This window comes from Bubalus bubalis, chromosome 20 (assembly GCF_019923935.1).
Source record: "Bubalus bubalis isolate 160015118507 breed Murrah chromosome 20, NDDB_SH_1, whole genome shotgun sequence".
In the NCBI taxonomy this organism is placed as follows: Eukaryota; Metazoa; Chordata; class Mammalia; order Artiodactyla; family Bovidae; genus Bubalus; species Bubalus bubalis.
The window spans coordinates 551,613-622,135 of record NC_059176.1 but is presented as its reverse complement, the minus strand read 5'-3'; the positions used below and the strand labels follow the sequence as shown (position 1 = coordinate 622,135).

Below are 70,523 nucleotides of genomic sequence, written 5' to 3'. Positions count from 1 at the left end.
AGAGGAAGGGGACTTTGATCTCCTGGAGCTGGGCACTCAGGAAGGCAGGTGGGGGACGGGGTGTGGGGGACACATGAGTCAGGCTTGCCCTGCACACCATCCAGTAGCCTCTGGTTGACAAAGCCCTGCTGTGCTCTGAGGAATCACCCTGCCCTTCCTGGTAGAAGATGGGCAGTGGAGAGTTTTCTTATGTTTGCTTTTTTAATTGCTTGCAGCTCAAAAATAATTTTTACCTCAAAGTGGCATGAGCACGAGCGCCAAGCAAACCTGATGATCATGAAAATCATGAGCAGAGTTGCAGCCTCCTGGAGTCCAGGGCCTACCTGATGCTCATGATCATGAGCAGAGTCACAGCCTCCTGGAGCCCAGGGCCGACCTGATGCTCATGATGATCATGAGCGGAGTCACAGCCTCCTGGAGCCCAGGGCCGATGGTGTCCACCCCGTGACACCCCCACACTGCTGCTCACCCATGCATCAGAGGACTGTGCACAACTGATCAGTCCCCAGCAATGCCTCCCCTCTGCTGCCAAAATGGGGAGCTCAGGGCTTCTTGGGACATGAGCCACCTCTTCCACCCACATGGCCCTGCAATAAACCTCTCTCTGCTCCAAATCCGACGTTTTAGTTTGGTTGGCCTCTCGGTGCATCGGGCACTGTGTGTGAACGCTTGGACTGCAGACCCCGGGGAGCCTGTGAGGAGGGTTCTGCTCTGAGGGCTGTCTGCTTTAGCTTCCTGAGAGAGGGTGTCTGGGGTGAAATTTTTGAAGATCTTGCATGTCCCAGAGTGACTTAATTCCACCCTTACATCTTCTTATCAGTTTGTGTGCAGAATTCTCTCAGAAATAATATTTCTTTGGATGATTCAGGCCATCTGATTGCACAGCCCCTTCAGCGGCAGGACATTATATAATCAGCTAAGGAACCCGGGTGAGGGGTGACCTCTCCCCACCCAGGTCTACCTCCAAGCGCTGGACCGGAGCTAAGGTCATTTAATGGGGCTGCACACTATGCTGAGTCCCTTCAGTCGTGTCCAGCTCTTTGCAATCCTACAGACTGTGGCCTGCCAGGCTCCTCTGTCTATGGGATTCTCCAGACAAGAATACAGGGGCAGGTTGCCATGCCCTCCTCCAGGGGATTTTCCTGACCCAGGGATCAAACCTGCATCTTCTGCGTTTACTGCATCGTAGGCACATTCTTCGCTGCTGAGCCACTGGGGAAGCCGAATGCTCAAGGGGTAGTCTTCTCAAACAAACAGTGCTGAAATAGTGCCATCCACCCGCACAAAATGTAAACCTAACACTGTCACAGAATTAACTCATTGACCTACATGCAAAAGACAAAGCTACATTTCATTTTATACACTAGAAATTTTATAGCAAATAGCAGAATACCTAGGTGACTGTGGTTTGGGCAGTGAGTTTTAGACCCAATACCAAATGCCCACTTAGTGAAAAACAAAAATTCATTAGTTGAACCTGATTGAATTGAAATGTGTCTGGGGAGAATGGCATTGAAACATGTATATTATCATATGTGAAATGAATCTCCAGTCCAGGTTTGATGCATGAGACAGGGTGCTCGGGGCTGGTGCACTGGGATGACCCAGAGGGATGGGATGGGGAGGGAGGTGGGAGGGGGTTCAAGATGGGGAACACATGTACACCCATGGCGGATCCATGTCCATGTGTGGCAAAACCAAAACAATATTGTAAAGTAATTAGCCTCCAATTAAAATAAATACATTTATATTAAAAAAAGAAACATGTCTGTCTGTGAAGACATGGTCAGGAGAATGAAAAGATGGGCCACAAAAGGGTAGAGACACGCAAAACTCATGGTTGATAAAGGGCTTAATTCCAAAATGGGCAGAGCATGGTTAAAACCCAACAACAGAGACATAAACACCCTGCCTTATAAATGAGCAGAAGATCTGTGCAGACCTCTCCCCAAAGAAGACTTATAGACACACCTAAGCGCGTGACAGGATGCTCCACCTCACCTGTCATCAGAGATGCAGGTTAAACCACAGTGACTGAATACATGACTAAACGCAATGGCTAGACGCAGATTAAGCCACCGCCGCGTAGCTTCAGAAAGGTGAGAGTCTGGGAACGAAGAACGAGAACCTGACATTTCCAAGTGCTGATGAGGGTGTAGAGCAATAGGAGCTCTCTTGGAGGGAATGCAAAGCAGTGCAGCCAGTTTGGAAGATAGTCTGGCAATTTCTTAACAATCTAAATGTGACCTCACCATACTACTCAGCAATTGCACTCCTAGATATTTATCCAAATGAGCTGAAACTCATGTCCTCCTTAGAGCCTGCACACAGATACTTAGAGGTGATAAATGTTTATGGATACTTTATTCATATTTGCCCAGACTTGGAAGGAACCAGGATATTCTTCAGTTCAGTTCAGTTTAGTTCAGTCACTCAGTCGTGTCTGACTCTTTGCGACCCCATGAATGGCAACCATACCCTTGACTAGACGGACCTTTGTTGGCAAAGTAACGTCTCTGCTTTTTAATATGCTGTCTAGGTTGGTCATAACTTTCCTTCCAAGGAGTAAGCGTCTTTTAATTTCATGGCTGCAGTCACCATCTGCAGTGATTTTGGAGCCCCCCAAAATAAAGTCTGACACTGTTTCTACTGTTTCCCCATCTATTTCCCATGAAGTGATGGGACCAGATGCCATGATCTTAGTTTTCTGAATGTTGAGCTTTAAGCCAACTTTTTCACTCTCCTCTTTCACTTTCATCAAGAGGCTTTCTAATTCCTCTTCACTTTCCTCAGTAGGTGAGTGAATTAATCAATTGTAGTGCATCAAGATACTGGAATAGTATTGTGCAATAAAAGAAACAAGCTGCTTTTGGTGAATTGATCCTTTCATCATTGTACACACTATTAGTAGTTTTCTTTCTGTCTTGTAGTTACTTTGTTCCTCTTTTTTCTATCTTTTTATCTTAGTTTCACTGATTTTTTGGCCTCATGGAGCAGCATATAGAATTAGCTCCCTTGCAAGGAATTGAATCTGCATCCCCTACAGTGGAAGCATAGAATCTTAGCCACTTGACCACTAGGGAAGTCCCATGTTTCATTGATTTCTGTAGTGACATTCTTTGATTCCTTTGTTTCAATGGGTGTAGCTCCAGTTATGCAAAATGAGTTAAATTCCAGGAACCTCCATGTGACACAGTGCCTGCAGTTAATAACCGCACCATGTGCCTCAACATCCATCAGAGAGACAATCTCATGTTAAGTCAGCTTCACACACACAGGCCTCCCAAACAATGAGCCCAAAGGCAGACTTCCAGAGGTGATGGATGTGGCTATACTTTGATTGAAGTGATGGTTTCACAGGTGTGTGCACATGTCCAAAGTTATGTACGCATTAAATATATGCAGGTATTTTATGCATCAGTTATATACAGATGAAGCTATCACAAAAAGTTAATAAAAAGTAAATAAGCTGTCAAGCCACAAAAACACATGGAGGAATCTTACATGCCTATTGCTGGAGAAGGCTACATGCTCTGTGATTCCAACTCAGAAAGACACATCTATAGGGACAGAATAGAGATCAGTGGTTGCCAGGGGCTTGCAAGGGAGGGGTGAGAAATGCGTGGGTGAAGCAGGGGGTCGTGCGGGCAGTAAGACTGTGTTGTGTGATGCTGAAGTGGTGGCCACAGGAGCAGCAGGTTAAAGAGCATATCTGACCAAGGCCGTTCCATGGACAGCAGCCTGCAGGCTTCTGGATGCAAATGGCATAGTGAATTTGTCAAAACTCAAAGAATTCTACACGTGAGGTAACTACTGTAGCACCATGATGTTAACTATGGACTTTAGATAAGTGATGTATTAAGTTTGGTTAATTGCTGTAAAAAATTGTTGTTGTTGTTCAATAGCTCAGTTGTGTCTGACTCTTTGTGATCCCATGGACTGCACCAAACCAGGCTTCCCTGTCCATCACCTTCTCCCGGAGTTTGCACAAACTCATGTCCATTGATTCAGTGATGCCATTTAACCATCTCATCCTCTGTCATCCCTTTCTCCTCCTGCCTTCAATTTTTCCCAGCATCAGTGTATTTTCCATTAAGTCAACTCTTTGCATCAGGTGGCCAAAGTATTGGAGCTTCAACATCAGTCCTTTTAATGAATATTTGGATTGATTTCCTTTAGGATTGACTGGTTTGATCTCCTTGCAGTCCAAGGAATGCTCAAGAATCTTCTCCAGCACCACAGTTTGAAAGCATTTATTTAGTTATAACAAATGAAGAACACTGATTCAAGATATTAATAATAGCTGAAACTGTGGGTACATGTAGGGGGAACTGGAGTATACCTCTTGCTCAATGTACCTGTTTACCTAAAACTATTTAAAAAGAACAAAGTCTGTTTGTTTAAAAATAGCATTATGTTGTGCAGAAAAACAAAAGCAGAACCATGGACAGCAGCTGAAACAGTTGGCTGGACCAAGGGAGCTCCACGGACAGCAGTCTCGACGGTCTTGGGCACAAACATGGAACAGCCTTTGCCTGATGTGCAGAAGGAAGCATCACGGGTAGCAAAGTCGCTTTATGTAAGTAGTTCGTAGATTGCAAAAGCATCCTGGGCCATCAGCCCATGACCTCATGTTTTAGGGCACAAGTCATGTTCATTTTTGTGACCTGATGGCCCGAAGGCTTGGAGTCATGTGTGCACAGACCACGAGTGCCCCACAAAGAATGGACTGATCCCAAGAATGTAGGTGGACTGATAAGATGGTCTCTTATTTTGATATTAAATTTGCATATATATATATTAAATATACATGTGAAGTGAAGTGAAAGTCGCTCAGTCATGTCCGACTCTTTAAGACCCCATGGACTGTATAGTCCATGGAATTCTCCAGGCCAGAATACTGGAGTGGGTAGCTGTTCCCTTCTCCAGGGGATCTTCTCAACCCAGGGATCAAACCCGGGTCTCCTGCATTGCAGGAGGATTCTTCACCAGCTGAGCCACCAGGGAAGCCTAAATATACATATATTTAAATTAAACTCTAGTTAGTTTACAATACTGTATTAGTGTAGGTATAAACAGAGCAATTCAGTATTTTTATAGACTATACTCTATTTAAAGTTACTGTAAAATATCGGCTCTATTCCCTGTGCTGTACAATATATCCTTGTAGTTTGTTTATTTTACACATGGTAGTTTGTACCTTCTCACCCCTACCCTAACGTGCCTCTCCTCTACCTCTCTCCTCACTGGTAATCCCTCATGCTTTCTGTATCTGTGAGTCTGTTTCTTTTTTGTTATATTCATTCATTTGTTCTAACTTTTAGATTACACATGCAAAATGATAGCATACAGTATTTGTTTTCCTCCAGGACTTATTTCACTTAGCATAGTCCATCCATGCTGCTCCCTATGGCAAAACTACATTCGTTTTTATGGCTGAATAATATTCCATTGTGTATGTACCACATCTTCTTTATCCATTGCTCTGTTGATGGACACTTAGGTTGCTTCCATATCTTGCCTATTGTGAACAGTGCTGCTGTGAACATTGGGCTCCACGTATCTTTTCAAGTTATTGTTTTCATTTTCTTGGACTACTTGTGGCAGGCGTGATCTTTTACTTGCGGCATGTGAACTCTAAGTTGTGGCATTGGGGATCTTGTTCCCTGACCCAGGGTCTAATCCGGGCCCTCTGCATCTGGGGCTTCCCCACACCAGGGAGGTCTCTGACAATCTAGTTATGATGCATCTTGGTGTGAAATCTCTTTGGGCTCATCTTGTTTGGGACTCTCTGTGCTTCCTGTATCTCATTGGAGAAGACCCTGGTGCTGGGAAAGATTGAGTGCAGGAGGAGAAGTGGATGACAGAGAATGAGATAGCATCACTGACTCGATGGACATGAGCTTGAGCAAGCTCCAGGAGATAGTGAAGGACAAAGGAGCCTGACATGCTGCAGTCCATGAAAGAGTCGGACAAGACTGAGCAAGAGAAAATCATTACATTGACCAATTTTTGTTTGTTAAAAACGTCCTTGGACTCTGAGAATTAAACCCCACTTGGCCATGGTGTACAATTCTTTTAATATGCTAATGAATTTTGTTTGTTTGTATTTAGTTGAGGATTTTTGCATCGATGTTCATAAGGGATATTTGTCTATAGTTTTCTTGTATGTGTTTGTCTGGATTTAGTATCAGGGTTATGCTGCCTCATAGAATGACTGAGGAAGGGCTCCCTCCTCTTCAATACTTTGGAAAAGTTTGAGGGTTGGTATTAGTTCTTCTTTAAACGTTTGGTAGAGTTCACCAGTGAAACCACTATGTCTAGTGGGATTTTATCTGTTAGGATATTTCTGGCCACTGATTCAGTTTTCCCACTAGTTATAGGTCCACTCTATTTCTCCATAATGTAGTTTTGATAGGTTTTGTGTTCCTAGGAATTTCTCCATTTCATCTAGGTTATCCCATTTGTTGGTGTATTTAAGGGACTAGATCTGATAGACAGAGTGCTTGATGAACTATGGATGGAGGTTCGTGACATTGTACAGGAGACTGGGATCAAGTCCAACCCCAAGAAAAAGAAATGCAGAAAAGCAAAATGGTTGTCTGAGGAGGCCTTACAAATAGCTGTGAAAAGAAGAGAAGTGAAAAGCAAAGGAGAAAAGGAAAAATATACCCATTTGAATGTAGAGTTCCAAAGAATAGCAAGGAAAGATAAGAAAGCCTTCCTCAGTGACCAATGCAAAGAAATAGAGGAAAACAATAGGCTGGGAAAGACTAGAGATCTCTTCAAGAAAATTAGAGATACCAAGGGAACATTTCATGCAAAGATGGGCTCAATAAAGGACAGAAATGGTATGGACCTAACAGAAGCAGAAGATATTAAGAAGAAGTGGCAAGAATACACAGAAGAACTGTACAAAAAAGATCTTCATGACCCAGATAATCATGATGGTGTGATCACTCACCTAGAGCCAGACATCCTTGAATGTGAAGTCAAGTGGGCCTTAGGAAGCATCACGATGAACAAAGAAGTGGAGGTGATGGAATTCCAGTTGAGCTATTTCAAATCCTGAAAGATGATGCTGTGAAAGTGCTGCACTCAATATGCCAGCAAATTTGGAAAACTCAGCAGTGGCCACAGCACTGGAAAATGTCAGTTTTAATTCCAATCCCAAAGAAAAGCAATGCAAAGAATGGTCAAGTTCAGTTCAGTTCAGTCGCTCAGTCGTGTCCGACTCTTTGCGACCCCATGAATCGCAGCACGCCAGGCCTCCCTGTCCATCACCAACTCCTGGAGCTCACTCAGACTCAGGTCCATCGAGTCAGTGATGCCATCCAGCCATCTCATCCTCTGTCGTCCCTTTCTCCTCCTGCCCCCAATCCCTCCCAGCATCAGAGTCTTTTCCAATGAGTCAGCTCTTCGCATGAGGTGGCCAAAGTACTGGAGTTTCAGTTTTAGCATCATTCCTTCCAAAGAAATCCCAGGGCTGATCTCCTTCAGAATAGACTAGTTGGATCTCCTTGCAGTCCAAGGGGCTCTTAAGAGTCTTCTCCAACACCACAGTTCAAAAGCATCAATTCTTCGGCGCTCAACCTTCTTCACAGTCCAACTCTCATGTCCATACATGACCACAGGAAAAACCATAGCCTTGACTAGACGGACCTTTACTGGCAAAGTAATGTCTCTGCTTTTCAATATGCTGTCTAGGTTGGTCATAACTTTTCTTCCAAGGATAAGTGTCTCTTAATTTCATGGCTGCAGTCACTATCTGCACTGATTTTGGAGGCCCCAAAAATAAAGTCTGACACTGTTTCCCCATCTATTTCCCATGAAATGATGGGACCAGATGCCATGATCTTCATTTTCTGAATGTTGAGTTTTAAGCCAACTTTTTCACTCTCCACTTTCACCTTCATCAAGAGGCTTTTTAATTCCTCTTCACTTTCTGCCATAAGGGTGGTGTCATCTGCATATCTGAGGTTATCGATATTTCTCCTGGCAATCTTGATTCCAGCTTGTGCTTCTTCCAGACCAGCGTTTCTCATGATGTACTTTGCATATAAGTTAAATAAGCAGGGTGACAATATACAGCCTTGACGTACTCCTTTTCCTATTTGGAACCAGTCTGTTGTTCCATGTCCAATTCTGACTGTTGCTTCCTGACCTGCATATAGATTTCTCAAGAGGCAGGTCAGGTGGTCTGGTATTTCCATCTCTTTCAGAATTTTCCAGTTTATTGTGATCCACACAGTCAAAGACTTTGGCATAGTCAATAAAGCAGAAATAGATGCTTTTCTGGAACTCTCTTGCTTTTTCCATGATCTAGCAGATGTTGGCAATTTGATCTCTGGTTTCTCTGCCTTTTCTAAAACCAGCTCGAACATCTGGAAGTTTACGGTTCACGTATTGCTGAAGCCTCGCTTGGAGAATTTTGAGCATTACTTTACTAGCGTGTGAAATGAGTGCAATTGTGCAGTAATTCGAGCATTCTTTGGCATTGCCTTTCTTTGGGATTGGGGTGAAAACTGACCTTTTCCAGTCCCGTGGCCACTGCAGAGTTTTCCAAATTTGCTGGCATATTGAGCGCAGCACTTTCATAGCGTCATCTTTCAGGATTTGAAATAGCTCAACTGGAATTCCATCACCTCCACTAGCTTTGTTTGTAGCGATGCTTTCTAAGGCCCACTTGACTTCACGTTCCAGGATATCAGCCTCTAGGTGAGTGATCACACCGTTGTGATTATCTGGGTCATGAATATCTTTTTTGTATAGTTCTTCTGTGTATTCTTGCCACTTCTTCTTAATATCTTCTGCTTCTGTTAGGTCCATGCCATTTCTGTCCTTTATTGAGCCCATCTTTGCATGAAATGTTCCCTTGGTATCTCTAATTTTCTTGAAGAGATCTCTAGTCTTTCCCATTCTGTTGTTTTCCTCTATTTCTTTGCATTGATCGCTGAGGAAGGCTTTCTTATCTCTTCTTGCTATTCTTTGGAACTCTGCATTCAAAACTACTGCACAATTGCACTCATCTCACACACTGGTAAAGTAATGCTCAAAATTCTCCAAGCGTGGCTTCAGCAACACATGAACCATGACCTTCCAGATGTGCAGGCTGGATTTAGAAAAGGCAGAGAAACCAGAGATCAAATTGCCAACATCTGCTGAATCATGGAAAAAGCAAGAGAGTTCCAGAAAAGCATCTATTTCTGCTTTATTGACTATGCCAAAGCCTTTGACTGTGTGGATCACAACAAACTGTGGAAAATTCTGAAAGAGATGGAAATACCAGACCACCTGACCTGCCTCTTGAGAAACCTGTATGCAGGTCAGGAAGCAACAGTCAGAATTGGACATGGAACAACAGACTGGTTCCAAATAGGAAAAGGAGTATGTCAAGGCTGTATATTGTCACTCAGCTTATTTAACTTATATGCAGAGTACATCATGAGAAACACTGGTCTGGAAGAAGCACGAGCTGGAATCAAGATTGCCAGGAGAAATATCGATAACCTCAGATATGCAGATGACACCACCCTTATGGCAGAAAGTGAAGTAGAACTAAAGAGTCTCTTGACGGAAATGAAAGAGGAGAAGAAAAAACTGGCTTAAAGCTCAACATTCAGAAAACTAAGATCATGGTCTCTGGTCCCATCACTTCATGGCAAATAGATGGGGAAACAGTGGCTGACTTTATTTTTGGGGCCTCCAAAATCACTGCAGATGGTGATTGCAGCCATGAAATTAAAAGACACTTGCTCCTTGGAAGGAAAGTTATGACCAACCTAGACAGCATATTAAAAAGCAGAGACATTACTTTGTCAACAAAGGTCCGTCTAGTCAAGGCTATGATTTTTCCAGTAGTCATGGATGGATGTGAGAGTTGGACTATAAAGAAAGCTGAGCACCAAAGAATTGATGCTTTTGAACTGTGGTGTTGGAGAAGACTCTTGATAGTCCCTTGGACTGAAAGGAGATCAAACCAGTCCATCTTAAAGGAAATCAGTCCTGAATATTCATCAGAATGGCTGATGCTGAAGCTGAAGCTCTCATACTTTGGCCAACTGATGCGAAGAACTGACTCATTTTAAAAGACCCTGATTCTGGGAAAGATTAAAGGAGGGAGGAGAAGGGCACGGCAGAGGGCAAGATGGTTGGATGGCATCACCAACTCAATGCACATGAGCTTTAGTAAGCTCTGGGAGTTGGTGATGGACAGGGAAGCCTGGTGTGCTGCAGTCCATGGGGTCACAAAGAGTTGGACACGACTGAGCAACTGAACTGAACTGATATGTGTTCCTCTTATCCTGAACCCCACTTCCATCTCCCTACCCACCTTATCCCTCTGGGTTGTCCCAGAGCACTGGCTTTGTGTGCCCTGCTTTAGGTATCGAACTTGCACTGGTCATCTACACGGTAATATACGTGTTTCAATGCTATTCTCTGAAATCATCTCACCCTCACCTTCTCCCGCTGAGTCCAAAAGTCTGTTCTTTACATCTGTGTTTCCTTTGCTGCTCTTCATGTAGGATCGTCAGTACTGTCTTTCTAAATTCCATATAAATGAGTTAATATACAGTATTTGTCTTTCTCTTCCTGACTTATTTCACTCTGTATAACTCCAGATTCATCCACCTCATTAGAACTGACTCAAATGTATTCCTTTTTATAGCTGAGTAATATTCCACTGTGTATATGTACCACAACTTCCTATCCATTCATCCGCCAATGGACATCTAAGCTGTTTCCGTGTCCTAGCTATTGTAGATAGTGCTGTAATGGACACTGGGGTACACGTGTCTCTTTCAATTCTGGTTTCCTTGAGGTGTATGCCCAGCAGTGGGACTGCTGGGTCATATGGAAATTCTATTTCCAGTTGTTTAAGGAATCTCCACACTGTTGTCCAACTTTACTCCTGTTATTGATGTCTAATTTCACCCATTTGTGATCAAAGAAGATATTTTGTATGAAGTCTGTTTTAAAAAATCTATTGAGCCTTAATTTGTAGCCTAACATATGGTCTATCTTGGAAAATGTGCCTCACGCACTAGAGAAGGATGTGTGTGGTCTCGCTGGGTGGAGTGTTAAATCACGTTAGTCACATTGATGAACCCCTGCTTCTTCCCTGTCTTCTGGTGATAGCGTTCATCACCCAGTGCGGGATGTTGGTCTCTCGTTGCAGAGGTGTCCATTTGTCCTTCCAATTCTGCCAGTTTCGTTGCAGGTGTCTCGCTTCTGTCACAAAGCATGCCCATGCTTGTGTTGTCACATATTCTTCCTGCATCGACTCTTTTATTACTATACAGCGTTCTCCTTCACCTTTTGTAAATTTTTCAAATTTAAAGCTTATTTTATCTAAGTTCAGCTACCTCTGCTCTCTTTTGCATAGAGTATCTTTTCCCATCTTTATGCTTTTAATATATTTGTGTCTTTTACTCTAAAGTAGTCTCATTAAAAAAATAGCATATAATTGGAATGTGTCTTTTTATCTGTTCTACAACTTTACGTCTTTTGGTTGGAGAGTTTAATCATTTACAGGTAAAGTGATTACTGATAAGGAGAGACTTGCTCGTGTCCATTTGCTCTTTGTTTTCTGTACGCCTTGCAGCTTTTTCTTTGGCTTCATTTCTTTCGTTACCGTGTTCTTTTGTGTTTAGATTTTTTTTGTAGTAGAACATGCAAGTTTCTTTCTCATTTACTTTTGTTAATGTCCTATAGCTATTTTCTTTGTGGCTATCAGGGAGATTACACTTAATATTTTAAGTAATAACACTCTAATGATTTATACCCGTTTAACCTAAAACAAATCCTTTATGATTATACACTGGAACTGACAAACAGATTCAAAGGATTAGATCAGATAACAGGTTGCCTGAAGGACTGTGGACAAAGGTTCATAACACTGTGCAGGAGACAGTGATCAAAACCATCCCCAAGAAAAAGAAATGCAAAATTATTGTTGAGGAACTCTTACATATAGCTTAAAAAAGAAGAGAAGTGAAAGGCAAGGAGAAAAGGAAATATATACTCATCTGAAGGCAATTAAGTTCAGCTGCCCAGTCATGTCTGACTCTGCAACCCCATGCACTGCAACACCCCAAGCATCCCTGTCCATCACCAACTCCCAGAGCTTGTTCAGACTCATGTCCATCGAACTGGTGATGCCATCCAAACATCTCATCCTCTGTCATCGCCTTCTCCTGCTGCCTTCAATCTTTCCCAGCATCAGGGTCTTTTCCAATGAGTCAGTTCTTCACATCAGGTGGCTAAAGTATTGGAGCTTCAGCTTCGGCTTCAGCCCTTCCAATGAATATTCACGACTGATTTTCTTTTTTTTTTATTTTTTAACTTTACAATATTGTATTGGTTTTGCCATATATCAACATGAATCCGCCACAGGAATACACGTGTTCCCCATCCTGAACCCTCCTCCCTCCACCCTCCCCATACCATCCCTCTGAGTCATCCCAGTGCACCAGCCCAGTATCGTTCATTGAACCTGGACTGGTGACTCGTATCATCACGGCTGATTTTCTTTAGGACAGACTGGTTGGATTTCCTTGCAGTCCAAGGGACTTTCAAGAGTCTTCTCCAACACCACAGTTCAAAAGCATCAATTCTTTGGTGCTCAGCTTTCTTTATAGTCCAACTCTCACATCCATCCATGACTACTGGAAAAACCATAGCTTTGACTATATGGACTTTTGTTGGTAAAATAATCTCTCTGCTTTTTATTATGTTGTCTAGGTTGGTCATAGATTTTCTTCCAAGTAGCAAGCGTCTTTTAATTTCATGGCTGCAATCACCATCTGCAGTGATTTTGGAGCCCAAGAAAATAAAACCTGCCACTGTTTCAGTGTATCCCCGTCTATTTGCCATGAATGATGTCATGGTCTTCATTTTTTGAATGTTGAGGTTTAAGCCAGTTTTTTCACTCTCCTTTTTTACTGTCTTCAAGAGGCTGTTTAGTTCCTCTTCTCTTTCTGCCATAAGGTTGGTGTTATCTGCATATTTGAGGTTATTGATATTTCTCCTGGCAATCTTCATTCCAGCTTGTGCTTCATCCAGTATGGCATTTTGAATGATGTACTCTGCATAAAAGTTAAATATTCAAGGTGATAATATACAGCTTTGATGTAATCTTTTCCCAGTTTGGAACCAGTCTGTTGTTCCATGTCTGATTATAACTTGCTTCTTGACCTGTATACAGACTTCTCAGAAGGCAGGTAAGGTGGTCTGGTATTTCCATCTCTTGAAGAATTTTCCACAGTTTGTTGTGATCCACACAATCAAAGGCTTTAGCATAGTCAGTGAGCAGAAGTAGATGTTCTTCTGGAATTCCCTTGCTTTTTCTGCAATCCAAAGGATGTTGGCAACTTGATCTCTGGTGCCTCTGCCTTTTCTAAATCCAGCTTAAATATCTGGAATTTCTCGGTCCACATACTGTTGAAGCCTAGCATGGAGAATTTTGAACGTTACTTTGCTAGCATGTGAGATGAGTGAAATTGTGTGGTAGTTTGAATATTCTTTGGCATTGCCTTTCTTTGGGATTGGAATGAAAACTGACCATTTCCAGTCCTGTGGCCACTGCTGAATCTTCCAAATTTGCTGGCATATTGAGCACAGCACTTTCACAGCATCATCTTTTAGTATTTGAACTAGTTCAGCTGGAATTCCATCACCTCCAATAGCTTTGTTTGTGTGATCCTTCCTAAAGCCCACTTGACTTCACACTCTAGGATGTCTGGCTTTAGGAGAATGATCCCACCATTGTGGTTATCTGGGTCATTAAGATCTTTTTTGTATAGTTTTTCTGTGTATTCTTGCCACCTCTTCTTAATATCTTCTGCTTCTGTTAGGTCCGTACTGTTTCTGTCCTTTATCGAGCCCATCTTTGCATGAAGTGCTCCCTTGGTATCTCTAATTTTCTTGAAGAGATCTCTAGTCTTTCCCATTCTATTATTTTCTTTGCACTGATCTCTTAGGAAAGCTTTCTTATCTCTCCTTGCTATTCTCTGCATATTCTTTGTTTTCTTTGCATTGATCACTTAGGAATATTTTCTTATCCCTCATTGCTATTCTTTGGAACTTGGCTTTCAGATGGATATATCTTTCCTATTTTCCTTTGCCTTTCACTTCTCTTCTTTTCCCAGATATTTGTAAGGCCTCCTCAGACAACTATTTTGCCTTTTTGCATTTCTTCCTGGGGATGGTTTTGATCACCACCTCCTGTACAATGTTATGAACCTCCGTCCGTAGTTCTTCACACACTCTATCAGATCTAATCCTTTGAATGTGTTTGTCACTCCACTGTATAATCATAAGGGATTTGATTTAGGTGGTATCTGAATGGACTAGTGGTTTTCCCTACTTTCTTTCATTTAAGTCCGAATTTGGCAATAAGGAGTTCGTGATCTGAGCCACAGTCAGCTCCCAGTCTTGTTTCTGCTGACTGTGTAGAGTTTCTCCATCTTTGGCTGCAAAGATTATAATCAATCTGATTTCGGTATTGACCATCTGGCAATATCCATGTGTAGAGTCGTCTCTTGTGTTGTTGGAAGAGGGTGTTTGCTTTGACCAGTGCATTCTTTTGGTAAAACTCTGTTAGCCTTTTCCCTGCTTAATTTTACTCCAAGGCCAAATGTGCCAGTTGCTCCAGGTATCTCTTGACTATCTACTTTTGCATTCCAGTTTCCTATGATAAAAAGGACATCTGATTTGGTGTTAGTTCTAGTAGGTCTTGTATGTCTTCATGGAACCATTCAACTTCACCTTCTTCAGCATTAGTGGTTGGGGCATAGACTTGGATTACCGTGATATTGAATGGTTTGCCTTGGAAACAAACACAGATCATTCTGTCATTTTTGAGCTTGCACCCAAGTACTGCATTTCAGACTCTTTGTTGACTATGAGGGCTACTTCATTTCTTCTGGGTGAGTCTTGCCCACAGTAGTAAATGTAATGATCATCTGAATTAAATTCACCCATTCTGGTCTATTTTGGTTCACTAATTCCTAAAATGTTGATGTTCACTCTTGCCATCTCCTGTTTGACCGCTTCTAATTTACCTTGACCCATGGACCTGACATTCCAGTTCCTGTGAGATTTTGTTTTTTACAGCATTAGACTTTACTTCCATCACAGTCTCATTCACTACTGGGTGTTGTTTTTGCTTTGGCTCAATCTCTTCATTCTTTCTGGAGTTGTTTATCTACTCTTCTCTAGTAGCATATTGGGCACCTACTGTCCCAGAGAGTTCATCTTTCATTATCATATCTTTTTGCCTTTTCACACTGTTCATGGGGTTCTCAAGGCAAGAATACCTAAGTGGCTTGCCATTCCCTTCTCCAGTGGACCATATTTTGTCAGAACTCTCTACCATGACCCCTCCATCTTGGGTGGCTCTACATTGCATGACTCATAGTTTCATTGAGTTAGACAAGGCTGTGATCAAAGTGATCAGTTTGTTTAGTTTTCTGTATTTGTGGTTTCCATTCTGCCTGTCCTTTGATGGATAAGGCTAAGAGGCTTGTGAAAGCTTCCTCATGGGAAGGACTGGCTGTGGGGATCTGGGTCTAGCTCCGGTGGGTGGGGCCATGCTCAGTAATTTGCTCTTGTTCCAGTTGGGAAAGGAGTATGTCAAGGCTATACATTGTCACCCTACTTATTTAACCTACATGCAGAGTACATCATGCGAAATGCAGGGCTGGATGAAGGACAAGGTGGAATCAAGATTGCTGGGAGAAAAGTCAATAACCTCAGATATGTAGATGACACCACCCTATGGCAGAAAGAGAAAAAGAACTAAAGAGCCTTTTGATGAAAGTGAAAATGGAGAGTGAAAAAGCTGGCTTAAAACTCAACATTTAAAAAACTAAGATCCTAGGATCCAGTCCCATCACTTCATGGCAAATAGATGGGGAAACAGTGGAAACAGTGACAGACTTTGTTTTCTTGGGCTCCAAAATCACTGCAGATGGTTACTGCAGCCACAAAATTAAAAGACACTTGTTCCTTGGAAGAAAAGCTATGACCAACCTATACAGCATGTTAAAAAGCAGACATTACTTTGCCCACAAAGGTCCGTCTAGTCAAAGCCATGGTTTTTCCAGTAGTCATGTATGGATGTGAGAGTTGAACTATAAGGAAAGCTGAGCATTGAAGAATTGATGCTTTTGAACTGTGGTGTTGGAGAAGCCTCTTGAGAGTCCCTTGGACTGCAAGGAGATCCAACCAGTCCATCCTAAAGGAAATCAGTCCTGAATATTCATTGGAAGGACTGATGCTAAAGCTGAAGCTCCAAAACTTTGGCTACCTGATGCGAAGAACTGACTCATCCAAAAAGACCCTGATGCTGGGAAAGGTTGAAGGCCAGAGGAGAAGGGCATGGCAGAGGGTGAGATGTTTGGATGGCATCACCAACTCGATGGACATGAGTTTGAGCAAGCTCTGGGAATTGGTGATGGGCAGGGAAGTCTGGAGTGCTGCAGTCCCTGGGGTCTCAAAGAATCAGATATGACTGAGTTGCCAAACTGACTGACTGAATGATGCTCAGTAAATCCTTAATCCAATTTTCTGTTGATGGGTGAGGCTGTTTTCCCTTCCTGTAGTTTGGCGTGAGGTCCAACTATGGAAGGGGTAATGGTGATAATGGCGACCTCCTTCAAAAGGTTTTTTGCCAGCACACCCTGTGGCTCCCAGGATTGTTGTATTCAGTGCCCTTGACCTTGCGGCAGGCCACTGTAGACCCACACCTTCGCTGGAGACTCCTGGACACTTATAGACAAGTCTGACTCAGGTTCTTGTGGGGTCACTTCTCCTTTCTCTTGGGTCCTGGTGCTCACAAGCTTTGCTTTTCCCTCCAAGAGCCTGTTTCCCCAGTCCTGTGGATATTCTATGATCAAATCCACTGGCCTTCAAATTCTCTTGGGGTTCTCACTCCTTTGCCGGTTCCTCAGTCTGGAAAACCTGTTGTTGTTCCTGGAACTTTTACAACAGTGCAAGAACTTCTTTGGTATAACTGTTCTCCTGTTTGTGGGTTGTCTGCTCATTGGGTTTGTGGTTGCTGTGCCTCCCAGGTCTGCTGCAACCAGAGCTCCTGTCCCAGTGGCAGGCCACTGCTGATCCATGCCTTCTCAGGAGACACTAAAAAACTCAAAGGAACTCTGAAACTCTGAATGCAGAGTTCCAAAGAACAGCAAGGAGAGATAAGAAATCCTTCTTAAGCGAACAATGCAAATAAATAGAGGAAAACAATAGAATGGGAAAGACTAGAAATCTATTCAAGAAAACTAGAAATACCAAGGGAACATTTCATGCAAAGATGGTCACAATAAAGAACAGAAATTGTATGGACCTAACAGAAGCAGAATATATTAAGAAGAAGTGGCAAGAATACACAGAAGAACTGTACAAAAGAGGTCCTTATGACCTGGATAATCACAATGGTGTGATCACTCTCCTACAGCCAGACATCCTGGAGTGTGAAGGCAAGTGGGCCTTAGGAAGCATCACTAGGAACAAGGCTAGTGGAGGTGATGGCATTCCAGCTGAACTATTTAAAATCCTAAAAGATGATACTGTGAAAGTGCTGCACTCAATATGCCAGCAAATTTGGAAAACTCAAGAGTGGCCACAAGACTGGAAAAGTCTGATTTTCATTCCAATCATAAAGAAGGGAAATGTTAAAGAATGTTCAAACTACTTCACAACAGCACTCATTTCATGTCCTAGCAAGGTAATGCTCAAATACTTTCTAGCTAGTCTTCAACAGTACATGAACTGAGAACTTCCAGATGTGCAAGTTGGATTTATTTTATTTTTTAATATAAATATATTTACTTTAATTGGAGGCTAATTAATTTACCATAATGTATTGGTTTTGCCATACATCAACATGAATCCGCCACGGGTGTACACGTGTTCCCCATCCTGAAGCCCCCTACCACCTCCCTCCCCATACCATCCCTCTGGGTCATCCCAGTGCACCAGCCCCAAGCACCCTGAATCATGCATCAAACCTGGACTGGCGATTCATTTCATATATGATATTATACATGTTTCAATGCCATTCTCCCAAATCATCCCACCCTCTCCCTCTCTCACAGAGTCCAAAAGACTGTTCTATACATCTGTGTCTCTTTTACTTTGTCTCGCATACAGGGTTATTGTTACCTTCTTTCTAAATTCCATATATATGCATTAGTATACTGTATTGGTGTTGTTCTTTCTGGCTTACTTCACTCTGTACAATAGGCTCCAGTTTCATCCACCTCATTAGAACTGATTCAAATGTATTCTTTTTAATGGCTGAGTAAGAAATATCAATAACCTCAGATATGCAGATGACTCCACCCTTATGGCAGAAAGTGAAGAGGAACTCAAAAGCCTGAAGGAGATCAGCCCTGGGATTTCTTTGGAAGGAATGATGTTAAAGCTGAAACTCCAGTACTTTGGCCACCTCATGCGAAGAGTTGACTCATTGGAAAAGACTCTGATGCTGGGAGGGATTGGGGGCAGGAGGAGAAGGGGACAACAGAGGATGAGATGGCTGGATGGCATCACTGACTCAATGGACGTGAGTCTCAGTGAACTCTGGGAGTTGGTGATGGACAGGGAGGCCTGGCGTGCTGTGATTCATGGGGTTGCAAAGAGTCGGACACGACTGAGCAACTGATCTGATCAAATACTCCATTGTGTATATGTACCACAGCTTTCTTATCCATTTGTCTGCTGATGGACATCTAGGTTTCTTCCATGTCCTGGCTACTATAAACAGTGCTGCAATGAACATTGGGGTACATGTGTCTTTTTCAATTCTGGTTTCCTCAGTGTGTATGCCCAGCAGTGGGATTGCTGGGTCGTATGGCAGTTCTATTTCCAGTTTTTTAAGGAATCTCCACACTGTTCTCCATAGTGGCTGTACTAGTTTGCATTCCCCCCAACAGTGTAAGAGGGTTCCCTTTTCTCCACGCCCTCTCCAGCATTTATTGCTTGTAGACTTTTGGATAGCAGCCATTCTGACTGGCGTGAAATGGTACCTCATTGTGGTTTTGATTTGCATTTCTCTGATAATGAGTGATGTTGAGCATCTTTTCATGTGTTTGTTAGCCATCTGTATGTCTTCTTTGGAGAAATGTCTGTTTAGTTCTCTGGCCCATTTTTTGATTGGGTAGTTTATTTTTCTGGAATTGAGCTGCAGGAGTTGCTTGTGTATTTTTGAGATTAATTCTTTGTCAGTTGCTTCATTTGCTATTATTTTCTCCCATTCTGAAGGCGGTCTTTCCACCTTGCTTATAGTTTCCTTGTTGTGCAGAAGGTTTTAATTTTAATTAGGTCCCATTTGTTTCTTTTTGCCTTTATTTCCAATATTCTGGGAGGTGGGTCATAGAGGATCCTGCTGTGATTTATGTCGGAGAGTGTTTTGCCTATGTTCTCCTCTAGGAGTTTTATAGTTTCTGGTCTTACGTTTAGATCTTTGATCCATTTGGAGTTTATTTTTGTGTACGGTGATAGAAAGTGTTCTAGTTTCATTCTTTTACAAGTGGTTGACCTATTTTCCCAGCACCATTTGTTAAAGAGATTGTCTTTAATCCATTGTATATTCTTGCCTCCTTTGTCAAAGATAAGGTGTCCATAGGTGCGTGGATTTTTCTCTGGGCTTTCTTTTGTTCCATTGATCTATATTTCTGTCTTTGTGCCAGTACCATACTGTCTTGATGACTGTGGCTTTGTAGTAGAGCCTGAAGTCAGGCAGGTTGATTCCTCCAGTTCCATTCTTCTTTCTCAAGATTGCTTTGGCTCCTTGAGGTTTTTTGTATTTCCATACAAATTGTGAAATTATTTGTTCTAGCTCTGTGAAAAATACCATTGGTAGTTTGATAGGGATTGCACTGAATCTATTGATTGCTTTGGGAAGTATACTCATTTTCACTATATTGATTCTTTTGATCCATGAACATGGTATATTTCTCCATCTGTTAGTGTCATCTTTGATTTCTTTCACCAGTGTTTTATAGTTTTCTATATATAGGTCTTTAGTTTCTTTAGGTAGATATATTCCTAAGTATTTTATTATTTTTGTTGCAATGGTGAAATGAATTGTTTCCTTAATTTATCTATTTTCTCATTATTAGTGTATAGGAATGCAAGGGATTTCTGTGTGTTGATTTTATATCCTGCAACTTTACTATATTCATTGATTAGCTCTAGTAATTTTTTGGTGGAGTCTTTAGGGTTTTCTGTGTAGAGGATCATGTCATCTGCAAACAGTGAGAGTTTTATTTCTTCTTTTCCAATTTGGATTCCTTTTATTTCTTTTTCTGCTTTGATTGCTGTGGCCAAAACTTCCAAAACTATGTTGAATAGTAATGGTGAAAGTGGGCACCCTTGTCTTGTTCCTGACTTTAGGGGAAATGCTTTCAATTTTTCACCATTGAGGATAATGTTTGCTGAGGGCTTGTCATATATAGCTTTTATTATGTTGAGGTATGTTCCTTCTATTCCTGCTTTCTGGAGAATTTTTATCATAAATGGATGTTGAATTTTGTCATAGGCTTTCTCTGCATCTATTGAGATAATCATATGGCTTTTATTTTTCAATTTGTTAATGTGGTGTATTACATTGATTGATTTGTGGATATTGAAGAATCCTTGCATCCCTGGGATGAAGCCCACTTGGTCATAGTGTATGATCTTTTTAATGTGTTGTTGGATTCTGATTGCTAGAATTTTGTTAAGGGTTTTTGGTCTATGTTCATCAGTGATATTGGCCTGTAGTTTTCTTTTTTTTGTGGGATCTTTGTCAGGTTTTGGTATTAGGGTGATGGTGGCCTCATAGAATGAGTTTGGAAGTTTACCTTCCTGTGCAATTTTCTGGAAGAGTTTGAGTAGTATAGGTGTTATCTCTTCTCTAAATTTTTGGTAGAATTCAGCTGTGAAACCGTCTGGACCTGGGCTTTTGTTTGCTGGAAGATTTCTGATTACAGTTTCAATTTCCATGCTTGTGATGGGTTTGTTAAGATTTTCTATGTCTTCCTGGTTCAGTTTTGGAAAGTTGTACTTTTCTAAGAATTTGTCCATTTCTTCCAAGTTGTCCATTTTATTGGTATATAATTGCTGATAGTAGTCTCTTATGATCCTTTGTATTTCTGTGTTGTCTGTTGTGATCTCTCCATTTTCTTTTCTAATTTTATTGATTTGATTTTTCTCCCTTTGTTTCTTGATGAGTCTGGCTAATGGTTTGTCAATTTTATTTATCCTCTCAAAGAACCAGCTTTTGGCTTTGTTGATTTTTGCTATGGTCTCTTTTGTTTCTTTTGCATTTATTTCTGCCCTAATGTTTAAGATTTCTTTCCTTCTACTAACCCTGGGGTTCTTCATTTCTTCCTTTTCTAGTTTTTCTAGTTTCCACCTGGATTTGGGTGTAGAGTTAGGTTATTTATTTGACTTTTTTCTTGTTTCTTGAGGTATACCTGTATCGCTATGAACCTTCCCCTTAGCACTGCTTTTACAGTGTCCCACAGGTTTTGGGTTGTTGTGTTTTCATTTTCATTCATTTCTATGCACATTTTGATTTCTTTTTTGATTTCTTCTGTGAGTTGTTGGTTATTCAACAGCGTGTTGTTCAGCCTCCATATGTCATAATTTTTAATAGTTTTTCTCCTGTAATTGAGACCTAATCTTACTGCATTGTGGTCAGAAAAGATGCTTGGAATGATTTCAATTTTTTAAAAATTTACCAAGGCTAGATTTATGGCCGGGGATGTGATCTATCCTGGAGAAGTTTCCGTGTGCACTTGAGAAAAAGGTGAAATTCATTGTTTTGGCACGAAATGTCCTATAGATATCAATTAGGTCTAGCTGGTCTATTGTATCATTTAAAGCTTGTGTTTCCTTGTTAATTTTCTGTTTAGTTGATCTATCCATAGGTGTGAGTGGGGTATTAAAGTCTCCCACTATTATTGTGTTATTGTTAATTTCCCCTTCATACTTGTTAGCATTTGTCTTACATATGGTGGTGCTCCTATGTTGGTGCATATATATTTATAATTGTTATATCTTCTTCTTGGATTGATCCTTTGATCATTATATAGTGTCCTTCTTTGTCTCTTTTTACGGCCTTTGTTCTAAAGTCTATTTTATCTGATATGTGTATTGCTACTCCTGCTTTCTTTTGGTCTCTAGTTGCATGGTATATCTTTTTCCAGCCCTTCACTTTCAGTCTGTATGTGTCCCTTGTTTTGAAAGATGGATCTCTTGTAGACAACATATGTAGGGGTCCTGTTTTTGTATCCATTCAACCAGTCTTTGTCTTTTGGTTGGGGCATTCAACCCATTTACGTTTAAGGTGATTATTGATAAGTATGATCCCATTGCCATTTACTTTATTGTTTTGGGTTCGAGTTTATACACCCTTTTTGTGTTTCCTGTCTAGAGAAGATCCTTTAGCATTTGTTGGAGAGCTGGTTTGGTGGTGCTGAATTCTCTCAGCTTTTGCTTGTCTGTAAAGCTTTTGATTTCTCCTTCATATTTGAATGAGATCCTTGCTCGGTACAGTAATCTGGGCTGTAGGTTATTTTCTTTCATCACTTTAAGTATGTCCTGCCATTCCCTCCTGGCCTGAAGAATTTCTATTGAAAGATTAGCTGTTATCCTTATGGGAATCCCCTTGTGTGTTATTTGTTGGTTTTCCCTTGCTGCTTTTAATATTTGTTCTTTGTGTTTGATCTTTGTTAATTTGATTAATATGTGTCTTGGGGTGTTTTGCCTTGGGTTCATCCTGTTTGGGACTCTCTGGGTTTCTTGGACTTGGGTGATTATTTCCTTCCCCATTTTAGGGAATTTTTCAACTATTATCTCCTCAAGTATGTTCTCATGGTCTCTCTTTTTGTCTTCTTCTTCTGGGACTCCTATGATTCGAATGTTGGAGCTTTTAATATTGTCCTGGAGGTCTCTGTGATTGTCCTAATTTCTTTTAGTTTGTTTTTCTTTTTTCCTCTCTGATTCATTTATTTCTACCATTCTATTTTCTACTTCACTAATCCTATCTTCTGCCTCCATTATTCTACTATTTGTTCCCTCCAGAGTGTTTTTTATCATATTTATTGCATTATTCATTATATAATGACTCCTTTTTATTTCTTCTAGGTCCTTGTTAAACCTTTCTTGCATCTTCTCAATCCTTGTCTCCAGGCTATTTATCTATGATTCCATTTTGTTTTCAAGATTTTGAATCATTTTCACTGTCATTATTCGGAATTCTTTATCAGGTATATTCCCTATCTCTTCCTCTTTTGTTTGGTTTGGTGGGCATTTATCCTGTTCCATTACCTTCTGGGTATTCCTCTGTCTCTTCATCTTGTTTATATTGCTGTGTTTGGGGTGGCCTTTCTGTATTCTGGCAATTTGTAGAGTTCTCTTTATTGTGGAGTTTCCTCACTGTGGGTGGGGTTGGACAGGTGGCTTGTCAAGGTTTCCTGGTTAGGGAAGCTTGTGTTGGTGTTCTGGTGGGTGGAGCTGGATTTCTTCTCTCTGGAGTGCAATGAAGTGTCCTCCTTTCAAAGACAATGGGCTGCTTTTCTGGGTGCCTGATGTCCTCTGCCAGCATTCAGAAGTTGTTTTGTGGAATTTCCTCAGTGTTTAAATGTTCTTTTGATGACTTTGTGGGGGGAGAAAGTGGTCTCCCTGTCCTATTCCTCTGCCATCTTAGGACCGCCTCCCAAGTTGGATTTAGAAAAGGAGAGGAACCAGAGATCAAATCACCAACATCAACTGGATCATAGAAAAAGCAAGGGAATTCCAGAGAAACATCTATTTCTGCTTCATTGATTATGCTAAAGCCTTTGACTCTGTGGATCACAACAAACTGTGGAAAATTCTTCAAGAGATGGAAATACCAGACCACCTTACCTGCCTTCTGAGAAGTCTGTATACAGGTCAAGAAGCAACAGTTGTAATCAGACATGGAACAACAGACTGGTTCCAAACTGGGAAAAGATTACATCAAAGCTGTATATTATCACCTTGAACATTAACTTTTATGCAGAGTACATCATTCAAAATGCAAGACTGGATGAAGCACAAGCTGGAATGAGGATTGCCAGAAGAAATATCAATAACCTCAGATATGCAGATGACACCACCATAATGGCAGAAAGGGTGGAGAAACTAAACAGCCTCTTGATGAAGTTAAAAGGAGAGTGAAAAACGTGGCCCCAAACTCAGCATTCCAAAATCTAAGATCATGGCATCCAGTCCCATCACTTTCTGGCAAATTGATGGGGAAAAAATAGATACAGTGGCAGACTTGTTTTCTTGGGTCCAAAATCACTGTAGATCGTGACTGCAGCAATGAAATTAAAAGATGCTTGCACCTTGGAAGAAAAGCTATGACCAACCTATACAGCATATTAAAAAGCAGAGATGTCACCTTGCCAACAAGTTCTGTATATTCAAATCTATGGTTTTTCCATAGTATTCATGTACAGATGTGAGACCATAAAGAAGGCTGAGCAGTGAAGAATTGATGTGTTTGAACAGTGGTGCTGGAGAAGACTTTTAATAGTCCCTTGGACAGCAAGGAGATCAAACCAGTCAATCCTAAAGGAAATCAGTCCTCAATATTCATTGGAAGGACTGATGCTGAAGCTGAAGCTCCAATACTTTGGCCACCTAATGTGCAGAGCTGACTCATTGGAAAAGTCCTTGATGCTGGGAAAGATTGAGGGCAGGAGGAGAAGGGGGTGACAGAGGATGAGATGGTTGGATGGCATCAGCGGCTCAATGGACATGAGTTTGAGCAATCTTTGGGAGATGGTGCAAGACAGGGAAGAATGGCGTGCTGCAGTCCATGGGGTGTGAAAGAATTGGACACACTGAATGGCTGAACAACAATGAAAAAACGACAGTGAGCAACAACCACCTCGATAACATGCAAACTCTTCTTCCCCTCAGTTGATTGTTGATGTCACAAATTCACATCTTTGTACATTACATATTTCAACACACAATGTAAGAGTTCTTTTAAATGTATTAGTCTCTCTTTTTCCTGCTTTATTGAGATCTAATTGATATATGATCTTGTGTTAGTTTAGGAACAATTACTCTTTTAAATTATATGATAAAGAGCACATGGAATTATAAGTCAAAGTTTCAGTAATATTCATTTTTAGGCTAATTAACATTTACTAGCCCTAAATCATGTATTAAATAGAAAAGAGTATGTGGAGTTATATTCTTCCCTGTAGCCCAAACAGTAAAGAATCTGCCTGCAATGCAGGAGACCGGGGTTTGATCCCTGGGTCAGGGAGATCCTCAGGAGAGGGAATGGCAATCCACTCCAGTATTCTTGCCCAGAGAATCCCACGGGCAAAGGAGCCTGGTGGGCTTCCGTCTGTGGGATCACAGAGAGTCAGACATGACTGAGCAACTAACACTACTACTTCTGTGTGGAGCTACACACGTCGGTTATAAAAATACACATTTTCACAATTGCCCACGTATTTACCTTTTCCAGGACCTTAATTTCTTCGCACAGCTTCTAGTTACTGTGCAGTGTTCTTTCACTGCACTCTGCAGGACTCCCTTGGACATTTTTGCAGACAGGTCAAATGGACATCAACTCACTCAGTTTTTATTGGAGAATGTCTTAACTTCTTACTCACTTTTGAAGGACGTTTTGCTAGATACAGAATTCTTGATTGCCTGGCTTTTTCTTTGAGCGCTTCACATATATTGGCTGATTGCCTTCTGGCTTCCAATGTTTTTGATGAGAAATATGTTTACAACCTTAGGGGAAGCCCTCATATGTGATAAGTTGCTTCTGTCTTACTGTTTTCAAGATTCTCTGTTTACCTTTGGTTTTTGAAATTTGATTATAATATGTCTTGGTATGAGTCTCTGAGGTCATTTAACTTGGAGCTTACTGAGCTGCCTGGATATTTATATTCGTGTCTTCCATCAAGTTTCAGAAGCTTTCAGTCCTTTTGTTCAAATACTCTCTCTGTCTTCTTCCGCGACTACCATGGTGTGTGTTGGACCACTTAGTGTCTCCTGCAGGGCTCTTAGTCTCTGCTTTTCTTCAATCTTGTTCTGTCTGTTCCCCATACAGAAATTGGTAATTCCACTATCCTATCATCTAGCTCAACGATTCTTTTTTTCTCAAAGAATCATTGCTCAGATTTGTCTTGACTCTTTCGTTTCAGTTATTCTCCACATTTCTTCTTCAGAGTTTCTTTTTGGTTTCTTTTTAGATTTTCTAGCTCCTTGTTGACATTTTCATTTTGTTTAGACATCATTTTCTTGACTTTCTCCACGTATTCATTTAGTTCTTTGAGCATCTTTAAGATGGCCATTTTAAAGACTTTATCTAATAGATTTGCCATCAAATCTTTTTCAGAAGCATTTTGTTGATTAATTTTTTTCGTTTGAGTTGCCATACTTTCTTGTTTATTGGTATGCCTTGTAATTTTTTGGTTGAAAGGTTGACAATTGAAAATAATAATGTGGTGACTCTGGAAATCAGATCCCTTTATTACCACTCCAGGGTTTGAAATATTTTTGGTAGTGTTTCGGTTTATTGTTTTGGGTTTTTTTCTTTTTTGTTATGGTAGGCTGCCTCTGTGCCAGTGACTACCCTGAGGTGTAAATCACCATGGTCTCGGGTGTTTTTTGAGCCTGTGCCATCCTAGGACATGCATGTCCACTTTCTAATTTTCCCTAAATACATCGTTGCCTTTGAATGTCTTAGTCTTTGATGGTTCCCAAAAGGTAAACAGGAAGAATAAAGGTAAGGGTTGGGAAAAGAGGGCTCCAGCCCCTTAACCCACCTCAGCCAGGGATGAGGGACTTACAACAGTGGGGGAAGGTAAAACAACAGAGGCTGCCCTCCTCTTTATAAGCACCTCTATGCTTCCCCAGTGGCTCAGCAGTAAAGAATCCGCCTGCAATGCAGGAGCCACAGGTTTGATCCCTGGGTTGGAAGAGCCCCTGGAGGAGGAAATGGCAACCCACTCCAGTATTCTTGCCTGGGAAATCCCATGCACAGAGATGCCTGATGGGCTACAGCGCATGGGGTTGCAAAGAGTTGGACAGGAGTGAGCACACACACACTGAGGTCGGAAGGAGCAACTGCAGCATAGATCTCTGATATTTGGAAGACTGCATCCTTTCTGCCCAGTCCCTGGCCCCTTTAAGCTATGTGCAAGTTACTCCAGGAGCCCATGTCCAGCTGTCTGCCATGTGGCTGCAGCTGGGGACTGGTTAGCTTCTGCACTTGACCAAAATTCATCACAGTGTTCCACCAAGTCTTCATCTGGAAGTTGAAGCCTTTAGTAGACCCCAGAGTTCCAAATGGCTATGTTAGACAGATTTTCTTTCAACTGCCTGCCCTGATGAAGTGTGGCACCTTCAGACCCTCTGCCTGTTTCAGAGGCAAGAGCCCTCCACAGACCTTGTCATCGACTGCCTTCAGGGTGTTTTGTTGGTGACTTCCATGACTCTAGAGTGGACCTGCAGATCTTTTATCTCCTAGCTTCTCCCACAGTTGTGCAGAGTCTAGTTCTTCACACTCTCTATCCGTGGTGCTCATGGTGGTCCAGGACTCCTAAAAGAGCCCTGTCTGGCCCAACTGTACATCGTATATCTTTCCTGGAGTGAAACAAGGGTTCACGCAAAATATGCTACATTTGAAGTCAATGGTAAAGCTTTCTTCCAAATTGACTTTTCCAATTTGACTTCCCAGAAGCAATGCTTGAAAGATTCCATGGATCTATATCCTAAAACTTGGTGTGGTCAGACTTCTTAATTTCTGCCAGTATCAGTTTACTAAGTAATTTACTTTGCTCTTGATTTAACCCTTGAGTCGTGTAGGGGTATTTTTTTTTATCCCCTTGTCTGAGACGTCTTCCTCATTTGCAGTGCTTTCAGAGAACTTGGCACCAAGGTCTTGGTATTTGGCGTTTTATCTGTGCCCAGCGGATGCTGAACTTTACAGGCCAGCTCTGTGTTTGGTGAGAGTGGGGCGGCTAGGCTGTGCCACCAGACCTTGCTCTCAGGTCTTGAGCCCAGTCCAGCCGTGTCCTGGCCACCTCTCTATAGAGACTGCACTTGGGAGCCCACTGGGACCCCCACAGCCTCTGACCAGACCATCGGGAGCAGGGACGGGGTGGGACTCTGCCTTGTCACCCTCCCTCTCAGGCTGCTGCCTCAGCCTGCAGGCTCCCCTCCGTCCCTGCCCATGCTCCCCGTGACCTCCAGGCTGCCCTTTGTGTTGACTCTGCTGAGATTTAAGGGCCCCAGCCCAGCTCCTCCACCTCTCATTTCATTTTGAGCCCCAAAGTCCTGGCTCCCACAGCTTCCCACCCAGCATCCCTTCCTGGACCTCTGATGGGCAGCTCACACCCACATCACTGAAAGGAGAATTTTTGACCCTGGCACTCAGCAAATGGCACTGCATTCATGCTGTGAGGCAGGAGGCCCAATGGGAGCAGTCCTCTCTCTGCAGACCCTTGGTTCAACCTCTAGGCTCACGCCTGATCTGAGGGCTTCTCTTCCCTCCGCACCCCCACTTCCTCCTACATTCCCATCAGGACCTCTGCACAGATCCTGAGGGCTCCTGAACTTCCACCCTTCCTCTTGCACAGCCTGCTTTCCGGTGAAAGGTTGGAAAACCCCATCCCACTCAGATGCCTCCAGGGGCTTCCCGTCAGCCCAGAACAAAGTCTAAAGCTCGAAAGTGCTGGTGTTGCCCCGTGTGGTCAGGCTGCTCTGCCCCCTCCTCCGCAGGCTCCTGTCTGTTCACCTGGCCCCGCTGGCCTTCCCACTGCCCCTTGTACTTGCAAAGATGTTTGTCCCTCGGACCTTTACTCCTTCTGCTCCTTGTGCCTGGATGTGCCACCCAGACCTGCACAAAGCCTGCCTCCGCCAAGACCTTGCCAGGCACTGGGGTGCCCATCCTTGCCTGGCCGCCATGCCCTTCGTAGGTGCTGGCTGATTTCTAACTGTGTCATTTGTACCCTGTCAGACAGCGGTGCCGCACGTAGTCACACTGTGTGTTTTCATCTTAACGCCTGTGTGGCATGCAGTGGGTCTACATGAATAGCTGCCATTCGCATGGGTGGTCCATTGTTGAAAGCCAATTTTCTTTGGTTATTTGTGGATTTTTACAATTTCATGTGTTTTACTGGTTATTTGTTGTTTACAACCCACTGGAAATGATCTCTCTACCTCCCATTGAAAACTTTTACTTGAAGTTTGTCCCATTTGTTTTGTTTATTTCAATGTTTATTTAGTTGGACTGTGTGACGGTTAATTTTATGGATTAACTTGACTAGGTCGCAGGACCCACATATTTGATCAAACACTAATGGAAAGGGTGAAGGTGTTTGAAAAATGTGCTTAACATTTAAATCAGTAGATGTTGAATGAAACAGATTGTTCCACTTGGGTGGGCCTCCTCTAATAGTTGGTTCCCCAAGGAAGAAGGAATTATACCTTTGAACTCAAACTGTAGCACCACCTCTTCTCTTGGTCTCTGGGCTGCTAGTTGCTTAAAGTCCCTCTCCCTTATATCTTTATATCAACGTACACATGTACATTCACCTGTTTATCTCAGATATTTATTCTCTGTAGAACCCTGACTGATACAGGCTTTTTCAGTTACATACTTCAGCCAGTCTGTCTCTCATCGCATTAAACTTTGCTTACTGTGAGTTTCTCTTTATAGATTAAAATTTTCTCTCTCTGTAGGCAGATCTATCAATGTTATTTTTAAAGTTCCTGGCCGTGGTGTCATTCTGAGAAAACGCCTGTGTGCCCCAGCAGAACATAAATAGTCTCCCATCATTTCCTTTGGTCTGAGTTTTGATTTGCATCGATGCTGCTGGTCCTGACCTTGCTTTTGTCATGATGGTGAGAGCAGGGGTCCCGACTCTTTGCTCTTCCATCTCCAGGCTCTCTTTTGAGGTCTTGTCCCACCACAAGTCATCCGGAATAAACTCAGCAACATGGGCCTGGCCGTGGGCCAGGAACAGACATGGGCCCTGGCTGGAGTGTGCAGGCATGCTCATGCCCAGGTCTGGGGAGGCCTCGGTCCATAAGCCCTGGGGAGCAGGACTGGCTGAGACCGTTCCCCCCAAACACCAAGGGATGGGCGGGCAGTTGAACCCCATGCAGGTGGCTGAGAAGTGACTCCCACACCCTGGGACCAGGCTTGTCAGGCCTTGATTTAGGTGAGGGAGGGTGGATGGGTGCTGTTTGCTGCCTCGGCTGGAAACAGACGTTTGTGGCCCTGGAGGAGGGTGTGCAGGCACGCGGGCTGCAGAGTGAGGGGGTAATGGCCCCACGCTTGCGACGGAGTGGAGCCTGGGGCCGCGGTAGTGCCGGGAAGGGAGACGGCTTGCCACGTGGAGGCCCCGGGGCACCTGCCTCCTGCAGATAGGCCTCTGGGCAGATGAAAGGGGAAGTCTGCTGGCAGGTGGCTCGTGTGCTTTCCTGTGGTCAGGGGAGCTCGGCTCTAGGAGGGGTGCGGGGAGCATGTGGGTGACAGCCCACTTCATGCTGTGCTTTGAGGCATTCTGTGAAAGTGTTTATTGGTCATAAAAGAGCTCAAGTCCAGACGACTTGGCTCAGACTGGTGCCCCAGGCTCAGGGGGTCACATCTGTGGGCCTTGGGGTCATCAGCCCTCCCAGCCTCCCAGGGTCTGCAGGTGGGGTTCCAGGGCTTGAGCCCCTGGGAGGCGGGGCCAGGAGCGTGGGCCTGGGGACTGTGTGGGGTGGCGTGAGGCCGCACAGGGGCTCCTGGGGAGCGGCCACTTGGGGCCATGGGTGATCTTCCTTGGAGGCTCTAAGGTCGTCAGCCCTCCGGCCGAATGTTGCTTCCTCCCTTCACACAAGCCTCAAGGGCTGCGGGCACTGGAACTGCCAGTCCTGCTGTCCAGGCTGGCGTGGGCAGCCCCTAGGGCCCCCAGAGGTGGGGACACACGTGGAAAGTGGGCCACAGGCGTGGATGGCTGAGAGCAGGGTGCGTGGCCAGTGTGGGGCCCCAGATGTAAAACTTTAGATTTCATTCTCTTGTTTTATTTTTTTTTAAATTTGCTGCCTCGGGTCTTTGGTGAAGCCCACGGACTTTCTGTTTGTGCTGTGGGATCAGTTGCTGCATGGCATATGAGCTCCCCGACCAGGGGTTGAGCCCATGTCCCCTTTGAAGCAAGGCTGATTCTTGACTGCAGGGCCACCAGGGAAGCCCTGATTCCATTTTTGATGTACAGGAACCCATGATGGGGTTTGAGCAGGGGTTGCCAGACGAATGTAGGGTTGGAAATACCCTGCTGGCTGTGGGCTGGGGAGCAGCCTCACCCCAGCTCTGGAGACAACTTCGAGGTATCCTTTGGGGCCCACTTGGCAGGTGGTCACTCACTGAGATGGGAAGAGTGGGCGAGGGGGCGGTCTGAGGAGGGCCATCACTATGGGGACACTCTGGTCAGTCAGGGACCTGGTGGCCTGTTCTGTGCTGGGCACCCTTGGTCTCCGTCTCTCCAAGCGTATTTGCTGGCATCAGCTGCACATGGTCTCTGCTCACACGGAGCATCGGGAGTCCCTGTGCTCTTGGGGTTAGCTTTCTGGGATAAAGAGACAACCTGCTGGTGTGACGAGTGTGTGACCCGTAGAATGTGCAGGAAGGGTGGGAGCAGAGAGCTCAGCAGGGAAGGGAGCAGGCAGAGGCGGCGGGACAGGAGGCTGGGGCAGGGAGGGGGTACCACAAGGAACCCCAGGACCTGCAGACGAATTTCTGATAAAACGTGAGACCCTTTCTGGCTGTGGACCAGCTGAGGCCTCATCTGAGATCTTGAGACAGGGCTGCTTGCTGCCGGAAGGAGAGGGCTGTAGAGGGCACAGGGCAGTGGTGGGTGGTTGACCGGAGGAAGCCCCCGAGGACCCTCAGGCGTGGTGACTGCCCCCGTGAGGGCAGCAGGTGTGCCATGGCGGCAAGTTCAGCTTCCTGGTGGAGGTTACAGGCAGAGGGCAAGGTCTGTGCCTCCTCTGGGATGGGCTGCCACAAGGAAGGGAATCAGTTCCCAGGGTTTGCACCTGAGCCCTGGGAGGACGGGGGCGGGGGGAGGGGGGGCCTTGGCCAGGAGGACACACAGCCTCTCCTGGAGCAATAATGGCCTCGGGTGGGAACGGCTGATCTGGAGACAGTTGGTGTCTTTGTTTTTGTGGCTTAGGCAAATTACTGCAAACATTTGTTCCCTACACAGTGAGGCTACAAATCTGAAAAGTCTCGCTGGGCCTTGGCAAGCATGGTAAAGGCTGCCTGTCCTCCAGAGGCCCCAGGGAGGTCCTGCATTGGTCCTTCCGCCTGCCAGAGCTGCAACCCGGCTCATGGCCCCTCCTGCATCCTCAGAGTCAGCAGACTTGTGTCCTGCGTCCGCCTCTCAGGCCTTCTGCTCTGCCAGCCCCCCGGCTCCTCCTGTGAGGGCCTGGTGATGGCCCAAGGCCAAGGTGCCAGGCCCCTCTCCCATCTCAGGAGCCAAGCTCAGCCCCCACTCAGAGGCTACGGGATTGGACTAGTGTCTGTAGGGTGGGTCGGCCTGCTCTCTAGAACTGTGGTGCTGGGTGTATTGGGAGTGAGATGCGTTGCTGACCTCCAGGCCTGACACATGCAGTAAGGTCCATGTCTGGGATGAGAGGCGAGCAGGAGCTGTGGACAGGTGCTGCTGGCCATATGCCGGGGGGGGGGGGGGCTGGATGGGGGCCCAGGGGGAAGCCCAGTACCAGGGGGAACTAACCAGTGAGCAAGGAGAACCAGACCCAACCAGTGAGCAGGGGAACTAACCAGTGAGATGTGGACCCAGCAGTGAGCAGGGGAACTAACAAGTGAGCAGGGGAACGAATGGTGTGGAGTCCAGAGCTGACAAGAGGAGTGAGACACCGTGTCCAAAACTGGGACTGGCCAGAGACGGGATGCCCTCCTCCTGGTCTGAGAGGGGAGGCCAGACGGGACCCGCCCGAGGCCAGCACCGAGGAAGGGTGTCTGCCACACTGGCCTCCCTGCCTGGGGGCTGCCTGGGCCCAGGGTCACACCCGCCTGCCTCGGGAACTCTGGACAGCGGCAGGAGGGCCAGGAGTGACCAGGAGCTGACCAGTGCCAGTGTCTTCTCCAAGCCATTTCAGGCAGCACCTTCCTCCACACCCTGCCCTCCATGAGGGGCGTGAGGGGTGCCTCCTGCCATCTGATGGGGGCTCTGTGTGCCCAGCCTCTCCCGCTCCCACCACTTAGGGCCCTCTCCTGTGTGTGTGTGAGCATGTGCACACCTGAGTGGTGCATGGGCACATGTGCTTTCATGTCTCTGAGTGTGAATCCATGTGTGTGCGTGCGTGTGGATGCAGACCTCTGCATGCATGCCCACAGGCATATGTCCTGCGTTTGTGTGTCTGCACGCGTGTGGGTGTGCTTGTGTGTGCAGGGTGTAGCCCCACCTGTAGGTGCACACATGCTTATGTGTGAGGGCTACATGTGTGTGCAGGTGTGGACACACGCATCTGGTGTGTGCAGTCCCTTCAGCGCAGTAGGCTCGGCATCTTCCTCCCGAGGCAGCCCCCTGCTGTGTGCCTGACGCTGCCTGCCTCTCCTGTGTGCGTGGACCCGCTCGGGTGTTTGCCCTCGGCTTCCTGGGCGCTCTCACCTGGAAGATCTGAGGGCTGGGGCACAGAAATGGGAGGCAGGAGGAAGGACCAAAGCTCTTTATGCAGCAGATGGTGGGCACAGAGGGGGGGAGTGGCTGCAGCCAAGACCACCGACTCTGGGGCTGCAGGGCCAGCCGGGGGCCCCCTCTCTGCACCATGATGCCCTCCTCTTGGGCTGGGGGCTGGGCTCTGTGGTGGACCGAGTGTGGGGCCGCATGGCCTCTGTGCGCAGGGTGGGGTCCAGTGTGGGCTCCTCTGCCCTCCGGGAGCAGCAGGCAGCATGGAGGCCAGGTTCTGTCCATGTGGAGCTGGCGTCTGCTCTCCAGGGCTACTTCACCTGCAGCAAAAGCCCCGGGGTCAGGAAGGGGCTGGGGCTCTGAGGCCCAGGACCCCTGGTCAGCCGAGCTGGGGACCCCACCTCCCCGTGGCCCTGGGGAGCAGGTCCTAGCACCTGTCCTACTCCAGGGCTGAGTGGGCGGCTCCCTCAGAAACCCTGGCCAACCCTAGGGGCTCTGGCTCTGGACATAGGGCCCCACCTGCCCAGGCCACCTGCCTTGATGAAGGTGACGAAGCCGCCGTAGACCACAGTGACGAGGAAGAGGGCCAGGAAGGTGAGCCAAAGTGGGCTGGCTTCCTCCACATCCATTTCGTCGTTGCTGCTCTCATCCTGGCTCCAGCGCGGCCAGGTGGCCAGACCTGTGGGGGAGCGGGTGCTACTGAGGGCTGGCCCACGCCCACCCCAGCACACGGCTGGCTGCTGACCACAAGAGGTCTGCCCATGGGGCACGGCCACAGTCCCCCACACGGCACCACTGGCATTGGGGCCCCGTGTGAACAACCTTCTCCCTGCAGGACACGGATGGGGCACAGAGGGGTCACAGGGCCCGACGGGGCACAGAGCTGGAAGGGGCACAAGCACGGTGGGGCAGACGGCCTGAAGCCGGCCTTCATGCCAGCATGAGTGCGGGGGCGGGTGGGCAGCCCTCATGCCGATGTGGATCCTCAGGCCCCGCCCTGCAGGCTGCAGCGACAGCCTCTCGTAGAAGCAGCTGCTGTGTGAGGGTGAAAGGTGAGACCGGGCCGTGTCCCAGCAGGAGGAACGGCGTCACGAGGGCCCTGAGTCGGGAGAGTAGACGGGAGCCTTGCGTACTGCAGCGGGGAGCTGGCCGAGGTGTCGCACAGGAGGCCAGGGCAGGCCGAGCTGGGAACTAGAGGCTTTAAGCCAGGGCTGAGTCTGTGCATCAGAAGTCAGTCCTGCTGGACCTGGGGTGGGGGCTGGGGCAGGATGGGCCGGCCAGCTCAGAACCCTCATGAGGAGGCACACTCCAGTCCAGTGGGAGGGCCCGGGGCAGGGAGGAAGTGCTAAGTCCCGGGACCCATCACCCGGCCCGGACTTCCTAGTCCCTCTTTCCATGAGCATTCATTCCCTGGGAGTCCGCCTTGAGCCTGACCAGAGCTGCAGGAGGTGGGGTCTGCAGGGCTGCCGTCTAGGAACCGCTGGTCACGGCACAGGAAGTAAGCATGGAGACTGTGCTCGCCCTCTGTGGGATCTAATGATGAAATAGCGATGCATCTTGGTTTCTGTTTGTCTCAGTTTTCCGCTAATGAGTTCATATTGTGTTCTACAATGCTATGGATCCATGATTCATTGGAAAATTTTTCAAAGGCAGCAGCCCTTTGCCATGGAGAACCTGAAGGAGCCTGTCCTAGACACATGGAATGCGGGGGTGAGTGGTCTGGGGGTGGGTGAGGCGGCTAAATGTGATGACAGGACCCCCTGGATGCGCTCCGTTCGGGTAAAGGCCAGGCGTCCCGGCTGCCCCATGGCCCAGCCACGGAGGTCAGGAGGTCTTCTCACACACAGGAGAGCTCGTGTGAATGACAGGCAGCAGCTGCCGGGATGAGAAGGCGGGAAAGAGCTCAGGTTGGAGAAGCCACGTTGAGAAGAACTGCAGGCGAGAAAGGTCACGCCCCTTCACCCATCTCTGCTGGGGCAGCCCTTTGGGAAGAGCCCGTGAAACCGTGGGGCACGATGTTTTTCTCAAGGCAACAGGAGCCACCCGCAGAGCTTAAGCCGAGAACATGATCGCAATTGTTTTCAGCTCCAAGGTCTGGGTCACGGCGGTCTGGCTTTATTTGCTGTTTTCATACTGACTACGGGTGAAGTTTTCTGCTTCTTTGCACGCTGAGGGGATTCTGATTGCACGCCGGCCATGGTGCACAGACAGAAAGTGAGCGTGACATCGGTGACGCGTGTATACTTTCTGTGGAGTGAGCGCACTCTCCTCTGTCGGGCAGGGAGCGTGAGGAGCTGTGTTTTCACCAGGAGTTGAGTTGGGCTGGGTGGCGGGTTCCCTGGCTACTGGCCTCCAGCGTGGGAGTGGGGTGAGGCCCCTGTTCCCGGCGGGAAAGGCTCTGAGCCTGGACCTCTCCTGCTGTGGCCCCGCCTGCTCTCAGGGGCTGCTCGCAGCAGAATCCCTGGGTGGAGGGTCATGGGCCCAGGGGATTTTGGGGGGCTCGCCTGTACCCACACCCTGGGCCAGCCTGTGTGGGGACTAAACCCTGGCTGGTCCGTCACGTCCCTCTCGTCTCACAGATGCCCAGGCCTCTGTCCACCTGTGTTGAGGTTGAGGATACCTGCCAGCAGCCTCTTCTGACCTAGGAATTTGGGCCAGTTGGACAATGAGTCCTTGGCTCGTCTGAGACTTTAAATAAACATGATTTTTACAGTTTATTTGGCATTGACCTTTTGTTACTACATGAGTGGCTGACCTAGCTTCTACATCCTAAGTGGAAGCAGAACTTTGATGGGTGTTTGAAGGTCACCTCGGCAGCTGAGAGGAGGGTGGGCTGAGGGGACAGCCCTGGGCCGTGAGACTGGCAGGGACAGGAGGGCTGGGGTGGGGTCTTCGGACAGAAGGGGCCGATTCGAGGGGCGCGGGACTTGGGCGGGTGTCTTGGCTTCTGTGATGACAGAGGGCAGAGGGCCCGGGCTGCAGTCTGGGGGGCCGGGCTGACGCAGGCTCTCGGGAGACGCGGCCCGTGGCTGAGGAGCCTGGGGCCCCAGAGCAGGACGGGAGGCAGAGGCCGGGCCCCGGGGAGCCTCCCAGAGCAGGACGGGACGCAGAGGCCGGGCCCCGGGGAGCCTCCCAGAGCAGGACGGGAGGCAGAGGCCGGGCCCCGGGGAGCCTCCCAGAGCAGGACGGGAGGCAGAGGCTGGGCCCCGGGGAGTGTCCCAGAGCAGGACGGGAGGCCGAGGCTGGGCCCCGGGAGCCTCCCAGAGCAGGACGGGAGGCCGAGGCTGGGCCCCGGGAGCCTCCCAGAGCAGGACGGGAGGCAGAGGCCGGGCCCCGGGAGCCTCCCAGAGCAGGACGGGAGGCAGAGGCCGGGCCCCGGGAGCCTCCCAGAGCAGGACGGGAGGCCGAGGCTGGGCCCCGGGAGCCTCCCAGAGCAGGACGGGAGGCAGAGGCCGGGCCCCGGGAGCCTCCGGCTGCGACTCTGTGAGAACGAGCACCACAGCTGCAGGCCTGGTCGAGCGGCGAGCGGCCTCCTGTGCGAAGAGGGCAGTGGCGGCAGGCTGGGCCTGGAGCCGGGACTGAGGGGTGGCCTTCCGATGCAGGTGGATGGGGCGGGCTGGGGGGTGTGGGAGTCCTTCAAGGAAAGCAGCAGACCCCTCAGGCAGCAGTGCTAGAACGGGGGGAGCTGCCCAGCGAGCAGGGGCTGCCGCCCCGGCTGTGGAGACCCAGGCTGCCTTACAGGGAGCAGCCTGGCCGTCCTCCTCTGGTCTGGAGGAGGGCCCACCAGGGAAGGCCCGGCGGCTGGTCAGCCCTGGGGCCGGGGCTGGTGCTGGCTGCAGCCCCCTGGAGCCGGGCTTTCTCCCCGCCCCTCAGGGGCCCTGGGGTCTGGCCAGGCCTCCCGCAGCCTCTGCCACTTGCCCTGTACAGAGTGTGGCCCTGGCTGCTGGACATAGCTTTGGCCCCTACAGGAAAGTGGGAGGTTTGGGTCAAGCCTCTGGGGGAGGCCGGTTCAGAGTGTCCTGTGACTCGAGGCCGCACAGTGCCCAGGCTGTGTCAGGTAGCCTGTCCGGGGTGGGGGCAGGCTGGGTCTAAAGGAGGAGGCCCTACGGGGTGTGTGGGGCGGGGGTGTGGGCGGGGGGCCCGCTGGGGGGTGTGTGACGGGGGTGGGTGTGGGCATGCTGCGGCGGATCCCTGGGGCACCCTGCGTGGCCTTCAGGGCGCACCCTGCGAGGCCCGTCTCGCGCGAGGTGTCGGGGCCTGGGCTGTGGTCTGCATGTCTTCCCTGCTCGGCGTGGGGCCCACAGCAGCTCAGGCCTGCAGGCTAGGTCCTGCACCCTGGGCAAGCCTAGCCTTCCTCTCCCAGTGCCCACTGCCTCGGGCCCCCGTCAGACACCTTCCCTGCCGGCCCCTGCACTGGGGGCCTGGACGCCTGCCGGCCCATGTGTCCTGCAGCCTCCCTGACTGGTGTGTCCACCGTGGTCTCGCGGGGCCGGGCTGCATGCTGCAGTGTCGGGGGAGGACACCTCAGAGGGGAGGGCGAGCCCTGGGCCCCCAGACCCCCTCCTCTGTGGCACCTGCCCTGCGTTCCTCCAGGAGGCCTACGGTCAGGGGCCGCTGTGGGTGTGTGCGAATCAGCCCCTCTGGGAGCCCAAGTCCAGCCCACGTCCTGGGCATATGTGGCCTCCCAGGTGCTGACTGGGCTCCCGGAAGGGTGGGGGGCTTGGGAGCTGGGGAGCCTTGGATGACCCCAGAGGGCAGCTGTTGAGGGAGGCCGCCCTCACTCCCAGCCCAGCGCAGGCCCCTGCTTTGTGCCCTGTGGCGGGCATCTTGGTGGGAAATGGCTGCTTGGTCCTGGGGGGCAGGCAACACCTCCCGCCCTTCCTGGACTGGTGTGCAGCATGTGGACGTGTGTCCGGGGCCAGCGGGGCAGCTGTCAGGTTTCAAGAGCCCCGGGGCACCCGACATAGAGCGGCCGCGTCCCTGCTGCCCGATGCCTCCGGGGCTGCCCCTCTACTCCCCTCCCTGTGTCCCGGCCACTCAGATGGAGCCCCGGGCCCGTGTGACTCACCACCAGTGTCCAGGCTGCAGCTGCCATTGAGGAGCGTCCGGGAGGCCTCGTGGCTGACCACACAGGTGTAGGTGGCCCCCGTGTGGTTCAGGGGGCTGGAGACCCGCAGGACACTCCAGGTGTGGAATGAGGCGTGCCCAGCCTGGGCCGTGGTGTGCGCCGTGGCAAACTGGGAAGGCTCCACTTCTTGCTGGCCCTCCAGCCACGTGAGGAGGATGTCCACGGGTGAGAAGCCGGACACCTCGCACAGGAGCCAGGCAGGGGAGAAGGGGCCAGGTGTGGTCACAGTGCGGAGGGTCAGATTGCTGGGCACTGAGGCGGCTGTGGGGAGAAGCCGTGTTATGCTCGTCATCTGGGGCTCCAGGGGGTGGGTCTCCGGGGGAAGGAGGTGGCCGGGGTGCCGCGGGGCCCGTGGCTGCCCTCACCATGTTCTCTCTGAGCCATCAGGGTCACCGGCGACCGCAGGCCGGGGCCGCTCAGTGTGCAGGTGACGTTGGAGCCCGAGGCCCACAGGGACCTGGGCAGGACCAGGCGGCTGCTCTGGCTCCAGGAGCCGTTCATGTGCCAGGTGGGCCCCTCCTCCAGGGCCCCGCTGTGGGGCTGCCCGTTCACCTCCCAGGAGAAGCGGGCGAGTGGCGGGGCCTGCCCCGTGGCCAGGCAGGTGAACTCGGCCTTGTCCAGGAGCCAGAGGCCCTGGGGGGTTGGGGGCAGCAGGTGGACGCTGGGGGCCTGGGTGTGGTTCTGACAGTCTGTGGGGAGGGGGAGGAGAGGTGTGGGGGTCTTGGTGGGGGCGGTGGGGTTGAGGGCTGGCCAGCGGCACCCGCCCGGCCCCAGGCCAGTCCTCTCCCCAGGGACCCCTGGACTCTGTTGCTTCCAGAATTGCAGAGGGCAGGGGTCTGCCCACCACTGGGCTGGGGTCTGGCTTGCAAGCAGGCTGTTTCAAGTGCCCCCAAAAGCACTCCACATTTCTTCCCCCTGTCCCAAGGGACTGACCTCTGTAGGGGTCCTTTGGACATGCCAGTGTCCGGGCTTCTGTCTGGCTGTGGCTGGTGGCCAGCGCTGTGGAGAGTGGGGGGAGTCAGGGTCTCCTCCAGGCGCCACAGACGGCCGGGGCTGAGGCCTCCCCACATCCTCAGCCCCAGGGGTGGCCGTCATCTGAGGGTCTCCTCCACCAGTGTCCGCAGCTCTGCGCTGGCCCTGGTGGGACCCTGGCTGCCCGCTTGGTGGTTGCGAGTATCTACGCTAAGTGCCAGGGGGCCGCCCTCTTGACTATCGCCAGGACAGCTTACGACGAAAAGGAGTCGTGAGGACTGGCCACGGGTCTCTGACAGCCAGGGGTCAGCTGAGTGAGTGGCCACGGGTCTCTGACAGCCAGGGGTCAGCTGAGCGACTGGCCACGGGTCTCTGACAGCCAGGGGTCAGCTGAGTGAGTGGCCACGGGTCTCTGACAGCCAGGGGTCAGCTGAGCGACTGGCCATGGGTCTCTGACAGCCAGGGGTCAGCTGAGCGACTGGCCACGGGTCTCTGTCAGCCAGGGGTCAGCTGAGCGACTGGCCACGGGTCTCTGACATCCAGGGGTCAGCTGAGCGAATGGCCACGGGTCTCTGACAGCCAGGGGTCAGCTGAGTGACTGGCCATGGGTCTCTGACAGCCAGGGGTCAGCTGAGCGACTGGCCACGGGTCTCTGACAGCCAGGGGTCAGCTGAGCGACTGGCCACGGGTCTCTGACATCCAGGGGTCAGCTGAGCGAATGGCCACGGGTCTCTGACAGCCAGGGGTCAGCTGAGTGACTGGCCATGGGTCTCTGACAGCCAGGGGTCAGCCAACTCTTCCTATAAAGGCCCAGACAGCAGGTGCTTGAGGCTGTGCTGCCACCACACAGGACTTCTGTCCTGTTCATCCCTCTAAGTGGACAGGCCAACGCCGCTTCAGAGCTGGACAGGCCAGCCCCGGCTGCTGGGATCTGGCTTCAGGATTCTTCTGGCCTTCAGGCTGTGCTCGAGCTGCACCGTGTCTGGGTCAGGGACCATGCCCTGAGGGGAGGGCTGGGCTCTTGCAGTCAGCAGGCCCTGGGCCCCAGGAGGGTCACTCCCCATTGGAGGGCAGTCCAGCCCTGGGGCAGGAGGGCACAGCCTGTGCTCGCGGAGCTCAGCCCCCACCCCCACGGCTGCTGGGCGGGCAGCGTGGCTGCAGCAGTCTGGTCAGGGCTGACCACTGATGCTCTGGGAGGGCTGGCTGTGTGCAGCGCCCCCCGACCCCGAGGTGACCCTGTAATCTGCAGGGCCCACCTCTTTCCTAACTCGGCCCACCCTGTGTGCCTGACAAGGTCACCCCACACCCAGGGGTCGTGCACATCGGTGGCAGATTCTGCCCCAGACTGTGGGTATCATGGCCCACAGGCTGGGTCAGGGGCTGCCCAGGGAGACATCACAGCCAGGGTCCCCTCTTGGAGGGTCGCCAGTGGCCTGGGGGCCGGTGAGGAAACTGCCCAGCTCCCTCTAGCAGCTCCTGATCTGGGCCAGGGGTGCGTCCAGGGTGAGGGGTGACTCTGGGCCCCAGCTGGGTGCCCGGCACTCAGAGAAGCTGGAGCCAGGTGCAGGTGGCAGGGAGGGCAGCTGGCAGGTGGCACAGTTTCTGTGAGGGTCTCAGCTCCACACTTTTTCCAAGCGTGGGCTGGACCATGGGAGTCCAGAGCTGGCCTGTGGGCCTCCCTCTCACCATGCACCTCCCAGTGTGATCTGGGCACCTCACCCATTTACGAGGGGCTGAGGGCCACACAGGGGCCTGAGGTGGCATCTGGCAGTGCCCAGCCCGGGCCTGGCCCACAGTCGGTGCCCCTGAGTTCAGTGCCCCACCCTCCTGGCTCAAGGTGTGACTTAAGGACTCAACAGAGACATCTTCGAGGGCGGCCTGAAGGTGGCAGCGGAGGGACGGGCAGACAGGTGTGCGTGGATGGGGCTGCTCACCTGGGCTGCTCTGAGTGCTGACGGCCTTGTCGGAGCCCTCTGACTTGGATATCAGAGAAGGCACTAATGTGGTCGGGGTTGGAGTCGATGCTGAAACCAGAGGAGCAGGGAGCAGGTGAGGGTCAGAATGCGCTGTGCCCTGGGGGAGGGGCTGCAAGGCGGACAGGAAGGGCGGGGGTGGGCTCCCCTGGCCCTGCCCCCACCCTGGCCATGGGCAGAGCCTGGCTCACCTCTGGGGACCACCCTCACGGTCCCTATGGTCTTTCCTCCCTTGGGGTGCTGGACTTCGCACACCAGGTAGTCATCTGGCCCTTGAAAGGTGCTTGAGGAGGACAGGGCCACCTGAGAGGAGGCCAACCACAAGCCGCCCCTCAGGACTGCGGGGAAGGTCCAGAATCTCTCGCTGCTGACCATGCTGTTGTTGAGCTTCCAGGAGAAGCTGACAGAATTGGGCACGAAGTCCTGGGCCAGGCAGCCCAGGGCCACCGTGCTCTCATCGGATGGGGAGCTCACGCAGGACACCAGGGGGAAGACTCTTGGGAGCAATTCACCTCCTGGGAACCCTAGAGAGGACACAGGAGAAGAGGGAGGTGAGAGGCGTCCTGCTGGTAGGGGGTGTGGGCAGCTCCACCTTCTGTCTGGGACAGTGGAGCAGAGGGCACACTCAGCCCTGCCAGCCCACCCTCATTGCCCGCGGCTCAGCCACCTGGGGCCTGGCCCGGGGGTCTGGGGTCATCAATAAGACTGATACACACTCAGGCCCTTAGTCCTCAGCACAACCAGATCACTGAGGTCAGCCCAGTGTTGGCCAGGACAGTCCAGCATGGCCATCTCAGTCCAGCTAGACTCACCATGCTCAGCAGAGGCTAAGCAAGCCCAGAGCATCTCATCAGCTTGCCCAAGTCAAGCCCAGGCAGTGTATTACTGCTGGACCTGGATAATCAGCCCAGTTCAACCAGCCCTGATCAACCCAGCTCAGCCCAGCCCAGCTCAACCTGGCTCAGCCCAGTTCAACCCAGCCCCAATCAATTCAGCTCAGCTTAACCCAGCTCAGCCCAGCTCACCCAGTTGGCTCAGCCCAGCTCAGCCCAGCCCCGATCAACCAACTCAGCTTAGCTTAACCCAGTTCAGCCCAGCTCAGCTCAGCTCAACCCAGCTCAGCCCATCTCAGCCTAGCCCGGCTCAACCTGGCTCAGCCCAGTTCAAGTCAGCCCCGATCAACCCAACTCAGCTCAGCTCAGCCCAGCTCAGCCCAGCTGAGCCCAGCTCACCCAGTTGGCCCAGCCCAGCTCAGTCCAGCTCAGCACAGCTCAGCCCAGCTCAAGCCTTCTGTGGGCGGCCCAGGGCTGCCCTCACAGACCTGAAAGCCCAGTGGTCCTGACAAGAAAGGGTCAGATCCCAGACCCGTGGCCTCGGCTAAAGCCCCTGGTCTGCGGACACTGCCCAGCTGGGCTCACCCCTCCCAGCCTCTTCCCGCTTCTCCTCCTGGGAGCCTGCTCGCCCCTTCCGCTGGGTGCCTGAGGCCTCCATCCCCACACCAGGCCCAGCCGGCCCTTCTCCCAGCCGTCAGTCACCACCACCCTCCACTCTGGGTGAAAAGCTTGCTGGCGACCTTAGTTTCCCTAGTGCGTCTCACTGGAGAAGGCAATGGCACCCTACTCCAGTGCTCTGGCTTGGAACATCCCATGGGCGGAGGAGCCTGGTGGGCTGCAGTCCATGGGGTCGCTAAGAGTCGGACACGACTGAGCGACTTCACTTTCACTTTTCACTTTCATGCATTGGAGAAGGAAATGGCAACCCAGTCCAGTGCTCTGGCCTGGAGAATCCCAGGGACGGGGAGCCTGGTGACATGCCGTCTATGGGGTCGCACAGAGTCGGGCCCAATGAAGCGACTCAGCAGCAGCAGCAGCAGCGCACCTCGCAGGCCCAGCGACGCTGCCACCCTCACACAGAGGCCCTGTCTCTGCTGGGCGGGCAGCGCTGCTTCTCTGGGAGAGGAGAGCCTGGGCACACGTCCCTGGGGCCTGGCCGCCTGGGCACCTGCCGTGGGCCTGAGATCCTGCCCCAGGTCTAAAAGAGTCCTGGTGACTAACTGCTCTCTGGCCAATGTCCTCATTAAAAACCACGGGAAATGCGTCTTATCTGAACCTGCTCCCAATTCTGTCTTTATCACAAAGTTCTGCTGAGAAAGAGGATACTCTGTAGCACACAGCGACCATCTGAACCCCAAAGCTGCATTGAACACCTAAGTGTGGACGCGGCAAGTGGTCCCTGTGGGTGTGAAACACCTGAGCTATCCACACAGTAGGGAAGGGGAGCAGCCCTGGCCGCTTTCTCCTAGAAACAGTCTTTAGGGAAAGTCAAGCTGAGCGGGCTGGGCAGTGGTCACTTGAGGAATTCAGACAAATAGACCTCTGATTCCCCTTGGTGTAAAAACAAACGTCTCATACAAGAGGTCCCTGATTCACGACTCAATGTTTTAATCTTTGACTTTATGATGCTGTGGAAGCAACACATATTCAGGAGAGACTGCACTTTGAATTTCGAATTTCCATCTTTCCCACCTGCGACACGCAGTCTGTCCTCCGCTGTGAAGCTGGGCAGTGCCGCGGCTGCAGCCACGACCCCGGTGCCCAGGAGGGTGAGCAACTCACACTCACGGCCACCCTGGGCCCTGAAAACCGCTCTGTTTTTTTTTTTTTTTTGTGTGTGTGTGTGTTCAGTATTCAGTAAATTACACCAGACGATCTGCACTTTCCATTAATAAAATAGGCTTGAAAACTTCCAGATGTACAAACTGAATTTAGAAAAGGCAGAGGAATCAGAGATCAAACTGCCAACATCCACTGGATCATAGAAAAAAAAGCAAAGGAATTCCAGAAAAACATCGACTTCTGCTTCACTGACTACGTAAAAACCGTTGACTGTGAATCACAAGAAACTGTGGAAAATTCTTAAAGAGATGGAATGACAGACACCTTACCTACCTCCTGAGAAACCTGCATGCGGGTCAAAAAGCAGCTGTTAGAAGTGGCCATGGAACAATGAACGGGTTCAAAACCAGGAAAGGAGTATGTCAGGGCTATATATTGTCACCCTGCTTATTTAACTTATATGCAGAGTACATCATATGAAATTCCCAGCTGGATAAATCACAAACTGGAACCTAGACTGCCAGGAGAAATATTGACAACTCAGATATGCGGATGATACCACTCTAATGGCAGAATGCAAAGAGGAACTAAAGAACAAGGCTGTATATTGTCACCCTGCTTGTTTAACTTCTATGCAGAGTACATCATGAGAAACGCTGGGCTGGAAGAAGCACAAGCTGGAATCAAGATTGTGAGGAGAAATATCAATAACCTCAGATATGAAGATGACACCACCCTTATGGCAGAAAGTGAAGAGGAACTAAAAAGCCTCTTGATGAAAGTGAAAGTGGAGAGTGAAAAAGTTGGCTTAAAGCTCAAGATTCAGAAAACGAAGATCATGGCATCTGGTCCCATCACTTCATGGGAAATAGATGGGGAAACAGCGTCAGACTTTATTTTTTTGGGCTCCAAAATCACTGCAGATAGTGACTGCAGCCATGAAATAAAATATGCTTACTCCTTGGAAGAAAAGTTATGACCAACCTAGACGGCATATTGAAAAGCAGAGACGTTACTTTGCCAACTAAGGTCTGTCTAGTCAAGGCTATGGTTTTTCCAGTGGTCATGTATGGATGTGAGAGTTGGACTGTGAAGAAAGCTGAGCGCCGAAGAATTGATGCTTTTGAACTGTGGTGTTGGAGAAGCCTCTTGACAGTCCCTTGGACTGCAAGGAGATCCAACCAGTCCATTCTGAAGGAGCTCAGTCCTGGGATTTCTTCGGAAGGAATGATGCTAAAGCTGAAACTCCAGTACTTTGGCCACCTCATGGGAAGAGTTGACTCATTGGAAAAGACTCTGATTCTGGGAGGGATTGGTGGCAGGAGGAGAAGGTGACAACAGAAGATGAGATGGCTGGATGGCATCACTGACTCGATGGATGTGAGTCTGAGTGAACTCCGGGAGTTGGTGGTGGACAGGGAGGCCTGGCTGCTCTGATTCATGGGGTCGCAAAGAGTCGGACATGACTGAGCGACAGAACTGAACTGATGAAGGTGAAAGAAGAGAGTGAAAAAGCTGGCTTAAAACTCATCAGTCAAAAATCTAAGACCATGGCATCTGGTCCCATCACTTCAGGGTAAATAGATGGGGGAAAAATGGAAACAGTGTCAGACTTTATTCTCTTGTTCTCCAAAATCACTGCAGGCCGTGACTGCAGCCATGAAATTAAAAGACACTTGCTCCTTGGAAGAAAAGCTATGACCAACCTAGACAGCATATTAAAAAGCAGAAACATTACTTTGCTGACAAATGCTGTCTAGTCAAAGCTATGGTTTTTCCAGTAGTCATGTATGGTTGTGAAGGTTGGACCATAAAAAAGGCTGAATGCTGAGAAATCAATGCTTTTGAACTATGGTGTTGGAGAAGACTCTTGAGAGTCCCTTGGACTGCAAGGAGATCCAACCAGTCAATCCCTAAAGGAAATCAGTCCTGAATATTCATTGGAAGGACTGATGCTGAAGCTCCAATACTTTGGCCCCCTGATGTGAAGAGCTGACTCATTTGAAAAGGGCCTGATGCTGGGAAAGATTGAGGTCAGGAGGTGAAGGGGAAGACGGAGGATGAGATGGTTGGATGGCATCACTGGCTCAATGGACATGAGTTTGCAAGGTCCGGGAGTTGGTGATGGACAGGAAAACTTGCTGTCTATAGTCCATAGCGTCACAAAAATCTGGACACGACTGAGCAACGGAGCAACAACAAGGATTGAGTCAGATGATTTTACCCAAGTGTCAGTTAATGTAAGTGTTCTGAGCCTTTTAAGGAAGGTGAAGATAAGCCCTGGTGTTTGGCCTGCAAAGCACACTAAATGGAATTTAAAACTACTTTCAACTTATGTTGGGCTTATGAAGACATAACCAGATGTTAAGTTGAGGGGGGTTGTGCAGATGTCCAGGGGCAGCGAGTCTGGCTGCACCGGTTCCTGCCTCTCACAGCCCAGTGCCTAGTCCCTGGCACGTCCTGTGGGCTCTCTGACCTGGGCGGATTCCTCTGAATCCCTTCGCTGTGCTAACTCGTGACCTGCCCACTGGCCTGGCGGCAGAGGCCAGGCCCGCACTTCCCCAGCTGCGGGCAGTCCCAGGAGACCCCCAGCCTCGGCGAGCCTGGGGACTCAGAGCAGAGACTGTCCCTCCAGAGGGTCCCAGGCCCTGCTGACTGCCACCCCACCAGGCATCCTCTCAGTCCCCCAGCTAGTGGTGTAGCAGAGTAACTCACGATGAATGCCCCCGTTTCACCCAAGTCTGTCCTGAGATGGGTACCCGAAAGGCGGCCCTGAACATTCTGCAGTGAGGGAGCCGCACTGAGAAAGCTGCTTCATCGCCAGGAGGGAGCCGGCCAGCTACGACTGTGAGCACACTCAGTGCACACGGCATGCGCACGGTCTCAGCTTAACTACCTTGAAGGAGTAACTCATTAAAGAGTGTACCAATGCATTGATAAAGTGCACCTGAGACAAATTAATTTCTTAAACATCGACTTTGAAAATGAATATAAGTGAGCAGTTGATAGCCTCTGAAGGAAATACATTCCAACAGGTGCTGAGAACCCCCAGGAGCAGGGAACGGACTCCCCGTGGAGCCCCAGAAGGAGCCAGCTCTGCTGACACCTCGGCCCTGGGCCCTCCCTCACGCTGGAGAGAGCCAGCTCCTTTTGTTCACACCTGGCCTGTGCTTCTTTGTCGTCACGGCCCTCAGACAAGCCCACAGGTCCTGACCTCAGCCCCTCAGCCTCCGTGCAGCCGTCCCCCTCCCCTGCTGGAGGCACCCTGCCTGCCGTGGAGCCCCTCACCCAACGTTCCCCTGCCTGATGGGTTGGGCCGCAAAGGACAGTGTTTAACCAGAAATGCCTTCCAGGAGCCTCCTGCTGGGAGACGGCCTTCTCTGGGGACCAGGTCCACTCCCACTCCCTTGGACAGTCACTGTCAGGCCCCTGGCGGCCCCATGAGAGGCGTCCTGGGAAGCCCCAGTCTCCTTCCTGCCCCTGAAATTTCCTCCCTGGAGAGCCATATCACCCTCACTGAGCTCCCTGCCCTGGCCCCCGGGGTGTCCTCTCCCATCCCACCGCCCACCCTACCCTGGACCTCCCCGGGGCCCGAGCGTGCCGGCGCCCCTGTCGGCCCCCACCTGGACCCACGCAGCTTATCTCTGAGGGCTAATTCCCCTGTCCCCGTCCCGCTGCCAGCTGCCCCCTCTTTCCAGGCCTTTCCTCCGTGCCTCTCCAGTCCTGCACCTCTCTGCAGCTTCACCTGACACTTCCTTTCACCCTCCAGGCACCGTCTTCTGGCCTGCAGGTGAGGTCTCGTGCTCCCTCAGGGCACGGTGTGCTGCACACACACCGGCCTCCTCCCGAGTCCCTCCTGCACACACCACGCGAACCCGAGGTTGACAAGCCCTGCCGTGGTTGGGGTTCCGGGAATGGCGGCAGAGAGGGACAGGGTATCCTTGGGGCTGGTGGCAGGGTCCTCACGGATGCCCACAGAGGCCCCAGCTCAGGCCACCTTGGGAAACCAGTCCTGGGATCTGCAACTCGGCCATCTTCCTGCATCTGGACCAGCCCCAAGACACCACCCTGGCGTGGCGCCACTGGCCTGGGAGGAGACACACATCCCTTTCCCATCAGCAGTGGGTTCAGCGCTCAGGATATGCAGCCCACAGGAGTGTGGCTTGGGGGAAAAAAACCTTCACGAGGAAGCGGTTTCACAAGATTAAGTATACTTGTTTATTTCAAGGCCACAAATGCGACATTGCAAAGCAGGGCCAGGTGGAGCCTATAACTGCGGGCTCCATGCTTGGCCATGGCACTCAGCTGCTCCGAGAAAAGCCAGTTTCTTACAGCTTGAAGCTGGAGAGGACACAGGGAAAATTTCAGTACAAGCAGACAAGCCACATAGGCCAGGGACCCGGCCCCAAGGCAGCCCCTCGTGTTCCGTCTCTGGTGCCCCATGTTCTTGGCTGGCCGTCACTTCACCTGCAGGCGACAGAGACAGTGTGAGTGGGTGCGGGGGTGCTGGGGGTCTGCGGCCCCGGGGCTCTGTGGCCTCACCCCCTCCCCGGGGCCAGGCAGCCTACCTTGAACAGGGTGACCGTGGTGCTGTAGAAGAGGCTCAGGAGGAAGAGCACGATGAAGGTGGAGGCCATGGTGTTGAGGTTCTCGAAGCCTTCCTCCTCGGCGCTCACCTCCCCCTCTGTGGGAGATAGAGCACGGTGGTCAGCATGGCTAAGCTACCTGCAGAGCCCGCCCTGGGCCCCTCGGCCGCCCTGACCCGCCAGAAGGGCTGGGGGACTGCAGAAGTGAGCGGGCAGGTGAGCAGGCATGTGCCTGCTTCCCCGGCACCCCAGGGGCAGCTGGGAGCTCGGGCCTTGTTAGGCAGCGTCTTGGCTAGGCGTGGTAGGCCCTGGCTGCCCAATTCCACAGCCTGCAGGGGCAGAGCATGGCTGAGGCTGAGCCGAGCAGTGGCCCCGAGTGCCTGGCCCTAGGAGCGCCGGGGTGGCAGAGAGTGACACAGAGCACACACATACACACAAGGGTGGGGTCTCGCTGGGCTGGAGGTGGGGGAGTGGCCCAGTGTCCTCGACCCCTCTGGAGGACTCAGGGCCACTTGGGGCTGACAGCGGTGGTGGGGCATCCTGTCTCTGGTGGTTTGGGGTGGGCTCCCCAGCCAGTGAGGACAAGCCCTGGGGGCAGATGGCTGCCTGTGCCAAGGGGCCCATCCCTCTAGCCTCCATCTCTCTCTGTCTTGGAGCCATGGCACGTACAAGAGAGGCCATGTGGGGCCCTGTCTGGGGCCTGGGTTGCAGGACTCACAGCTGTGGAATCAGGTCAGATAGACGTATGAGGCCCAGGGAAAGAGATGCTGGGACAAACGCTGAGGACAGTCACCTAGGTCTGCAGCTGCTACACTGATGGGCCCTTGGTCCCTAAAGAGCCAGGAGTGTAGGGGAGGTCGGGAGTCAGCCTGCAGGGGCACTGGTGTGGGCGGCAGAGGAGGCCCGCTCGCCCCTTGGCTCCGTGCCCACCACTCCAGGTTCACGTGTGGCCCTGCAGCTACCTACTCCAAAGGGGGCCTCCCAGGCATGGCCTGCTCTGTCAGGACACGCCTGACTCTGTCTCTTCACAGGGAAAGGGGAGAGCTGGGGCCCTGCCACCTTCACAAGGGCCTGGACAGGGGCCGTGAGTTTCCTGAGGAGCTGCCTCCGGCCAGGCCCAGAGTGGCCCTCTGTGCACCCTGCTCTAGGGCTGGGGCTGGGGGCTGTGGAGGAGTCCAGGCTGGGCCGGCCTCCAGATGTACCTCCAAGCTGAGACAGAGGGACAAGCAGAGCACGGGCATGGTACAGAGGGACCCCGCCAGACAGGGCACTGAGTGACCACGGGTGTGCAAGGGCTGGGATCCGAGTGTGTGAGCCTGGGTGTGTGCAGTGCATTCATGTGTGTGCATGAGCATGTGTACATCTGTGCGTGTACGTCTACATGTCTATGACTTGTCCTCATCATGCGTGTGTGTCTGTGAGCGCCCATGTGCATGTGCTTGAGTGACTGTGTGCACTTGCGTGTGAATGCGCGTGTACATGTGTGTCTGTGTGTCCACATGTTCATGTGTCCACATCTGTGTGTGCCTGCTCACCCAGGTCCATCACATACATGTCTGTGTCACGTGTGCCCAGGTCTCTGTCCATGTGCATGCATGTCTGCGTGCCCATGCATGTGTGTGCACACACGTGTCTCTCTGCATGTATGTATGTGACTGTGTGCATGTGTGTGTGTTGCACACCCGTGTGCCCCCAGTGTGGCCATGGAAGCGACTCGAGGCACAGTGAGCATGGGTTCGGCCTGCTGTGAGCACCCCGCAAGGAGCACTGGGGCTCCTGGGCGTGGGTGGAAGCGAGTGGGGAGGCGGGGGTGCGGATGATGGAGGGTGGTCTGCAAGGTGAGGGCAGACAGCCACGGGCCTAGCAGGGAGAGCTTTGCTCACTCACAACCAGCATCTTTGAATGGATCTTTTTATTTCTAATTTTTATAAAATGCAACATCTCACGCATTGACACGGTTAGTTTGCACTCATGCACACACACAGCGATGGTCACCCGGGGGCTCTGACCAGGCATCAGTAGCAGGTGCTGGCTGTGTCAGACAGGACCAGGGACACGTTGTACAGGGTGGGTTTACCGGTGGACTTGTCCACGGTCCGCTCGGTGACCATGTGGGGCAGGGCCTCGTGGCCCACGACGCAGGTGTAGGTCTCCCCTTTGCTCCAGTCCTCCTCGGCCACCGTCAGGATGCTGTGCACAAAGTACACGCTGGGGTCCTGGGGCTCGGGCGCTGGGCTGCTGGTCACGTACTTGCTCTTGGTCACGGGCTCCCCCCTCTGCAGCCACTGCACGAACACGTCCGCGGGCGCGAAGCCCTTCACCAGGCAGGTGACGGAGGCCGACTCCCGCAGGCTCAGCTGTTCCCGCGTTGGAGGCAGCACGTACACGGACGGTGGTTTCATGGCAACGTCTGGGTGGGGGAGGGGGTCACAGTGGTGAGATCGGGGAGCCTGGGTCCTCTGCTGGCCCTGCCTGCTGTCCTCAGACCGTGGAAGCCGTGGGAGAGTCTGGGGTGGAGGGCAGGGGCAGGGCAGGGCCTACCTTTGGGCTTGGAGATGGTGTTCTTTTCTGGGAAGGGCAGGTCCAAGTGGGCCACTGTGCACGTGAACTCCTCTCCGGACTCCCAGTCCTCTGAGCAGACCGAGGCCTCACCCCTGGCGCTGAAGGTGTCATTGAGGTGTCTCTCAAAATAAGTGTGGGTCTCCAGGGCCTTGCCATTCTGACGGGACCAGCTGATGTTCAGGCCATCATAGGAGGCCAGGTTTGTGACCAGACAGGAAAGCTTGGCTGACTTCGTGAGGAAGATGTCGGCGAAGGATGGGGGGATGGTGAAGACCCCGATGGGTGATGGTGGTGCTGGAGGTGGGAGAGAGTTGCTTGGAGTGAAATCAGGTGAAGGGAGAGGTCCGCCCAAAGAGCAGGGCCCACTTGGCTGAGTCCCCTGTGAACCTGGGGCCCTGTTGGAGGGGCGCCGGCCCCCAGCCGCCCTGCACAGCCCCTCCTGCCCTTGGCCGCTCTGGGAAGCCAAGGCTCAGGGAGCAGCTGGCAGGTCTGGGGTGGTGTCTGCAGACCTGAGGGTGAGCGCCCGCCCCCCAGGGCTGCACTCACCAGCATTACATGAGGAGGACGCGTTCTTCTGGAAGGTTTCCTTGTTGTGTTCCACCTGGCAGGTGTACACGTTCTGGCTGAGCCAGTCTCTCTCCATGATGGTCAGCACGCTGTAGGCCCTGAATGTTATGGGTGAGGACTGTACAGTCTCCACCTGGCCTTCAGAAATGCCAGACACTATCCGCTTTCCATCACGAAACCAGGACAAGGAGATCTGTTTGGGGCTGAAGTCAGTGGCCTGGCAGATGAGGCTGGACTTGCTATTGCCGTCACCAGAGAGGCCATTGTGAGGCGGGACAAAGACACTCACGACGGGGGACAGCACTTCCGCCTCTGCAGAGAAGGAGAAGGGGTCAGCGGGGCCTGGACCCTCCCCCCCGCACGCAACCAGGGGACGGGCCCGACTCACTTTGAGCGACCACCCTCACGGTGCCGACGGTCTTTCCTCCCTTGGGGTGCTGGACTTCGCACACCAGGTAGTCATCTGGCCCTTGAAAGGCGCTTGAGGAGGGCAGGACCACCTGAGAGGAGGCCGACCACAAGCCGCCCCTCAGGACTTCGGGGAAGGTCCGGATTTTCTCACTGCTGACCGTGCTGTTGTTGAACTTCCAGGAGAAGCTGACAGAATTGGGCACGAAGTCCCGGGCCAGGCAGCCCAGGGCCACCGTGCTCTCATCAGACGGGGAGCTCACGCAGGACACCAGGGGGAAGACTCTTGGGAGCGATTCACCTTCTGGGGACCCGAGAGAGGACACAGGAGAAGAGGGGGGTGAGAGGTGTCCTGCTGGTAGGGGGTGTGGGCAGCTCCACCTTCTCTCTGGGACAGTGGAGCGGAGGGCACACTCAGCCCTGCCAGCCCACCCTCACTGTCTGTGATTACCCACCTGGGGCCTGCCCTGGGGGTCTGGGGTCATCAATAAGACTGATACACACTCAGGCTCCCAGTCCTCAGCACAACCAGATCACTGAGGTCAGCCCACTGTTGACCAGGACAGTCCAGTGCGGTCAGCTCAGTCCATCTAGACCCACCAGCCTCAGTGGAGGTTAAATGCACCCAAAGCATCTCAACAATTTGCCCAAGTCAAGCCTGCTCAGTGGGTTCACTTCTGTTGGCCCAGTCTCAGTGCACCATGGTTAACCCAGCATACCCCAGTTAAGCCCAGGCTAGCCCAGACCAGCTCAGCCCAGCTCAGCTCAGTTCAATCCAGATCAGCCCAATCCAGGCCAGCTCAACCCAGCTCAGTTCAGCTCAGCTCAGCTCAACCCTCTCAGCCCAGCTCACCTGCTCAGCCAGCTAAGCCCAGTTCTGCCCAGCTCAGCTCAGCCCAGCTCATCCACTCTGCCCAGCTCAGCCCAGCTCAGTTCAGTTCAGCCCAGCTCAGCCTAGCTCACCCACTCTGCCCAGCTCAACATAGCCCAGCTCAACCCAGCTCAGCTCAACCCAGCTCAGCTAAGCCCAGCTCAGCCCAGCCCAGGCCAGCTCAGCCCAACTCAACTCAGCTCAGTTCAGCCCAGCTCAGTCCAGCTCAACCCAGCTCAGCCCAGCTCACCCACTCTGCCAGCCCAGCCCTGCCCAGCCCAGCTCAGCTCAGCTCAGCCCAGCCCAGCTCAGCTCACCCACTCTGCCCAGCTCAACATAGCCCAGCTCAACCCAGCTCAGCTCAACCCAGCTCAGCTAAGCCCAGCTCAGCTCAGCCCAGGCCAGCTCAGCCCAACTCAACTCAGCTCAGTTCAGCCCAGCTCAGTCCAGCTCAACCCAGCTCAGCCTAGCTCACCCACTCTGCCCAGCTCAACACAGCCCTGCTCAACCCAGCTCAGCTCAGTTCAGCCCATCTCACCCACTCTGCCCAGCTCAGGCCAGCTCAACCCAGCTCAGGCCAGCTCAACCCAGCCCAGGCCAGCTCAACCCAGCCCAGCCCAGCTCACCCACTCTGCCCAGCTCAGCCCAGCAAAGCTCAGCCGAGTTCAGCTCAGCTCAGCCCAGCAAAATTCAGCCCAGCTCAGCCCAGCAAAGCTCAGCCCAGCTCAGCCCAGCTCACCCAAGCTCAGCTCAGCTCAGCCCAGCCCAGCCCAGCCCAGCTCACCCACTCTGCCCAGCTCAGCCCAGCAAAGCTCAGCCAAGCTCAGCTCAGCTCAACAAAGCCCAGCTCAGCTCAGCCCAGGTCAACCCAACTAAGCCCAGCCCAGCCCAGCCCAGCTCACTCATGCCACCCTGCTCAGGCCAGCTCAACCCAGCTCAGGCCAGCTCAGCCCAGCTCAACCCAGCCCAGCCCAGCTCACCCACTCTGCCCAGCTCAGCCCAGCAAAGCTCAGCCCAGCTCAGCCCAGCTCAACCCAAATCAGCCCAGCCCAGCCCAACCCAGCCCAGCCCACACACTTGGCCCAGCTCAGCCCCCTTCAGCCCAGCTCAGCCACTCCATTCAGCTCAGCCCAGCTCAACCCAGCTCAGCCCAGCTCACCCACTCCACCCAGCTCAGCCCAGCTCACCCACTCCACCCAGATCAGCCCAGCTCACCCACTCTGCCCAGCTCAACACAGCTCAGCTCAGCCCCCCTTAGCCCAGCTCAGCCACGCCATTCAGCTCAGCCCAGCTCACCCCAGCCCGCTCAGCCTAGCCCAGCTCAGCTCAGCCTAGCCCAGCTCAGCTCAGCCTAACCCAGCTTAGCCCAGCTCACCCACTCTGCCCAGCTCCGCTCAGCCCAGCTCAGCCCAGCACAGCCCAGCTGAGCCTAGCTCAACTCAGCTCAACCCAGCTCAGCCCAGCTCAGCCCAGCACAGCGCAGCCCAGTGTAGCTCAGCCCAGCGCAGCTCACCCACTCTGCTCAGCTCTGCCCAGCCCAGCTCAGCGCAGCCTAGCCCAATTCAGCTCAGCCCAGCTCACCCACTCTGCCCAGCTCCGCTCAGCCCAGCTCAGCCCAGCCCAGCTCAGCTCAGCCTAACCCAGCTCAGCCCAGCTCACCCACTCCGCCCAGCTCCGCCCAGCCCAGCCCAGCTCACCCACTCCTCCCAGCTCCGCTCACCCCAGCTCCGCTCAGCCCAGCCCAGCCCAGCCCAGCTCCGCTTAGCCCAGCCCAGCCCAACCCAGCTCACCCACTCTGCCCAGCTCAGGGCAGCTCAACCCAGCTCAGGCCAGCTCAACCCAGCCCAGCCCAGCTCACCCACTCTGTCCAGCTCAGCCCAGCAAAGCTCAGCCAAGCTCAGCCCAGCTCAACAAAGCCCAGCTAAGCTCAGCCCAGGTAAACCCAACTAAGCCCAGCTCAGCTCAGCTCAGCCCAGCCCAGCCCAGCCCAGCCCAGCTCACTCATGCCACCCTGCTCAGGCCAGCTCAACCCTGCTCAGGCCAGCTCAACCCAGCTCAGGCCAGCTCAGCCCAGCTCAACCCAGCCCAGCTCACCCACTCTGCCCAGCTCAGCCCAGAAAAGCTCAGCCCAGCTCAACCCAAATCAGCCCAGCCTAGCCCAACCCAGCCCAGCCCATACACTCGGCCCAGCTCAGCCCCACTCAGCCCAGCTCAGCCACTCCATTCAGCTCAGCCGAGCTCACCCACTCTGTCCAGCTCAACACAGCTCAGCTCAACCCCCCTTAGCCCAGCTCAGCCACGCCATTCAGCTCAGCCCAGCTCACCCCAGCCCGCTCAGCCTAGCCCAGCTCAGCTCAGCCTAACCCAGCTCAGCCCAGCTCACCCACTCCGCCCAGCTCCGCTCAGCCCAGCGCAGCCCAGCTGAGCCTAGCTCAACTCAGCTCAACCCAGCTCAGCCCAGCTCTGCTCAGCCCAGCTCAGCCCAGCACAGCGCAGCCCAGAGCAGCTCAGTCCAGCGCAGCTCAGCCCAGAGCAGCTCACCCACTCCGCCCAGCTCCACCCAGCCCAGCTCAGCGCAGCCTAGCCCAATCCAGCTCAGCCCAGCTGACCCACTCTGTCCAGCTCCGCTCAGCCCAGCTCAGCCCAGCCCAGCGCAGCCCAGCTCAGCTCAGCCTAACCCAGCTCAGCCCAGCTCACCCACTCCGCCCAGCTCCGCCCAGCCCAGCTCAGCACAGCGCAGCACACCTCACCCACTCTGCCCAGCTCCGCTCAGCCCAGCCCAGCCCAACCCAGCTCACCCACTCTGCCCAGCTCCGCTCAGCCCAGCCCAGCCCAGCTCAGCCTAACCCAGCTCAGCCCAGCTCACCCACTCCTCCCAGCTCCGCTCAGCCCAGCTCAGCCCAGCCCAGCCCAGCTAAGCACAGCCCAGCTGAGCCCAGCTCAACTCAGCCTAACCCAGCTTAGCCCAGCCCAACCCAACCCAACCCAGCCCAGTGCAGCCCAGCTGAGCCCAGCCCAGCTCACCCACTCTGCAGCTCAGCCCATCTGAGCCCAGTTAAACTCAGCCTAACCCAGCTCAGTTCAGCCCAGCTCAGCCTGGCTCAGCCCAGCTCAACTCACCCACTCTGCCCAGCTCAACCCAGCTCAGCCCAGCTCAGTTCAGCCCAGCTCAGCCTGGCTCAGCCCAGCTCTGCTCAGTCCAGCTCAGCCTGGCTCAACCTGGCTCAGCCCAGCTCAGCTCAGACCAGCTCACCTGGTTGGCCCAACCCAGCTCAGTTCAGTTCAGTTCAGCCTGGCTCAACCTGGCTCAGCCCAGCTCAGCTCACCCACTCCGCCCAGCTCAGCTCAGCCCAGCTCACCTGCTTGGCCCAACCCAGCTCAGTTCAGCTCAGCTCAGCCCAGCCCAGTCCAGCACAGCTCACCTGCGGTTGGTGGCCCGGGCTGCCCTCACAGACGTGAAAGCCCAGTGGTCCTGACAAGAAAGGGTCAGATCCCGGACCCGTGGCCTCGGCTAAAGCCCCTGGTCTGCAGACGCTGCCCAGCTGGGCTCACCCCTCCCAGCCTCTTCCCGCTTCTCCTGGGTGCCCGACGCCTCCATCCCCACACCAGGCCCAGCTGGCCCTTCTCCCAGCCGTCAGTCACCACCACCCTCCACTCTGGGTGAAAAGCATCGTGATGACTTTAGCTTCCCTAGAGCATCTCACAGGCTGAGACATGCTTGCCACCCTCAGACAGAGGCCCTGTCTCTGATAAGCAGGCAGCGCTACTTCTCTGGGAGAGGAGAACCTGGGCACACGTCCCTGGGGCCTGGCCACGTGCCGAGGGCCTGAGATCCTGCCCCAAGTCTAAAACAGTCCTGGTGACTAACTGCTCTCTGGCAAATGTCCTCATTAAAAACCACTGGAAATGCATCTTATCTGAACCTGCTCCCAATTCTGTCTTTATCACAAAGTTCTGCTGAGAAAGAGGATACTCTGTAGCACACAGCGACCATCTGAACCCCAAAGCTGCATTGAACACCTAAGTGTGGACGCGGCAAGTGGTCCCTGTGGATGTGAAGCACCCTGGCATCGCAGGCAGTAGGTAAAGGCAGATTCCCTTTCAAGTAGAAACAAAAACAACTCGTAGAAACGTCCCGGGGCAGCGAGTCTGGCTGCACCGGCTCCTGCCCCTCACAGCTCGGCGCCTGGTCCCTGGCACGTCCCGTGGGCTCTCTGACCTGGGCGGATTCCTCCGAATCCCTTCGCTGCGCTAACTCGTGACCTGCCCGCTGGCCTGGCGGCAGAGGCCAGGCCCACACGTCCCCAGGTGCGGGCGCTCCCAGGCCCCGCTGACTGCCACCCCACCGGGCATCCTCTCAGTCCCCCAGCTAGTGGTGTAGCAGAGTGACTCATGACGAATGCCCCCGTTTCACCCAAGTCTGTCCTGAGATGGGTACCCGAAAGGCGGCCCTGAACATTCTGCAGTGAGGGAGCCGCACTGAGAAAGCTGCATCATTGCCAGGCAGGAGCCGGCCAGCTACGATTGTGAGCACACTCAGTGCACATGGCGTGCGCACGGTCTCAGCTTAACTACCTTGAAGGAGTAACTCATTAAAGAGTGTACGAATGCATTGATAAAATGCACCTGAGACAAATTAATTTCTTAAACATCGACTTTGAAAATGAATATAAGTGAGCAGTTGATAAGCTAAAGCTGAAGTAAATTCAAATGGTTAAAAGAGGAACCTTCCAGTTTCGGTCAGCATCTGTGCCTTGTTTTAGAAATGCAAATCAGCCAGGTGTTGCTCCGCTCAGGGGAACACTTTCGGTTCTGTGGGGCTGGGCAAAACCAGCCGCAAACCACCTTTTGGGAACCAGAAGCTATAAATTTACCAACTGTGTTTTCCTGCTTCCAAAAACAGACTCTCAGCTTCCTGCCACCTGCTGCAGGTGGTCAGTCCTGCCCGTGGCCATCTTGACTAACTCGGCACCACCAATTACATTAAAAAAAATAAGCTGAATTTATTATTCTCAAAACAGCCCTGAATTGGGGCTGAGGGCCGATAGAACCTAGTTAGTACTTTTCGGCCAAACTTGTACCCGTCTCAACTCTCCAAAGCCATGATTTGCGGTTGTTAATTAAATGATAAAAATTTAAAATACTTTAAACATCTTTTTTTAAAGTTTCAATTTTGCACACTATCAGGAATCGCTTCGAAGATGCCCTGTCTTGGTATTCGCAAGCACACCTCCTCTGGCGAACGGCATTTCTTTCTCTTAGAGTGGCCTCACAAAGTCCAGTGCCCGTCACCTCTTTGGGCTCCCCTCTCTCACCACGATCGGGACACTGCGTGTCCGTCCTCACCTAGACAATTCTCTTCCTACCCAATAAAGAATTTTAAACACAGTCTAGTGCAGAACACACCTCACCCGAGGAGGGTGTTCTCTGCGCCCACCGCGGGCAGCGTTCCTGAGGCCCTAATTATCCAGACACGCTCCTCCGCAGATACTAGGACTGCGGCAAGTTGCCTTCTACCACATCCCAAGCTGCCCTGCTGCCAAGGGGGGCCTGGGCCTCCCCCACTGGTGGCCCTTCCTGACCAAGCCCCCTCTGAATGCCAGCGAGATTCTGATTTTCTAAAGGCATCAGAAAATAAGACACTCTGAAATGCATAGGGCAGCTGGGCCCCTCCTGGCCAGTCTGCCGAGTCCCCCCAGGGAGGAGGGGACAAGGACACATCAGAGGACCAGACAGTGATGCTCTGAAAAATCCCACGAGTAGGAGAGAAAGCAAAGGCCCTGGATGGGCCGCTCTTACCTGAGGAGACGGTGATCCGGATCCTTTGGCCCCAAAGATATATACTATAGGAATCACAGTGGTGATATCTCCAGCGTCGCCCAACAAAAACCTCAGGAGCCTGGCAAGGCTCGAGGCGCCTGGGCCCCCAACCCATCTCCAGGCGCCACAGGGAAGCCGTCGGTCAAAGTCACTTGTGTGTGACCCTGACTCTGCCAGAGACACTATGTCCCATTCTGGTCCCCAGAGGCAGACCACTGCCTGCCTGGGCCGGCTGACTGAACCACAGACTCCTAAGTCCAGCCTCGAGCAGCCGCCTGCCCCAGAAAGCGACGGAAGCCCCTGGTCCTGCTCAAGTCAGACAGCCAGGCCCGCCAAAGGAGCCACCTCATACCCACATCGCAGTGTCCTTGGGGAGGGGAGGTCTGGCTCTGCCTGTCACCAGAACCCTCTCCCCAGCTCCCAATCTTGACCTCCAGAATGCCCCTGGATCTCTGACACCCGGGTCTCCCCAGGTGCAGTGAAGTGGGGTGGTGAGGGCTCAGCCGAGCAGACAGTGCCCAGGCTTCCCGACCCCAGTGCTTGAGCCAGTTGTTACACAGTGACAATGATGCTGGGACCCCAGGCGAGAGCTCGTGGCCGGCCGAGGCCTCTGGACCACCTCACCTGTGGCCTCATGGGAGTCAGAGCCCAGGGGTGGCTGAGGGCCCCAGAGAAAGCCCTGGCTACAGAGCCCAGGAGGAGAGGGTGCCTGGAGCCTCTGCTCCTCGCTGCTGTAAGCCTGGGCCCCTGGGCCCTCCGTGTCTCAGACCCCGGCCACCCCAGGCCCTCTAGACCCGACAGCCTCAATTTCCCCCAAAGTGCACCAAAACCCTGAGAGAGAGTGAGGAGAGAGGGCTGTTGAGGACTCACCTGAGGAGACGGTGACCAGGACTCCTGGGCCCCAGGTATCGACATAGTACCATAACCATAACCATAACCATAACCACCACAAGCATAACCATAACCATAACCACTATAATAACTACCACCGTGACACAGCCGGCATCAGAAACCCCAGCTGCTGGCCTTCAGCGCCCCCTTGGTCTCGTCTGGTGGGCGTGGAGTCCTCGGGAGCTGTCAGCTGGTCCAGGTCTGGACAGGCCCCGCGGCAGAGAGGGTTCTGAGGGTCTGGTCCCCAGCCGGCCTCCGGCTTGCACAAGCTCCTCTGGGGTCAGGTGGCTGGAAACTGCTGAGGGTCTCATTGTCTGGGTCTCCACAGCCCAGCGCCTGGCCCAGGACTCCTCCAGAGGCTGTTGCTGCCCTGAGACAGCAGGGTGAGCGCATGTGGGGTACAGTCTGATGGTCAGGAGGGCAGGGCGGTGCCCCAAACACAGCCTACAGGATCCCTGGTCGTGGACCCTCAGGGGCAGGGGTTTTTGTCCCAGAGAGTACCACTGTGGTGGTATAATCATAACTATAACCATAACCATAACCATAACCATCACAACCATAACCATAACCATAACCATAACCACTATAACAACTACCACCGTGACACAGCCGGCATCAGAAACCCCAGCTGCTGGCCTTCAGCGCCCCCTTGGTCTCGTCTGGTGGACGTGGAGCCCTCGAGAGCTGTCTGGACGGGCCCTGTCGGGGGAGGGTTCTTAGGGTTGGTCCCCAGCCTGGCACAGGCCTCTGGAAGTTCATCCAGGGTCAGGGGGCTGGAACCTGATGGGGGTTCATTGTCTGGGTCTCCAGAGCCCAGCGCCTGGCCCAGGACCCTGCCTCAGGCTGTTGCTGCCCTGAGACAGCAGGGATGGGGTGTGCAGGGTGCAGTCTGATGGTCAGGAGGGCAGGGCGGTACCCCGGTCTTGGAGGACAAGCTCCCTGGTCTGGGACCTCAGGACGGGCGTTTCTGTCCTGGACAGTGTCACTGTGGTACCATAATAACTACCACAATAACTACCCCAATACCACCATGACAAGCTGGCATCAGAAACCCCAGCTGCTGGCTTTCAGCGCCCCCTTGGTCTTGTCTGCTGGGTTGGAGCCCTCGGGAGCTGTCAGCTGGTCCAGGTATGGACAGGTCCCGTGGTGGGGAGGATTCTGAGAACCTAGTCCTGGTCCAGGGCTGGACGGCCCAACGGTAGGGTGGCCTGTGATGCCTCCTTGCCCAGCCAACTCTGCGGCCATGGAGGACCCTCCTCCAGGTGCAGGGCTGAGTGCACCCTGGACCGAGAGGGTCTGATGTTCTGCTGGGCCTGCACTCCAAGCCCCTTCAGGTCAGTGGTGGTGGGCCGGAGAACCTCAGAAGCTGAGCAGAGGCCAAAGCATTGCAGCCATGGACAGCGTCCTGCACAGGAACCTGGCAGGTAGGGATGCCAGTCCGTCTTGAGCTCCTCAGGCTGACCTGTGGGGTGGCAGGTGGCCATGCCATAGGGCTGGGAGGGAGACTTAGGTGTTGGCTCCCACGGGCTCTTCCTGCAGAGGCTGGTCACTGACTTGGCTTCTGGTGCAGTGCCCACCCCGGCCATGATCTCTGGACACTGCACAAGGAACCTGCACACCCCTGCTACATGTGAGAGGCCCCTTGAGCCCCTTCAGGCTGGGCCTGGATCCGGACTCCCCTACCTCGGGTCTGGCAGCATGCTGGGAGCTGCTGCCTCTGCATGAACCCCTCCCAGCCTGCTCCCTGGCGAGCTCCTATGCAGTTGAGCACAGGCCCAGCTCCAGCGTCCACTGCTGTCAGCTTCCCTGAGCTCCCAGCAGGGTTGGAGGTGTCTCGGGTCCTGACCCTGGGAAACTTGACCTGACGGTTTGCCCAGCATGGGCTCTGTCCTTCCTGACCCCGTTTGGAGGTGCACTGAGTGCCCGGTGGTCAGGGCCAGCTTGCTGGGCTAGGACGTGTGGCTGCAGGGTCAGTCAGTCGTCTCAGAGTCTGGACACGGGCCCGTGGGCCGCATCCGCCCAGAGTGGCCCAGAAGGCCGAAGGTCTGGTCTCTGAAGCTCAGGCCGTGAGGCCTGGCCGTGGGGCTGGGTGGCCGTGCGGTTGGCAGGGTTTGCTGCCCCATGTCTCACTGTGGTGGTCACTATAGTAACACCGCAGTGGAGCCCTTGGCAAAAAGCCCTGTTTGCGCTGTAGGCCGTCTGCGTGGGGACCCTGGATGTGGGGCGTTCAGAGGGCTGCACAGTCATGGGGGCTGGGTGGCCTGGGCTGGCTGTGGGTGGGTTGGTGCCAGGCTCAGGGCTTGGGGAGGGCATGGCGCCACAGGAGACCTGCTGGAGCACGTGGGAGGCGTCCCCTGTCAGGTGGACGATGACCAAGCTGGCTCTCCTGAGGCCCCGAGCTGGGCTCGGCCAAGTGACAGCCTCCTGGTTTGACAGATTATACCCAAATTGCCCGCAAACTGTGTATCGGTCACCTTGAGGCCATTTATGCTCTGGGTTCAGTAGGTGCCTCCAGTCAGGAAACCCAGGAGCAGAGCAGGGTCATTCCTGCTGCTGCCCATCCTGGGAGTCTGGGCCCAGTTGTGCTGGCCCAGCCCTGAGGGCAGTGCTGAGCTGCTCATCCTCGTGGCTCCAGCGGGACTGGGAGCAGGTGCAGGGAGCTGCGTCCCCTAACCTTACACCTGTCCCCGCCTTGACCCCGGGGGCCCAGAGGCCCAGGACGAGGCATTTGCTGAGGGGCAGGGCCCTCCTCTGCAGTTGATTCATGCCCTCTGTGCCCTCACGGCTCTAGGCCTTGGAGCACGGTTGAGACCCACCCTCTTGAGGCCCTCAGTGGCCCCTGGGCACCCACTCCATGCTGATTTTGGGTGATGGGTTGTGATCAGGCCTGGAAGCTCTGGTTTGTCCAGCAGAGTCCCTGCTGGAATGTGGACAGTCCTCTGGATCTGGTCTCCCCCTAGCACTCCCGGGCATTGAGAGGTGCCCCCTTCGCCTGCAGGGGGTGCACGTGGCCAGGGCTGGAGGGCTGGCCCTTTGCCGGGACCCCTGCCCTGCTGGCAAGTCTTGGTCCTGGGGAGGGGTCAGGGGCTCCCTGGGACTGCTGCCTCATTGGGGCCTCGGCCACCTTTGCTCACTGCTCTCGGTAGGTGGCCTGGAGCCCTGGGCCCTTCCCTGTCCCCTGGCCATGGGCCGAGCCCAGGGCCCATGCCCGCACATCCCTTCTGGCTCACTGTCCCGAGTTGGTGGGGGAGGCACCTTGCTTGGGAGCCCAGTGCCCCTGGGGACGCATTGCCCAGCTCCACACCTGTGTGCGGGTCGGGCTTTGTGTCAGGGCCTGAGTCACTGTGGTTGTAGCAGGAACCATCATCACGATATTCTCATGGTGACACGCACACCCTCAAAATCCTCCCTACCCGGCTGTGTGTGTGTGGCCGCCCTCGTGGGCTCCAGCTGTCTCTGAGGTGGAGACGCTGTGTTTCCAATGGGTTTTTGCTTTGAACCCCGGGGTGAGCAGGGTGCAGGGTGAGTCTGACCCAAACCTCCTGGGTGACGAGGCAGCCCTCTCTGGGCCTGGGGCCCACTGAGATCTGCCCATGGGTCCCACGGGCAGTCTGAATGGCTCTGGGGTTGGCACCCCATCTCTGGGCCTGGGGCCCACTGAGATCTGCCCATGGTTAAAGAGGCAGCCCTTTCTGGGCCTGGGGCCCACTGAGATCTGCCCATGGGTCCCATGGGCAGTCTGCCGGCTCCGGGGTTCTGGTTGTGTCCTTGCTGCCCTCTGGGCCCCTTGCAGAGTTTCCCTGTCCCAGGCCTGACCAGTGAGGGCTAGCACCCCTGGCCCTCAGCTCACATCTGCTGGAAGTTGCTGATGCTGGCTGGGTTCACACCTGGCACATGTGTCAGCCTCCTGGAGCTGGGGGATGGCCGCCTTGATGCGAGACCGGCTCCCGTCTATGGCTGTGGGGCACCCTCCCCCTCCCAGCATCGGGTGCAGATGGCCTGCCCTGGCCGTGATGTGGTGTTTCCGTGGTTGATTGGCAAGTCTCTGGTGACCAACCTTTCCTACCCTGTTCTCTGGCTCCAGTGCACGTCCTTCTAAGGACCCTCACGGAGCCTGCCAGGGGCCACCTGTTGCCCAAGGAGGCTGGACATCCAGGTGATTCAGGGCCTGGCCTGCCGCCTTCCAGCCCCAGCTGGGCTTGACCTGAGGGCCAGCCTGCGAGGGGCAGATGGCCCTGGGTTCTGTGTTCACTGTCCATGTTAGCTGTTCACACAGTTACTGTCCAGGGGCCTTTCCCACGGAAGTATTAGAAACAGGTTTATTCAGTCACTGTAACATCAGGGCAGAGCTGAGTGCACCCCTGCACAGAGGCAACAGCTGTGTCACGGGAGAAGCAGGAGCGGGGTGCCCGGGATTCTGGTTTAAGAGGGACCAGGAAGTGTGGCCATGTGTGAGTGACGAGGCTGCTTTGGCCACCAGCCACAAGGGAGCAGGGACTGGGTCGGGACTCTGTCCTCACTGAGGGCTCCGTGTCTCTGGAGTCTGGCAGCTGAGGGGCTTGGGGGGCTGCGGGCTGGTGAGGCTGACCCTCTAGCACTTCCGGCCAAAACTGTCATCAGTGACAAGTGAAAAGTGAAAGTGAAGTCGCTCAGTCGTGTCCGACTCTTAGCGACCCCATGGACTGCAGCCTACCAGGCTCCTCCATTCCAGGAGCCAGCATGGGAGTCCCCACCCATGACAAGGTCATGTGGGAGAGTTCTGGTGGGCAAGGCGAGCCAGAACTCGAGGGGTACCCCTCTGGACCTGCCTGAGCGTCTACCCCAAAACCAGAGTCTGTCTGTTTTACTGCTTCATGACTTTTACCAACTCCTCTGACAGTCACGGGGGGCTATCCCCAACCACCTTTTCTCTGAAGGAAATCAACTTAGAGCTCTACCTAATTAGCCTCCTGGGCATAATAGGAGTGTTTCAACCAAAACCTCTCAGATGGCTCTCTAACTTGCCCGACGGGTTTACCCGGACTCCTACAGCTACGCATACAATTGTTTACAGTCTCCCAACCGTGAGAGGCACGGGAACCTTAAGATATTCAAATAGTATAGAGCCTCTCGGAGAGTTAGAAATTGTCAGAATAGAACTAGTAGAGGATTTCATTGTTGAGCCAATGCTTGCTGCCAAGTTTCCACATACCCTGTATTGTATCCTTGGAAGTGTGTTAATTAATATAGTTGGTACATAAAAAAAATAAGTAGTGGCCTTGGTGCTAACAACTTTAGACCCTTAAAGTAATAAATTCTTTTCTTGTTGCAAACCCACTGCTCCTCTGCCCTATAGGAACGCAACTTTATCTAACACCTTCGGAGGATGGCGCCAAACTTTAAAATAATTACTCTTAGAGAAAATAAGTCTTATGGTTGATAAACCTTTATCAGAGTCATAAAATGTTAACAGGCCTTCTGGCCAGAAGATGATGTAAATCACCTAAACCATTTGTATACGATAAATTTGCAGAAAAGAAAGCCTGGTCTTGATAACGATCAAAGACTGCTGACTTTGCATGATTTCACACCCCCTATTATCCTCTATGCACAACTTAAGGTATATAAGCTCCCTTTGAAAATAAAGCTACGGGCCTTGCTCAAAGCGTGGTCTCCCCGTGTCGTTCGTTCTTTCTTGCTTCCTTTTCTCTCCTTTTCTTCTCTATATTTTCAGGCCAAAATAATTGGAGCGTAGGGGTCCTCTGGGACTACTCATTTGCCTGCGCTTCTAAGACCCACTCGAGAAGGCGCCCAAGGTGGGGCACCTTCTGCTATTTGAGAGGGCGCCTGAGGCCTCCGTAGTCAGAACAAGTTCGGTGTCATGAACTTTATTGATTTCCCGCGTAAACCAGTTATTATTGAGCCTCTAAAATCTCTCAGCCTTTGCTATTCTAATCGCCAATGCCATCCTCCTGAGGGAATCCCTGGATCCAACTGGGGCTGGACCCCGGTACCTCCGTCCATTGAATTTTCCAGGCAAGAGTACTGGAGTGGGTTGCCATTTCCTTCTCCAATGCATGAAAGTGAAAATTGAAAGTGAGGTCGCTCAGTTGTGTCAGACTCTTAGCGACCCCATGGACTGCAGCCTACCAGGCTCCTCCGTCCGTGGGATTTTCCAGGCAAGAGTACTGAAGTGGGGTGCCATTGCCTTCCCCAAAATTGGAGAGCATCACAATGAAAAACACTTGTTTTCTGAATTCACTGTTAAGGGACTCTAATGGCAAGCCACAGGCTGGAAAGATACATTTATAAATAGCATATTTGGTAAGAACTCTGTGCTATGAATGCACATGGACACTCATAACTGAACAATAGAAGGTAAGCAACCCAGTGAAAAATGGGTGAAGTCTGAACTTGCCTCCAAAGATGGACAGCTGACACGTGAGCACTTGGAAAGACCTTCCACATCACAAGCCACCAGGGACTGCATGCTTAAAGGATCGTGAAGTACCACTGCACAGTTAGAATGACTGGAACCCAGATCCCAACATACCAGGTCCTGGACATGACATAGAGCAAGAGGGGTGTTCACTCCTGGGCGGGGCTGCAAAAGGCTCAACCACCTGCAGACGACTTAACACATCTGCATGGAGATGAAGCTGGACTTCACGTGGGATGGAGCCGTGGCTCTGAGGCAAAGACTCGGGTCCACACAGAGACCTCACAGGGGCTCATGTCTGTAGAGTGCACCGACGCTTCCCCCGCAGTGCTGATATTTTGCTTACAGAATGTTTACTGTACGGAACACACTCCTCTGACAGAGTATCTATTGTATGGAAAACATTCCTGTAACAGTGAACACACACTTCTGACAGTGAACACACTCCTGTAATGGTGAACAAGTCCTCTGACGTGCACACATTCCTGTAAAAGTGAACAGACTCCTGTGACATTGAACACACTCCTGCTATAGTGAGCACACTCCTCCAAAAAAGAACATACTCCTGACAGGGAACACATTCCTCTGACAGGGAACGCACTCTTCTGACAGGGAACACACTCTTCTGACAGTGAACACACTCCAGTAACAGTGAACACATGTTTGTACCCACTTTTCTCAGGACCCCAACCCAATCGTCTTTGTCATCATCAGCCCCAGCACAGCCGCCCTGCCCCTCAGGGTTTCTGACACCCTCAGGATGTGGGTTTTCACACTGTGTGTCTCACACAGTAATTAACAGCCGTGTCATCAGACCTCAGACTGCTCAGCTCCATGTAGGTGATGCTGGTGGACGTGTCTGCAGCCAACGTGACTCTGCCCTAGAACTTCTGTGCATACTCTGCTCCACCATCTTTGCTGTCAATCTGTCCATCCGTTCAAGCCCTTGTTGAGGGGCCTGTCACACCCAGTGCATGTAGTCAGTGAAGGTGTATCCAGAAGCCTTGCAGGACACCTTCACTGATGCCCCAGGCTTCCTCAGCTCAGTCCCAACTGCACCAGCTGCACCTGGGAGTGCACACCTGTGGACAGGGGACAGAAGTGCATGAACCCCTTTGACTGGACCCTGTCCTTTCCTTCACCACAGCACCGGGATGACCCTGACCTGGAGCCAAGGCCACCAGGAGGAGGACTGTCCAGCTCCAGTCCCTGGTGAGGGCTGTGCTCCCAGGACTGCTGTGCAGAGCCAGTGTTGCTCTGGGTGATGTTCTCAGGGCTCAGAATATCCGTATTTAACCTAGGACACCTCAGGTCACCTGCATGTTCTGAGGCTGAAAACTTCACACTCAATACATGGGCGATATTAGGAAGGAGCAGACTTATGACCCATGGCCATGCTCAGTGGGTGTGTGTCCGTGTCCTCATGCTTGTTTGAGGACGTGTGTCCTGCCAGGTCCCTGACCCCTGTGCACAGAGCTCTTCCACTGCAGGACCCGCCCCAGAGGACACCGTCCCCATCGTGAACCAGCCATTAGTGCCACAGAGACATCTTCACCTCTAATCAGTGTGTTTCCCCAAAGTCAGCGACCACTGGGTATTCACATACAGACACACACCTGTTACATACACACACACACCTGTTACACACACACACACACACCTGTCACACACACCTGTCACACACACACAGATTGTCACACACACACACCTGTCATGCACATACACATACACCTGTCACACACACACCTGTCACACACACATGTGTCACACACACACTAAAAAACACACACACCTGTCACACACACACACCTGTCACACACACACACCTGTCACACACACACACATGCACCTTTCCCACACAGACATACAGACATACATACACACCTGTCACACACACACACCTGTCACACACACGTGTCACACACACACTAAAAAACACACACACCTGTCACACACACACGCCTGTTACACACACACACCTGTCACACACACACACCTTTGGCATAGTCAATAAATCAGAAATAGATATTTTTCTGGAACTCTCTTGCTTTTTCCATGATCTAGCAGATGTTGGCAATTTGATCTCTGGTTCCTCTGCCTTTTCTAAAACCAGCTTGAACATCAGGAAGTTCATGGTTCACATATTGCTGAAGCCTGGCTTGGAGAATTTTGAGCATTACTTTACTAGTGTGTGAGATGAGTGCAATTGTGCGGTAGTTTGAGCATTCTTTGGCATTGCCTTTCTTTGGGATTGGAATGAAAATGGACCTTTTCCAGTCCTGTGGCCACTGCTGAGTTTTCCAGATTTGCTGGTATATTGAGTGCAGCACTCTCACAGCACCATCTTTCAATATTTGAAATAGCTCAACTGGAATTCCATCACCTCCACTCGCTTTGTTCGTAGTGATGCTTTCTTTTCTTTTTTTTATTTTAAATTTTATTTTATTTTTAAACTTTACATAACTGTATTAGTTTTGCCAAATATCAAAATGAATCCGCCACAGGTATACATGTGTTCCCCATCCTGAACCCTCCTCCCTCCTCCCTCCCCATTCCATCCCTCTGGGTCGTCCCAGTGCACCAGCCCCAAGCATCCAGTATCGTGCATCGAACCTGGACTGGCAACTCGTTTCATACATGGTATTTTACATGTTTCAATGCCATTCTCCCAAATCTTCCCACCCTCTCCCTCTCTCACAGAGTGATGCTTTCTAAGGCCCACTTGACTTCACATTCCAGGATGTCTGGCTCTAAGTCAGTGATCACACCATCATGATTATCTGGGTTGTGAAGATCTTATTTGTACAGTTCTTCTGTGTATTCTTGCCACCTCTTCTTAATATCTTCTGCTTCTGTTAGGTCCATACCATTTCTGTCCTTTATCGAGCCCATCTTTGCATGAAATGTTCCCTTGGTATCTCTAATTTTGTTGAAGAGATCTCTAGTCTTTCCCATTCTGTTGTTTTCCTCTATTTTTGCATTGATTGCTGAGGAAGGCTTCCCTATCTCTCCTTGCCATTCTTTGGAACTCTGCATTCAGATGCTTATATATTTCCTTTTCTCCTTTGCTTTTCACTTCTCTTCTTTTGTCCTCATGCTTGCTTGAGGGCATGTGTCCTGCCAGGTCCCTGACCCCTGTGCACAGAGCTCTTCCACTGAGGGACCCGCCCCAGAGGACACAGTCCCCATTGTGAACCAACCTTTAGTGCCACAGAGACTTCTTCACCTCTAATCAGTGTGTTTCCCCAAAGTCAGCCACCACTGGGTATTCACGACATACATCTGTCACATACACACACACACACACACACACCTGTTACACACACCGACACACACATCTGTTACACACACACACCTGTCACACACACCTGTCACACACACATGTCACACACACATGTGCCACACACACACTAAACAAGCACACACCTGTCACACACACACCTGTCATGCACACATACCTGTCACACATGCACACACCTGTCTCACACACACACACACACCTGTTACACACACACATATACCTGTAACACACACACACCAGCTACACGCAAACACACACCTGTCACACACACACATCTGTCACACAGACACCTGTTACATATACACACAGATGTCACACAGAAATATAGGCACACACACACTGATCACACACCCACACCTGTCACACACACATACAGACATCCACACTCACACTTTCACACTCACACATACAGATACAAACCCAATCACACACATTCACACACTCAGATGCACACATACACACCGTCACATTTACATACACACACTCACATGCACACAAATATGCACCCACACACTCACATGCACACTTACACACACTCACACACACGCTTACAGACATATAGACATGTACTTCTGAGTACTTGAGTCTACTTCTGAGTACATGAAATACACTGAGCTGTGTATTCCCAACAGGCCCCAATATTAAACGTCACCAGTCCTTGTCCTGCTAGTTACTGTTTTCAGTGAAAAGAGAAGACTCCATCTCTGAGA

The 70,523-nt window shown here is 52.0% G+C and overlaps 1 protein-coding gene and 1 gene segment (V, D, J or C); both read right to left on the bottom strand.

Moving 5' to 3' along the window:
* Positions 1–33,687: 33,687 nt before the first annotated feature.
* Positions 33,688–43,265, bottom strand: LOC102400566 (immunoglobulin heavy constant delta). Its single transcript, XM_044933399.1, has 8 exons — positions 43,193–43,265; positions 41,966–42,418; positions 41,736–41,825; positions 39,763–39,828; positions 39,195–39,518; positions 38,770–39,090; positions 34,238–34,380; positions 33,688–34,021 (listed from the first exon to the last, which is right to left on the bottom strand). Exons 1-8 carry the CDS (start codon positions 43,263–43,265, stop codon positions 34,013–34,015), a joined length of 1,479 nt encoding a protein of 492 aa, XP_044789334.1. The 3' UTR covers positions 33,688–34,012.
* A 5,318-nt stretch (positions 43,266–48,583) lies between these two features.
* LOC102395763 lies at positions 48,584–59,630 on the bottom strand. The segment is given in 7 exon segments: positions 48,584–48,856; positions 48,958–49,073; positions 51,053–51,385; positions 51,517–51,831; positions 52,084–52,416; positions 52,493–52,816; positions 59,183–59,630. Coding segments are annotated over 7 exon segments (1,566 nt in total).
* Between the last annotated feature and the right edge of the window lie 10,893 nt (positions 59,631–70,523).

Coding starts and splice junctions, on each gene's coding strand:
- LOC102400566 (XM_044933399.1), bottom strand. CDS start 43,265: ATGGAGGCCTCAGGCACCCAGCGGAAGGGGCGAGCAGGCTCCCAGGAG. Junction 41,826..41,965: donor CGTGAGGGTGGTCCCCAGAG/GTGAGCCAGGCT, acceptor CTCTGGTTTCAG/CATCGACTCCAACCCCGACC. Junction 39,519..39,762: donor TCCAAAGGACCCCTACAGAG/GTCAGTCCCTTG, acceptor CCCTCCCCACAG/ACTGTCAGAACCACACCCAG.